This window comes from Eutrigla gurnardus, assembly GCF_963514095.1.
Source record: "Eutrigla gurnardus genome assembly, chromosome: 13".
Taxonomy (NCBI): domain Eukaryota; kingdom Metazoa; phylum Chordata; class Actinopteri; order Perciformes; family Triglidae; genus Eutrigla; species Eutrigla gurnardus.
The window spans coordinates 21,199,319-21,271,407 of NC_139936.1; the positions used below are offsets into that span (position 1 = coordinate 21,199,319).

General features: G+C 42.9%; 1 protein-coding gene across 1 annotated transcript; it reads left to right on the forward strand.

The window, feature by feature from the left end:
• The first annotated feature begins 3,787 nt into the window (after positions 1-3,787).
• rtn4r (reticulon 4 receptor) lies at positions 3,788-52,062 on the forward strand. Its single transcript, XM_084024242.1, has 2 exons — positions 3,788-4,342; positions 49,995-52,062. The coding sequence occupies exons 1-2, from the start codon at positions 4,321-4,323 to the stop codon at positions 51,374-51,376; spliced, it is 1,404 nt and encodes a 467-aa protein (XP_083880368.1). The 5' UTR covers positions 3,788-4,320; the 3' UTR covers positions 51,377-52,062.
• The last annotated feature ends 20,027 nt before the right edge of the window (positions 52,063-72,089 follow it).

Consider the following 72,089-nt stretch of genomic DNA (forward strand, 5'->3'; position numbering starts at 1 on the left):
GCACCTGCTATTCTATAGCCAGGTGTTATAATTATAATAGCTAACCTTAAACTACACCTCTCTATTTCTGGATGGATGGATGGAGGGATGGATGAGAAATGACACTTTATCCGTACCACCTCTGTCATTTTACATTCCTTCCCATCAGTGCTATTGCTGTACAAAGGTATTCTCTGATGCATTTCATGTGTGTGTGTGTGTGTGTGTGTTTATGTTTGTTTAATGTGGCCCATCCAGCAATTTCTTTATTGTCTGCAGAGTTACGAGACCAATAAAAATAACTCTTACGCCAACGATTATTGTAAAAAATAACAGCGTTGCTCTGAAGTGGTTTTACCCATCATATTTCACAAACACATACTGTGAAACTCAGCCAGCAGGGATTCCCTGCCCGAGGACGATTTGCATTTTATCTCCTTTTTGTTTACATGGATTTTTCATTTTTTCCCCTCTCTCCATTGGTTTTAATATATTCTATCTCTTTTTTCCCATCCTAGTCACCCATATGGCAAGTTCAGGGAAGAAGTTGTAAAAAGAGTGACATTTCCTTGAAGTGACACACTTGCAAGCCTATTCCAGCCCAGCTGTGGTCAGCTACAGCAGAGAACGTGTTACTTGGACCATTCTTAAATTATTCACATCTACTGAAGGACTACTGGATATATTAATTATCGTCAAAGAAGAAAAGATGTCACAACCCTGCTTGATGTAAGTGTGTTATAGTTTGATGACTTTTGACCTGCACATAACACACGTGGCTTTTTATGCAGAGCGAGTTAAAAGCCTTAATTAACGCTGGTCCTACTGCAGCTCCCGTGGCTGTGGGACACAACTAACTTTCCCATTACCAAAGGAAGTCATTTATGCCTCTGTTCTCCTTTTTGATCCGTCAGACTTGTGATGAAAGAATAGCAGAGCCTCAGTATAGGGAACCGCTGCCTTTGAGACTCAACAGCTTGACTCATTTCATTACTGTCATGAATTAAAGATCCGCAATCTCCTTTTTTTTCTCCCCCCATCCGCATGGCAATGATCCGCACTTATAATTTACCGCCGCTCGTCGTGAAGGCCTCCAGCCTCAAAGCTCCCATGACGATTTACCTGTGTCCTTTTCACTCGCTGGTGCATATCACTGTGATATAGTATAATCAAAAAAGCGGAGGACTCGGGAGTGGGTGGGCATGTTGTATAATGATCTGGGGGAGCTCATAATCAGTTACGAGCTCCAATCAATCAATGAGTGTCTTCCCTAGTTGGGGCTATGTTTAGGAACTCTGGGAAATGTGGTGTAGCAGCCATTTTTTTGCAATCATGTCAACACTGTATCCCGTGACTTAATTAAGATCCTCTTTAATATGCAACTGGAGTTCCTGTCTGTTTAATGATGCTTCAGCTTTAAACTAAGAGCTCCTTACTTATTTCACAGCGAGCAGAACTGGGTTAGCCCTTATTGTCTACAGTTCTGCATATAGATTACAGCAAACGTGTGAATGTTGGTTAAGAAAATGTAGCATTTTAATGTGTGTTTGGTCTCTTAGAACAGCAGCCTTGTTAGGCGCAGGGGCGCTGTAAAGGGAGAGGGGGGTTAGGACGTTTCCAAGGCACTGACAGGGCCCCCCCTAGGTGGGTAGTTAAGCTTGGAAGGGGAGGGGGGATTTTATATTATTTCATAGGACCCAAAATCTCCTGATTAGAAGTGGTGATAACCAATATTTTTCTTCCCTTTTTTTCTTTTGAGAAAAGCCTCCTGAAATCCAGCACAGGAAAACGGCACCGTGCCCGTTGCAGCACACTCCCGTACATAGCATACAAACGCATTACAGGATTATGCACACTCACACACATACACGCGTTTGCCCACACACAGATGCATTCGGATAAGGCGTGAGCGACAGAGACGACCGTGAAAGGTGACAGCGTTTCCTATTTCTCGCAGGGTGACCTCGTTCCCAGCAGGTCGCTGCGGCGGCTTTGGACCGTGTCTCTACCGGCCATCTGGCCCTGCCGGTCTCCACTGTGAGCAAATACCAGGCGAGTGGCTCACCGACATATTATGACGGTGTGATTCAATATTGGTGGTTGTTGTAAGCTCGGGATTAGCCTGCTGCACACAGCCCCCGTTTCACCGGACTACAACACCCACCTGACCGCAGTTTCCACCTGCTCCCCGGTGGTAACTGGATTTCTTTTCTGTCTCTGTCGACATACTTAAGTATAATTAACAAAATCATTTCATCCTGTGACAGCCTGCCTCATAATACACAAAGCATGGTATGTTCTGTATGCGTCACAATGGGAAAATATACTATTCCGAGCCATTTGATCAGTTTCCCATATTTCATTTTGTGATGTACATGCCAGCGATGGACATATTCCAGATTCCCTTAGGGGGATTAAATACATATAAACATTGTCCCCACTGTGAATTCAATACCGTCTCTCCCAGAGCTCACAAACATGAACGCAGTGTGATGTCTTGCTGTCTCTTAGGGTGAGCATTGACTCGTGCAGCTTCCCTGTCTCTGTCCGGCTGCTGAAGCCCTTTTATTGCGTGTTCGCCGGTAGGGGGCGCGTGGTACCCAAAGATAGCAGCAGCGCTGCTGTGGATCAAAAGCTCCCGGGTTTCAGCAAAGCAGGCGAAGATGCCGAGCTGCACGAGTTCATCGGTCCAATCAGCATCGCCCGTGTGCCTGTGCAGCTCAATGGTCTAATCACTTTGTAAAAGCAATCATTATCATATCAAATGTGGGGAAACGGAATGTTTAATGTGGAGTCATCTAGCAAGGACATGCTATGCTTCCAGGCACATTGACTCTCCGTATGGAGAGAATACCGAGGGGTAAATGCCTGAGTTGAAGAAAGAAAATATAATAATAATAATAGTAATTATTATTATTATTATTATTATTATTATTATTATTATTATTATTATTATTATTACATGTATTATAATACAAGTATTTAAAACCATGACTAATGGGAACCATAAAGGTAGGTCTTAGAATAAAATATTTGTAATATAGGTTTTTCGTAACAGTCCAAGGTCTCAGGTAAATTTGAGGATTTCAAATGTTTTTCTGTCTGTCTGGTTAAACAAGCAGAACTGAAATTATATCAACTCCGCCTACGACATCAGAGCAGCCAGATAGTTCCGTCCTGTCCCCGGAGGAAGGTCCCACCAGCAGGCCAGGCTCTCCGTCTGCCTCTTTTTTTTTGGGGGGGGGGGGGGGTTGTTTTCGTATCCATGTGCGTGCCTTGCCGTGTCCGATCCAAATAGATTCCCCTCACGTCACCTTCCTACCCACCCACCACCACCAACCCTTACACATAAAACATTCATTAGAGCGCAGCCCTGCGCTGCAAGAAATGTCCGTCTGAATAAGTCATAAGTCTCAGATTCAGTCTTATCTTTCAACTCCGTCACTAAATGCAAACTCACTTGCGATTCCAGTACATTTGTGTTTGTGTGCGGCGGCTATAAATAACTGGAGTGAAGCCAGGCAGAAAACACAGCAAGTTAAATGCACGCGTAAAATCTCGTTTGCTTTGCCTTGATTGATATAACAATTCCACTTTCAGATTTAAGAGGATCATTTTTAATTTTTTTTTTTTTGCAGCGTGACACATACCCATAAAACATTCATCTCTGAATCCCCCCCCCCCCCCCCCCCCGGTCCTCTCTCTCGCTCTCTCTCTCCCTCTTTCCGCCAAGCGCACCTCGCCGCCCCGCCCTCCCTCCCCACCTCCCCGCGGTAAAACGCACACTGACGCTCAGCAGTGCGGCCGACGTCCGCGCGCATCCGCCACACTTTTCTCCGTTTACTTGGGAAAATATACAGAGGGGCAAGTGATCGGACTGGATATGCCCTGCGATGTCAAATAAAACATGGATCCAATACTGATTTTTCGCCTGCGTCGTTGATTCTCCACTTCTGCGTTCGCACTTTCAGCTCCTCTCCAGGAGCCGTCTGCGCGTCCTAGATCTCGGGGAGGTGTCGAACGGCGCGCCGAGAGTCTACTGATCCCAAATTGGATGTTTATTGCTGACAATTTTGTTTTGTTTTTTTGTCATCCCTCGTCCAAATGACTGAGCTCGGGTACAGCCGGAGACGTGGCTCCCCACTCGGGAAGACGTACGGCTAAAGTTTGAAGGGTACAGGGCTGCTCCAGGCTTGTCCGTCTCCCACTGTGCACTGGATATTTTGCAATCACCCATAAATTGCAATAAACAGCGGATATTCTATCTGTCTACGCACGCGCTGGGATTCATTCCACTTGGATTTATTCTACAGCTCCTGGGTTTCACCCCGCACCCAAATCATGAAGTCCGCTCTTATTGATGGTGAGTACGCATCAGACGATGAGACATCTCTTTTTTTAAAGTTTTAAACACAATTAAGCAGACACGAAGATACTGATTGGTCACTGCGCAACGTTACAAAGCCACCCCAGAGTCACTGGTGTGTGGAGAAGGGAAAGAGCCAAAGATAAAGCAGATGTCCTACTTTGAGTTTACTCTTCTGGCTCCTCTGGGGTTTTGGTTCAACCGGGACTATAATAATAATAATAATAATAATAATAATAATAATAATAATAATAATAATAATAATCTGAGCAACAAAAAACTAATCTGCACAGTAACACATTGTTGCTAATGTTGTAATTCTTTGCGCAATTCTGAATATTGCGGCTGTAAACGACCTTGAGTCTGGCTCTTAATTGAGTCATAATTCGGAGCGGAATTCTGTGCATGTTCCTCTCCCTCCCATCTCTGTGCGAGTGCGCGCGTGAACGCGAGGGGCCGCGTGTGGTGTTTGTGGTGGTCAATATGCTCTGCGTGGTATCGCGCAACTTAACCCGGGCATCCGATCAGCCCGTCTGGACGCTGTGGGCCGAGTTTGTGATGAAGTCCGCAGATGGTCCGCGCTTGGCGGCCCCAAACAAGGAGCGCTTTATTCTCCAGCTCCTTGGCTCCCAAATGGTGTTTTTGAGGCATCGTCCCACTCAGGGCGCCGCCAAAAAGACAGGGGATATGGCCTTGTAGTTTACACGGACTGGACGTGGAGCTATTCTAATGAGGGCAGAAAAATGCTCCCTCCATTCCCCTGCCGGAAATGGCCAAAGCATTGCATTTTCTTGGCAGGAGCATTGCCGTAGGCTGTGTGTCTGTTTGTGTGTGTGTGTGTGTGTGTGTGTGTGTGTGTGTGTGTGTGTCTGTTTGTGTGTGTGTGTGTGTGATAGGTGGAGGGAGGAGGAGCGGGGAGGAGGAGGAGGAGGAAGCACCTGGCATGCCAGTGCGTGTGTTCCTGCACGCCTGATTGTCCCCCGTGCCCATGTTGTGTAAATACGTTTAACGCAGTGCAGAGAGAGGAGCACTGACATGGCGTGTGACGTGTGATAAGCAGCACTGAGATGAGATAAATAAGTGCATGAATGCAAACATGCAGTATTTTTTCCCATCAGGAGCGCTTGGAAAAGCCTCATCTCCTCCCTGCCCCACCCCTGCACACTGACACTGCCTCAGCACACACACACACACACACACACACACGGAGTGTTTATGCAACATGCTGTACACTCCCCTCTTCCTCACGTTGTTCATTACTTGGCTAAAACTGTAGGATTATGGTGGGAAAGCCTCAGATTATTGGGGGCCTACGGAGAAACTTTGCATTTAAATCAAAGAGGTGGCATCTACTTGTGCATTCTCTTTGATATGTCACAGGCTGATGCAAATTCAAGTGCACACCCCTCCGTTGGCACAGCATTGCTCAGGGTCCCCTCACACCCTTCAGGCAGGTTTTCATCATCCACCTGCTGGTGTGATTTAGCACCAGGCTTCTGACACACACTTATGTCTTGACTTTTTTTTGTTATCCCGCTGCAATTCTAATTGGTATCCATCTCTCAAGGCTTCTGATTTGGCGGAGGAAATATGGCTTGTCATGTCTTGTGTTTAAAGTGTCAAGAGTGAGGAGGGACTTTAATTTACACTCTTTTCACCCAGTCAGCATATGATCAAATGACTCTGTGGGAAATGCTGTTGCTTGGGGGTGCCATTGCTCCCCGTCTGCCAAGCAAAGCCAATAAAGGCCAAATTAATGGATAAACCCCATTATGGTGGAACAGAAAGCTTTCTCTTCAGGAGCATTAAACCACGACACAATGAGGGCATTTTCTTCCTCATTTTAGTTAACTTTTGTTATTGTTTTGGCGGGGCCTTGCCAAAAACTTAAAAAAAAATAGGTCACGATGCAGCATCTGTGGTGGCGAGATAATTGTTTAGTACGTATCAAGCAATAAAAAAGAAAATGATGGCTCACCAAAAAAAAAAAAAAAATGACAATGGCTGATTTGCATAGTCGCATTAGGTGGGATCAAACGGTGTAAATGAGACACGCCGTCTCCAGCATCCTGAAAGTGAATTTGAAATTGATCCATCTTTTTGTTTGTGTGGTGCAGGAGCGAGGGGGGGGGGCTCATGTATGTGTGGGGGTGTCGTGTTCTATGAGTGTATGGGGAGGTGTGAGTTAGGGCAGAGGAAGAAAGACACTAAGAAACGGAGAGAGAGAGACTTATCATGCCTGCCGCTTGTGCGCCTCCATGTGTTTTAAATTGCCTTTTCATCACATGTCAGTACGTCATCTGCATTGATACCGCAGCAAAGCGAGAGAGAAAGAAGTGGCAGCGCTGCCTTTTTTGTTTGAGTCACGTCAACTCCATCCATGTGGAATGTGTTACTTGTACACAAAATGATGCTAATATATCCGTAGCCGGAAAGGTTTTTGATCAATACGGCCGACCTCATTGATTGCTCTGCCAGGTGCCTGAGAGTTGTGGCTTTCATTTCTCACGTTTCCGGCCTGAATCCCGAGACCCTCCCAGTCTCTCTGATCTCATTTATTCACTTTTTCCAAGTCTTTTTAAAATCGAGGACATCGCTCTGAGCGAAGCCTTCCAGCTATGAAGACTAATAAGCATCATTACCTGATCCGGTGACGTGAGCAGCTTCGAGAAGAGATGAAAAGCTGATGCAATTCTTTCTGGTGACCAATAGAGGTCATTAAATTGTCATAGATTCGTAATTAAAAATATCCTTATTTTGCCACCCCTAAGCAATACGTGGGGAGTGGAAGTCGGTTATTTAAACCTCCAAGAGTTTGTATGCTGCCCTAACCAGCTGCCCTCATTGGCCAAGTGAACCAGGGGCAGAACTATACTCGTTCTCCAGGGGCAATGGGGATGGGAACAGGCCCTCAAGAGACAACTATTACTTGTTCTTTTAAAGCAAAACACACACAGTTATATAATGCCATGGTGCCATTTGCTATACATCCCATCAAACAGGCAAACCTATCTCTATTATTTCTTTAAGTTTTTGACTTTTTTTATAGTCATAGCAGTCGATAACAAAATGCTTATTCTACACAACCTCAAAAACATACATAAAAAAATATTCAATCAGAGGAATAATTCCCTATTTCCTTTAGTACCTTCTCATATACAGATATGCAATGATGGTTTCTGTGAATTTACTTAGAATGTACTTTTGTATTATTTTGTATTAACATAAGTTTACATATTTCTTATACTATTTTGTTTGTATTATCTAACCAAAATACAAGTCTTTCTCTTATTATCTATGTTTATATTTATTTATATTGTAGAATGGAAGGAACTGTAAGTCTAATTAACATTAACATTAACTAATTAACTTACTTAAGGGGCATCAACAAAGTGTTTCTGTTTCTGATATTTATTTATATTTTCCTGGCTGAAGAGAGGGAAGTTAATCATGTGGAGGCGTTGTTTAATTAAAATAAGATCTAGTGTGACAGTATACAGTATGTGAGACTGTCCAAGATTAACGGACATCACTACGGAGTGACTAATTATTCACCTGGATAGCGACTGGCGTGAGTCTTGTGACAAATGAAAATAGTGACTGACATGTCAAAATGTCAACGTTTGATTTCAGTTTCGAGCAGCAGAAAATAAACCTATTTCTCACTTGAATTATTATAATAGTAAACATTGAAAACATGAGTTTATGGTCTCAATCGCTAGTTTCAAGTCTTCTTCAATACAGCACGATGTTCACTTGGTAGAATATGGAGTCAAATAGACCATAAAGCTGGCTAGGGCTACCTTGGGATTGACAGGTTGCTACCGTGGCATCGCTACCACAGTATCAAGATCAAGATGGAGCCAGATGCAGTAAGGTTGCTGCTTGTGTTCATGTGTTCATGTGTTCGCCCCTCCACAGTCCAAATATGGTCACTTCCTTCACTGGTTGCAGAAATCCAAAATGGTGACGGCAATGGTGACAGTCAAAATGCAGAATTCGAGGCTTCAAAACCAACAGTCCAGCAACCAATGGGTGACTATGACTTATGACGTCCACTTCTTATACATGGCCCATACGTTAAAATGTTGTGGATTCCTTTTACATCTGTGATCCTGTGGGCCGTTGAATGCATATTTCTTATTGATTGCTCCGTGTCTAAAGGATGAAGATGTCAATATTTTGTATTCCGTAGCCTTGCTGGTATTAAAGCCTTCCATACGGTGACAAGCTGCAGCAGGCTGTGTGTGAGTTGATCTGTTATGTTCACTGCATCTGGGTGAGCACACTCCTTCAGGGGCTTCTTTTAATTGGCCGCACCCTCCAACTCAGCACTGCATTTGTTTATACAGTACACACACAAAGATTCCCTGATACACACACACACACACACACACACACACACACACAGAGGCATGCTAACCTCAGATATCCTTGAAACCATCCGCTCTCGGTTGTTCCAGCCTTTCAGCCCTTCATTGCTAATCAGCAAGACAGAGGAACTAAGTGGATAAACGAGTAAAATTCTATTTGTTTATAGAGAGGCAGGCAGCTAAGGGGCGAAATAATACAGAACGCAGTGGAAATGGAATCCACTATTCTTCCAGATTACCAGCCCTTAATCCTCTCTGTGGGTTATTATTCTACTGTCAGTATATTCGGAGGGACAATGAGCAGTAAGAGTGTCGACGCTGGCCTCCGACTCCCTACACTCCTTCTCCTCCAATGAGAAGCGTTGGCTGTTGGTCTTGAGAAGGGTGTAGGAGCACAGGGAGGACCGGAAGAATTAGCATTATGCAACTTTAGGGTGGTGGGCGGGTGGAGCCTTTATGGTGGGATTTATTCATGTCTTTCTACCAAAATCCACACTGACACTGTATCGTAATCCGTGAAAGGTGCGTATGCATGACAGAGCAGATCAGAAAAACTCCCTTGAGCCTGTAAACCCGACCCTTAGATGAAAGAAATGAAAAGAAAAGTGAAATTTGTGATACTTGTGTCGACCGGCTGAGACGGCAAGCATCACGAAAGCCCTCCCCACCAGTGGAGTGAATATGCATCTGTTGATTCCTTTAACACGACAATGACATTATATAGCCGCAGCCCATAGCATGCAAAAACAGAGGCGGCTAATTTGTCGAACACGTCGCCTCGTCACACTCCGCTGCACAGTGTCATCTTTCCAACTTGGAGTGGTCCTCGGCGCATCCTTTGAACTTGACGTGCCCACTTTTCTGCCCGTGCATCCATGAAAGTTGCATGGCCTTTTCTAATCCCTCCACGGATGCAAACGTACGCGCCGGGCTGCCTGAACGTCGGGCCCCGCTGATTACGCCACAATGGGGAGGCTGACTGATGGCCTAGTAAATTGTTAATTAGACAGAGCAGAAGCCGCTCTTAAATTAGACGCATGAATGGAGCCGCTGTCAGCCTCATAAGTCAGCCCGCGCTATCGGCTCCTCTTCTTCACAGGACGCGATGCAGGCTGATCCGAGTACAGTGTCACTGAGCGGCGTATTAGGAGGAGGGTTAGCACATAACCGATCAACCAACACACATCACTGAGTAAACGTGGGTAGGTAGGAAGATATGTAAACTAACACAACTGGAGAATAGTAGCACATGTTTAACTAGTTCTTCTATGATTAACGTCAATAAAGAGCTGCCCAGCTTTATGGTGTTATGGTGTTTATGGTGTTATCGTATTCGCCAGGTGAGGTGGTGGTTCACTTTTACACTGTGATATGTAGGCTTTAAGAATCTATATTTATCTTTTGTCATCCTTCATAGATCCTTCAAACACACATTGTAAGCCCTTCCGTCTTCTTCTCTCTCAAATCACTTTTTAATCTTTCCAAAAATGAGATATTTCTTCACGGAGTGCAGTTACATAGTTCCCTACAGCAGTTAGTGACAATGTTTTTTTTTTCTCTATTTGGATTGAAATGAGGATTTGAATATCAATGCTGGTGCATTGGAGTATGACAAAATGACTATATGTTTATTTAATAAAAAATATTTTAAAAAACAGTTTTCATGGATCTACAGCAGAGAGCACGATAATAGCAACGAGGCAGCTCCGTCAATACTTCGCTTCAGGAAACACGGAGGGGATTTAGATATAATAAGCCACGTTTTGCTGACATCTGATCTGATGTGAATTCATCACTCATTATTGGTGCTGCGCTGTTAACAGCAGACTGTCAACTGAATATTTTAGAGGGAGGATATCCTGAGGAAGAGCCTCTGTTTTCTTCACCCCTGTTGATAGATAAATATCCTCTGGTATTTATAGCTGTGTTGACCTCATTAGCATTAGTGACGTGAAATGGACTCCCTACCAATCCCTGTGATCATCCTTTGTGAGGGTGCCTGTTGTCGTGATTAGTATGCAAACCCGACAGATGGGAGTTGGTGTTTTGATGCTGCATCTTACTCAATCCCTGGCACCGCATCGTTGAGGTGCTTAAGCCAAGTGTGTGTGTGTGTGTGTGGGGGGGGGGGGCACAGCTGTATGCATTGTTGGATCCTGTAATTCTTGTCTTTATTGAAGGCCATTTCAGATACACTGTTTGACTTTCATAAAGAACTGCGTGTATGAATGTATGAGCTCCATATATATGTTATTTTAATGCAAAGGACAAATACTGTGTGTTGAAGTTACAGACTGCACATTTTAGCCATCTTTCAAAAGCAGAGTTCTACTTGCGTGGGGTGAAAGGAAAAAGCACCTGAGATCACGGAGTCCACTTAATGACCGAGAGGGCAGCAGACTCAGACAGACTCAGACAGACAAACCATCAACTGAATGGATAAACTACTTAAAAGTAAACTTCATAACAAGGTATTGCTCATTATTACTAAAAGCTTTAATCAAGTTTTTTATCCCCGAGACAGGGTCGCTTATTTTTGAAAATTTCAAGTACGACATATTTTATTTTTGGTCCTGGATGATTGGTGACGTTTGTATTAATTGCTCAACCAAAAAACCTGCCTGATCGGATGGTGATGTACAGTAATGTGTACTGAAAGGAGCGGCTGTAAAACAATGGAAAACACATTTTAGTTCCAATAAATTGTTCACAATAAAATCTTTTATTTTGCTTTCAAACGCTTTTAAATATTTGGTTTTCATCTGCAGTAACTTAACATAATACCAGCCCTGGTATTACTCCTCTCTAAGATGATACAAGACCTACATTTAATAAATTGTCCAGATTGTGCCACGGGCTGTCCACACACCTCGCTGAAATTCAAACCCAATGCGAGGCCAGGCCACCTCGACATGTGGTCTGGCTGATCACATCCTGAATCAGGATCCAATCCCAGACTGTTACAGTACAGACACTTAATGGTCCCTGGCATGATCGAATGACACAAGTGGCATTGAAAAGACAGGTGTAACCTAGGCCTTTGTCATTTCCTGCGGCACACGGTGCAATGAGCAAGGCACGGGAAATGAGTTGCTGAGAAGTTGGAGGTTTGCAGCCTGTCACTTGCAGGTGTTTTAATCTAACAGCTCACAGCCATTGAATTGCCAAATTGCTGCTAACGTTGCGTTTTCCACTTGCCAACAGTTTTGATGTTCCCCCAAAAAATCCCCAGAATGCTTGAACAAAATATCCTATCCCGTGGTATAATGTAATTTCTCGTGTCACTTCCCATGTGTGACACAACGTAATCTGGAGACCAGACGTTGTCATGTGGGACTCCTCCTGGTGAACTACGTTGTGGTGTGTGACCCCCTTGTTGCATGAAAGACAGCAAGTCATGTAGTGTGAAGACTTTTTTAGCCGTAACTTGATAAAGCCACCAAGAAATTTACGCCAAAAAATGGTGCAAAGAGAGTGAAGAGTAAACAGTGAGGCTACGATCAAATGAGATAAAGCTGCATGATTACAGGGATAGATGGAGAGATAGATTATTGACTATTACTGCAAACGGCTGCTTCCGTCTAAAATTGAGGTACAACAAAGCCTTTCAGAAACTCTGTGACAGATTGTGCTTTCATACAGTCACAATGCAATACGTTCACAATAGTAATGTGTCCCCATGAGCTCGGTGGGTAGTTCACCGCTGAAATATGTATGTGGAGGCCTTCAAAGGAAATAGGTCGTCACTCCTCGGGCTCAGGGGAAATTGATCTGCTATAGATGTGAAAGCTTGTGCCGTTGGTGCTAAACACACATGATATATACCTGTTCTGTTGGCTTTATACAAGAATGCTGCAAATTTGTTGTGGCAGACCTAACATTTTTTTCATGCACAAATCAGTGTTTTCAATGGTGGGAGGGAAAAATGATTTCTCGTGCAGGAAATGCATAATCCTGCAAGTGCTGCAAGGCTTCCCGAACATTCTCGCCCAAAAGTGGAGTCAATGGAGCTCTCACTTCACAGCTACAATAAAAGTGCCCCATAACCTTCGCTCTGAAGGAGCAGCGCTGTTGTTTGTCTGGATGTAATTGGACGGGGCTGCCCTCGCAAAGCACAAATACAGAATGAAGAGAAGGTAACTCCCTCCGCGCTGAGATGTAAAATCTGCGTTCGGAGATGTTCATTTGAATCAGGTTTCGCCCTCAGTCATCTCAGGGGCCCAAAGTAGGTCATTCTTATTAGAATGCAAATCTGACAAGTGCGCTTCAACGCTACTCTCCTTTTTGTCCTGGCGGATTGTGTGCCGAATACATATTCCTTCTGATTCTTTGCAATCTTTCCTTCACTCTCGCTTTACCTTACTCCTCTCACACGGCGCCGGTCATTCGTCCCTGACCAATTCTATTACCGTCTCACCCACATACCCGCCGTCGCTCATCTTTTCCGTCTTCACTCTCAGGTGTAAATGCTGATTATCTTGTGTAGATATCAGCCATGGCAAATTAAATGTGACCGCAGCTAGCCTGCCAGGACGTCCATTATAATGATATCTGTAATCTGCTGGGCTCTGGGGAGGGAGTGGGAAGATAGAGGGATGATCATGGAGGGGGGATTCAGGATGTGGAGGCGCTGGCAGGGGACAGTGGACATGGATTTTTCTCCACTGATGAGGTTTGGGTGAATGCCAGGACCATATGTCATCCGTGGGCTTAACTCCCGTACCAGAGTACCATCAACGTTTTGTATACAGTATGTTGTGTAAGGGATAAGATGAACGCAATATGCACCGATCTGATGTCACGTTATCAAGTCATTTTTCAGTTTATTTACACGGCACTGTGGCACTCTCGACCTGATCTGTACATCCTGTCCAATCGTTACTGCACATGGGCAGCTCCCAACAGAGACGAGAAGGAAGCAAGGCGCCTCACTCTCTAGCTACTTCAATTATCAGCCGCGGGAAAAAAAAGATCACTGCATCAGAAATCAATGATGGCAGAAGGCTTGCTGTGAACCATCTTGATTATTCCACATACAGTGGTGCTGCTCTTTAACAATGAATTAAAGGAATTCATTCCATCCTGGATTCATCTTTTTCAGTTATATCTGACTTTAGATCAAGGCTTCAAAACAGCAGTCCACAAAACCATCACGGTGTCTACGCCCACTTTTTATAGGCACTCTATGGCTCATAGGCAAGTTCGGGTATTGGAATCACTATCAAGAAGGAAAAATTATTTCGGAACGTCTCTCTGAATCTTTTTGTCACTTCATCCAATCAGTGAATATGATAACTACTGATAACTTTTATCTCAAAATGTACCAATATCTCCAAAGTTCTATGCTAGGAAGGAACAGCAAATACAGATGCCTTTTCTCCGTCATACATACACAGGAAGATTGATCTGAAGAGCGGGGGTACGTCGCTGCCGGCCGTGTCGGCTTGGCTTGCTTTCCTGAAACCTCTGAACACGGTGCTTGTTTTCACATGCCTGTCCGTGTTCCCGGAGAAGCCCATCATCACAGCAATTATTCCTGGGAGGGAGATGAGCACTGCCAACACTCCATCTCCGAGCTGTAAACAAATTATGCTGAGGGGTCTTGATGATGTCTGTGTGAGAAACGAAATAATCTGAGCCCAACGCTGATGGTCCCGCTGTGCTTTCTTGGGTCCTCAGCCAGCAAACACTCGCGAGGTGGCTGAAAGCGTGCCGCCGCTGGAAGGAGGCTGGCTGTTCAGATGTATGGTGTATCTGTGATACATTGTTTTGTTTTTCTTTTTTTCCCGTCTTCCCAAGCTGTATTTGCCCATGTTGCACCCCTCATCAAAAAACCCCCATTCCACAGTTTGGATAATGAGTTTTGACAGATCCAGCTTTTTCATCGTTAACATAAATCAAAGCCTGAGATTTCCACCTGGTACTTTCGAGACATAATTGATGAAGATACAACAGCCATATGCACCCTTAAAAAAGTAATATAATTCAAGTCGATGCCATTAAGTCAGAGGAGGTTAATTTTACTGCCATGATTTTGTAATTAGTCAAACAACTGGTGGCTTGTGTTTTGATCTATCGCATGTTTAAGCTCTTTTGTCTTGTGGAAATTTTCTGGTGGTTTTCAATAAATCTTTCAGTGGTTTTTGCCGTGGGTAATTGACAGGTTATGTTTTCTTCCCTTTCCATCGCTCCCTTGGAAGGCATTAGCATATTGAGTTTCGTGCCTGACTGTGAAGCGCATTCCCACCATGCCTTTAAAAGGCATCGCATGAATAGGCGGCACACTACACCGCAGAGAAATATGAGACGGGAGAGGGAGCACACACTCTTCCACTTTCTCCTCATACACACTTCGGCAGGACGAGCACACGCCGGCTGCTCGAACCCCCCTGCTGCTTGCTGACTCACCCAAAGGTTTAGGAGGCGGACCGTATTTCAGGTGGGGTGAGTAGTGCATGTTGCATTCCCGCATCTCCCACAGTTATGTCTAGGGATCGTGAAATAGGTACACCTCCTTCCCTGAGTTAAAGACACCTGAGCCTCCCCTGGTTTTCCCTTGTTTATGATTTCTAGTTTATGTTCTATTTTTGTCTTTGTTCAGATCTCGATTTAATTTCCCTACGGCACAATCTATCATTCTATGTGTTTAAGTAGTCCCTTTGACTAAATGTTCCTTTACTTTGCAGTTGATGTCTGCAGTTTTTAGAGATTGTCTTTATTCTACACAGATCACTACACAAGGAGCTTGTCTGAGAGAATTACTTTTTACCTGACACATCAGCTGTATTCTCATAATATCACATGATCACCCTAGAATCATGGAATCGCCTATCACATGAAATTCCGTGGACCAATCAGTTATGAGGAGCTAGAGCAGATACGGCGTGGCTTCGCTGTGACGTGACACAGAAAGGTGACCCTTTCTCCAAAACTGGAGAAAAGAAAGAATAGAAAAGAACGGCACTGACAGCTTTTTTAGGTTGTTTATGTTGTTTTTTTTTTTTTTTAGAAAAAAATATGTTTGCCTGGCTACGACAAGCACCTGCCAAGTATTTTTGGTGCCGTTTTCAATGAAGGCTTCTCAGATGGTTCTGTGTAACAAACTATCTGGCGGGTCGGATTAGAAGATTTAGGACAAGTATTGTCATCTGTCAGCTCCGTATAGAGGTCTTTGTATGATAACAGATCATTGTGTTATCGCTCACCAATACAAGAGGTAGTTCAGTTGTGCCTGGTAAGCTGTAGCTAAATCCCATGTTTCATTGAAAATACTTGGTGAATGGCCAATATAACATTCAACTCTCAACAGCTCTCGAAATGGGTACAGCTGAGCCGTCAGTTTGCAACTAACAGTGCTGAAATGTTACTTTTATTTAAGTGATGTACTAATGTCGTACACACAAGCCCAACCATGATATTTTTCCACAATCAAACTAACTAAACTTAATGACCTGGTATGGAATTGGGTAATAGAAATGTCGGAATGTTGTGCTATTTATACCTTTTGCCATGAGATTGGGTTGCAGGCAGATATTTCTCCCATTATATCTCTACATTAGTCCTCTGAATATTGTATATAGAACCTTTAAATAGGTCAAGACACGTCACTTGTGGTATCTGTAGTTCCCATCAACAGATTCTACCTGCACATAAGTAGTAATAGAAACCTTTTATTTCAAAAGCTATATAGCATCATACATTAGAAACCATAACCAGCCATTAGATTCCTCCGGTGTGAGTGCACTGCATCTCAGCAACCGGCCGGGGCAAGGCATTACTCAGCAAATGGACGTACTGGAGACTGGAAACTTTACTGCAGATGGGCAGATGAAAGAAGATATGTTTTACTGACAAGAACTTTATGGGTCTCTCTTTCTCAAAGTAGCCTCATTTACTGAACCTCCAGGGGGGGTTTATATGGGGAAGCATTTATCGGGCAATCATTGTTGACTAAAGCTGCAATAAGGATGTGTTTTTGGTGGCAGTATTACTTTCACTTCTGAGACTGAAAATGGCCTTATTTTGCTGCACCCATATTCTTCGTCTTTCCACTCATACCAAGGATATGTTTACTGTATTTTGACAGGAAGATGTCACAATAATGTCCCTTTCCTTCCACTGACAATAGGCCTCTCTAATGTTTCATCTCCTCCAGTGGAAACTTCTAGGTTATGTAAGTGACATTAAAACTGCTCCTCTAGAAGGATTCCAAAGTCAATACAACAGCACTCTTAATTATGTTCTTTTCTCATATCAGAGCAGTGCGTGAGTACTGCCTGATATGACTCTGGAGTATGCAATGCCTCCTTCATAACTGAATGGGTTTATCCAGCCTGCCCTCATGCCATTGCAGTGCACCACCTTCTCAATGAGATAGAGTTGGAGCCGTGCATATTGGGACTGTGTTACAGTATCGACTCCTCGTCCACTTAACTGGAGAATCAGCTCTGTTTAAGACTAATTAAAGCCATTAAAAGGGGCACACGCTAATGCATTTTTTGCACAGATAACAGAAACATGGGCGGCGGTGGCAGCCGGGCTCATTTTGAGGGCAGGTCAAGATGACAGTAATTAACTGGGTATTAATATCGTAGCATGGCATGTGTGCACGACAAGATGGAGGCTCGGATGCAGATATGGATGATGCACTTCTCACACTACACACTTTCTAGTTATTTTTAGTTGCTCGCCTCGAGGATCCTGTGGAGAGAAAAAAAAAACGTGATGACTGCATTAAAATCAAATGTTTTACTAATGAGGGTTTTGTATGCGAAGGAGTCAGCATTCATACATGTACCTGTACTTATCATGTATGTACTGGTGATAATAAGAATTCTTTTAAAGCCTGGTGCAGGCAACAAGGAGAAAATAGAATAATAGAGCTCTGCGGTTGATATATTTCTGTAGGCCTCAACAAAACAGTAATGGGATTTAGCCATTGGATTTTGGATTATTGCACAAATGTGCTCTGTAACAAACACATATAAATGTAATCTCTATGAACAGGCTCTGCATTTATATGTATTCTGTTTGTAGTGTGTGCAGATTCAACCAATCATGTTCAAGCAGGTTTTGGTTAAATACAGAGAAACAGTCCATATGGAGAGCAAACGAGGCAGAATCAGTAGGCCCAAATCATATAAGGTATGTAAATGTAGTCATTGTGATGTTACTCATTGGTTTTTGGACTATGGACTTGAAGTCTTGAATACTGCATTCTGACCACCTCCATCTTTGATTTTGGCCGTCACCATCTTGGATTTGTGCAACATTTGAAAGGAAGTGACCATATTTGGACTGTTGACGAGCGACAGGTGGATCTGACGAACCCAAGCGAAAGAATTGCACCCCGAGCAGCAACCTCACTGAATCTGGCTTGATCTGGCTTCTGGTGTGAAGGTGTTAACAAAGTTAGCTTCCATAAGTCAAGAGCATAGTAGTGTGGTAGTGATGTTAGCAAGGACGGAGTAGCAAAGGTGAGCTGCCAATCACAAAGTAGCCAAAACCTAAAGTGTACCCTGCTTTATCATCCATTTTACTCTAAATGGACCATCATTTACCAAATGGACATCATGCTGTATTGAATAAGACTTGAAACTAGCGATGTAGATGATAAGCTAATGTTTTTACAACGTTTACTGAGATAATTAATCATGAGGTCATTTTCTCATAAACTGGTCTCCTTTTTACAACCAGTAGTCGCCCCCCGATGGCTAGTAGAGATAATGCAAGTTTCAGGCACTTCAGCATTGGCTTTACTTTTCAGAACAGGAGGTTTCCATCTGGCTCTCGCAACCTTGGAATGATGATTATGTGATTTATTGGTTTAAAATGAGCTTGTAAGCTAAATGTGAAACAAGCCACGGTACATGTTGTCTCTCAACTTCGACTCCGACCCGGATATCTCGGTGCTAAACTGGAACCCCAGAAATATAGCCCCTTGCTGGTTCTGAGATCGAAATTAATGATAGACGATTCGTCAAGGTAATCCACAAATGAACACCAATTTTATTATTTCTTTGAGGTTTAAATGCAATTGCAGGTGTAAAAAAGAAGCTGAATGTTAGGCTATAAAACATCACCACAGTCCATGAATACATGAATCACCACCACTAAATTAAAGGTGGACTAGTGTTTGACGTGATGAGATTTTTTTTTTAGTCTCATTTAGCCACTCGTTAGCAACTGCCTTTTTCAAAATGTCCGAGGTCGGTATTTCATGTTTCGTAGAACAAAACATAAAAAAATCTATAAACCTGTTTTAACCACAGACCTTATTTCAGGCATCCATCAAAGGAGCCAAGGAACTGGGCATTCTGAAATGCAATCTCGTTTCTGGGTTTTAGAACTCATTCCTTCAGCACTCTCTTGGGTGTTTGAGGAGGTGATGGACATTCTGCATAAAATTGGCTATCGATTAACAGAGTTTTGTACCGCAGTGTAGTGAGTTGTTTCTACCTTATAACGCTCTAATGGAGGATTATGCAGGTTAAATGCATGGAGGACTTGCATAATGGCTACGGCTGCACACAGGTAGCCATTATTACTGTGGAGGCAGCCATTATTTCCACAACAGCCTGCAGCCTATGAGCCTGAGTGTTTTACTTCTCCCACTTGATGTACACACATTCCCATCATAGAAACTGTAAAGGAGGTTAATATATACCCAGTAGTGGAAAGTATCATTTCTCAAGTACTGTACTTATGTCCCATTTTGAGGTATTCCACATAATTATACTTTTCTTTCCACTGTATGACGGCTACTAAAGTTAATGTCAAGCATTTACATACAAACCAGAGCCGGCACTGCAGGGCATAGTCAGTGAAGGGGCATCATCTGCCCATAGGGGCACTCCAAATGAGGGAATATTAAACAAATAATTTTCGCAAATAATATTTTCCTATTCTTTTTTGGGGGGAAATTCAACAACAACATGTAGCCTTTTAAATACCACCACCCTAATTAAATACATTAGTGAAAGTTGGAAAGAATTGTGATGTGCTTGTGGAAAAACCTTTATTTTGAGAATGTAGAAATGGGGTATAATGACATGACAATTAGTATGTTATTTAGTGTGCTAATAATGGATAAAGGCCATTCTTGCTTTATGTGTCATACCTGTATGGTGTGTGGTAGTGGAAGTGGATGGATCAAACAAACTTGGACTTTCAACCAGGCGATCCGTGTCCTGAAGTGTTGTTGAGTAATTTTGAAGTTACGCTATTGATGTTTGTTAAGATTTCCCTAAGATTATGTACTTATTTTAAGCCCAATCACAATGTATTCCCTAAACCTGAGATCAGATTAGGGTGAGTGAAAGTGCAATTGTGTATTTATTAGGGCCCGAGCGCCGACAACGTCGGGCAGCGAAGCCCTATTGAAACTGTATCGTTTCTTCTTATTATTCTTTTTATTATTTCGCAAGTTCAACGGCCTTTTTGGGGGCCTTATCATTAAAATGCCGTGAAAAAAATCGGTGTGCAGATGGGGACTGGCAAAAAATTTGAGATTTTAAAGGTTTCATAGTTGGCCACAAAAAAGTGGCTCTCTAGCGCCACCTAACGCGTTTTAGGCCAGCCCCCGCACACCGTAACTCTAATTGACACAAAATTTGGGACACAAGCAAGTGTGCTCTACAAAAAAGCCTCTTGGAGCACAAAAGTCTGCCTGAAAAAATGTTCCGCCATTTTGAATTTTGTGAAAAACACGTTTTTTGCGAACTTCTCCTAAACCGTAAATCCGATTCTCACGAAAATTGCTGTCTATCATCATTAGACCAAGCTGATCAAGTGCTATCAAGGGCATTGTAAAACATTGTTGCGTTCAGAAGTTATTAGCCAATGAACATCAGAGGGGCGGGGCTTTAGAAATCAATACACATAACTCCACAATATTTAACCCAATCATCATGAAACTTGCAGGATATGTTGACATATGTCCCTGGAACATATCCTGAAAGTTTTATTAAAATTGACCACTCGGCGGCGCTACAGTAAATCAGCCATTTTGGGCCATTTTAGCCAATTGTAGGCTTTGTATTTTAACGAACTCCTCTTACACCGTTGATCCGATTCATGCCAATCTCGCTGAGACTGTTCTAGAGGCCTCAACGATGCAAAATCTCCGAAAGGTCTTACATAAGTCAAAGGGCGTGGCCAGGACGGCGTCCTGAAAATGGACAAATGTCATGCTTCGACCACAAAAATGTAAACTGTTATAGCTTCAGTGTCCATTGTCCGATCTTTTTCAAACTTCTCACGTTTGATGAGAGTCCCACCCTGAACATGTCTGCACTGCAATATTGACTCACAATCAGAGCGCCACCTATTGGCAACATAAAATGTCATGTTTTTACACCCGTATAAGGTCCCAGTGTCGTGGAACCTTGCACCCCAGTCGAGCACGACGACTTCAGTCATCTGATACAATGATCAACACGATGATTAAGGCAAAAGAGAGGATTCAGGCAAGGGACGACCGGCAACGTGGTGGTGGCCGGGGACGACCCGCCCCGTGGCAGTGGCCGGGGAAGACCCACGCCGTGGCGGTGGCCGGGGACGACAGGCGCCAGCCGTGGCCGGGGACGACCCGCGCCGTGGCGGTGGCCAGGCCAGGCGGTCCGACACGTCAGGCGGTCGTAGCACTAACCGAGTTACGTGCCATGCGAGGGCCCGTTATCACTGCTCGCAGTTTTAATTTTCATTGTGCTGCTGACCACACATTTAAAACTACCTAGGCTAGAAAACCACTGACTTAGATTGAGGGAAAAAACAAAACAAAAAAAAAACAAACAAAAAAACTGACTGAGGTTTAGGTAAGAAAACCATGTAGTTATGTTAGGTAAAACATCATGGTTAGGCTTAAAATAACTGGCAACAAAAACGAACCTTAGCTTCACTTTGGGACACACGGCCTCAAACACTGGTCTTGTGTTTTGTATTGGACCCATTCACATTCCTACTCGCCCACCATGAGTAGGTTTTGTCAGTATTTAATACAATGTCAACAGCCCTGACCATTGTATAGTGATGTGGAAGCGGTTCATTTGTGTGTTCAGCATGACAAACAATCACAATTGACTTTCCATTACCATTGTTTCCTTTCTAAGCGACACAGGAACAATTTACAATCCAATGCAATACAATGTCCCTGTACACAAAACCAATAGATTCCAAATAAATGCATTTTGTGACTATTTCTTGACCCCCAGTGACTGGGTTAGAACACAATGATTGGTGGTGGAATTAGCTGTGATGCAAGAAGCACCAGCTAAAATCATGCCAGAGGCACCAAATTGGCTCTGACACACACAATACGATCAGTTTAAAAATAACTTGATGCATTGTTATACAGTATATTAAACTGCCGAACAGTGTACATTTGTTCAAATGACTTTAACCAGCTACAGCATAAACTTTTTGCATATACAGTTATGCATTGATACATTAATCAAATCAAAAGGCCACACTGCAAGGTGTCATTGTGCATAATGAGAACTTTTACTTTTGATACATTTCCCTGTGAGATACTAGTCTACTTTTACTGAAAATCTGAATGCTTCCTCCATTACCGTCTATACCCTTTGGAAAATCCAGTCAGACGAATGCAGTCTGTGTCTCTCTGCAGGGAAGGATGTAGGAATAAGCAGACATAACATAGATACATATTCAGTGTCCAGATGTAGATTGAAGAAGACAAAATAAAGCCCGCTTTCTGCCACAAGGAGTGAGATGAAAGCAGAGGGCTTTAAGAGTTCCCCCACCTAAGGTAAGCTGTTGCTAAGCTGAGTCTGCAGTTATCTCTTATCCACTGTGTTGAATACAGGAAGAGGGGAAAGGGAAGGGAAAATAAGGGCTCGGCATTCTGTTGCCAGATTGACTCCATCTTCAAAGAGATATTAACATAGCTCCAGTTTCCCTTTTATCTTCCTCTAATTTCAAGGATGCCAGCCCAAATTAAAACGCAATGCAACTGAAATGAACCTAAGATATCAGACATACAAAGGAAGGAGAGAAGGAAGGAAGATAAAATAAAAAAAGAAGAAGACACCCAGGTTGAAAACCTGATTCAAAAGTAAGTAAACATCTCTCTCATTAACTGCACCATCTATTTGCTGATGTTCAGTACTAAGGGACTCGTGTGGATGCTGGCTGATTACAGAGAAGATGTTTTGAAATCATGCAGGTTAGTTAGAGCCAGAACATGCCGGAGGGATTATATATCTTGCCTGGCCTGGAAACGCCTCTGGGCTGAAAAGCAAAGAAGATGGATGGACGGATGGATGGACGCATGGATGGATGGATGGATATGTTCGTTACAAGTTTAATAATGCAGTCAGAACTGTCAGGTGCATTGATGTTCAGCTGGAATGGGTTCAAATCTGCATGGAATCGGAGCTAAATGGGACACTTGGAACTGTTTTTGCTATCTTCATACTTGTTTAGAGAAACTATTATTTGGATTTTTGGCGACAGCATCAGACGGTAAACCTGATGACTCTGAATTTCAATATTTACAAGGGCGAATTCTCTTGAATCCCAGGTGGCAGCGCCTTTTCATTGGTACGCAAAGTGGGCTCCGCAAACACTCCGAGCGACTGCGTTAATGACTGCTTTCCACGTCGGCAACAAAATCTCCAGACTAGCAGCTGTTCGCCTCTCAGTTTGTTAAAAGAAATTAGCTTCTGATGAGGCAAAGCTGCCTCTCAAATGTGGTGTGGAAATAAATAAAAAAAAAAAAGCTAAAGCAAGTGTAAATTGTCCTGAATAACAAATAGGAGTTTGAAATAAAGTCTGTATAAATCGGCACCGACTTCCGATACGCTCCTCAGATGAGCAGGGAAATGGAAATTGCGTATTCTGGACCGACTGCACAACAAAACATGCATCCAGACTGAACCTTCTCCCTCTCTCACCCCGGTTCCATATTTCATGGGCCTCGTGTTTCCTTGAAAGTTTCTTGTATCTCAAAACTAGTAGTAAATCTCAACCGTGTCCCCTCGGCGGGAGCATGCACCTTCCTCCTCGGCGGAGCCAGCTGGCAGCATAGCATTACAGAGATCGAGTGTCACAACTGTTTCCTGAGCTGCTCCGAAGAAGATTTCAGCCCCCCCTCCCATGCAACGTCGCTGTCACCGACATGGCGTGTTTAAGATGAGACGGGGAATAAAGGATCTCAGAAGGCGGTGTAGCAGGGGCTGGTGATGGCACAGAATATCAGACTGTAGTAGAGAACTGTGGGAACTGAGAAAGACAGGAGGCGAGGGGAAGCATGCATACTAATGCCGCCCTCTGAGTTCTCATCTCTCTCACTCGCTACTTTGCATTGGGGTCTTTCCTTCAACTTTAGAATTCACTATTTTCATATAATGATGCCGCCTACACAATATTCCTGTTTTTCATATAACGTCCCCACTGAAGCGCTCATGAATCACCGAGCCGAGGCTGTTTCCACTCGGTGCCGTCAATCTGTCATCGTGATTCCCCCCCTCCGACTGCCTTTACCTCGGTGTCAACCTGATAGAGGTGTCTGCACTGCAGAGGAGTCATTTGCCTATGGTAAATTGCAGGTAATAACTGACACAGCATATTGACTGGGCTAATTGACTTAGAAATGATGGTAGTCAGAAGATAAATGGAGGGGTGCGCGTAGTATATTTGTGTCATTAGCTGCACACTGTAGCACAGTGAATACCTGAGGAGGTGCTCAAATGGGTTATCTGTCTGAGAAGAGGTGATGAAAACAGATGAAAGTGACTGATGTTGGCTCTCGCTCTCTCTCTCTCTCACTCTCTCTCTTTGCCTCTCTCTCTCTCTCTCTCTCTCTCTCTCTGTTCCTCTCTCTCAGGCCGGCGGATTCCCAAAGCCTATATGGCCACGCTTGTTGAGATACACTGCAAAAGGGACATTTTGCTCTCATGTGGTTTTGCTCCTCTTGTCTGGTTTAATGAGACAATGCACTCAGCAAACTCATTCCTGGGATCTAGACAAAAAGAAATCAACTGGGGCAGGACACAAAATGAGTTGAAACAAATTAATTTGGAAAACTAATTTCGAGCTATATTTCTCCAGTATTAGTTAGTGTTGCATGTCATAATGAGCCTGTAATAGCAATGCAACCCCCAGACCACTTAATTCAGCAGGAAACCAATGTATACGGCTAGTAGTGTTGGGATGGGGACTTCAGGTTGCGTAAGATGATTGCATTAAAAAATAAAATGAGATGCCTAGGCATATTTAAATCTAATATACTTTGTGTCGAGCAAAGTGGATTGGACTGAGCCATGAGGGCTGTACCATCTCTTTCTTTTTTTTTGTATGTATTTAAATTAAACTTACAAGGTTAACTGCCAACATAAAGGGATGGAAGCAGGATGTATCATTAGATTAACATATTATGTTCAATTGTGGAAATGATAACCATTGATTGATTGATGATTATCTTTTTTCAATGCATTTTTGAGTTTTGTACTGAGGACATGCAACGTACACTGTACTGTGTGTGTGTGTGTGTGTGTGTGTGTGTGTGTGTGTGTGTGTGTGTGTGTGTGTGTGTTTGTGTGGGTGTGTGTGTGTGTCGGACAGACTTTTAATTTCACTCTGATTGGTTTACCTGCACTCTGCTGCCAAACTGGACACTAGTGGGATTGACCCTTATAGCACCAGCTTCACAGGGAGAAAAACAATCAGAAATGACAGACAGTCTTCAGATTTTTCCATCATTAAGAAACTAGCCAATTTGAATAAGTAAAATCAATCAAAATCAAACTACCTTAAATTGGAGGCTGCGGAATTGCTGGGGTATATTGTGATAGAAATGACGTAGACCAACTAACTATTATTTTCATCATTGTCTAAATAGCCTGGCATGCTGGACACAGGCTTACTTTTCCCTGGCAAACTTTCTACACTGCTGTTAGAGTCACAAGAAGAAGAGAGAAGAAGTGACATCCATTAAATACCAAAATCCTTCCCTAAAATACATTTTTGTTCACCTCAAAATACTTTTCCTTTTTGTATTAAGTTGAACAAAATGTGTCACAGAACAGTGGGGCGGTATTTGGAAAGTAAATTTTCCCTGTGAAGAGATTTGACTTGACTTGTATAAAATACCAAATGGCAATGTTTAACTGCAGGCTTCGATGTGAGACAGAAAATGTCAAAATACAGCTCTGAAAGAGAAAGTAGGTCAGAAGTCGGCATGAGACCTCCGTCGGAATACGCTCCCACCACCGGCACGACGCCTGGAAACAACTTTCCCGGATTCCCATAGCAAAATAAAGGTTCTTGGTAGCTCACGGACACGTGTTGAGATTTGGGGTGACATCCATAGTCAACAGGTGCCAGAACACAACAGCTGCTGCTGCTGCTGCTGCTGTGACACGCCTGCTCTGATGTCGCCCCGGGGAGCCTGGTGCCGGAGCTCATTTGGGTTCATCACGCGTTCCCGTTTTGCATCTCTGCAAAGTTTTTCATGGCAGAAATGAGATTCGACAATGAAATGGCTGAGGGAGCAAACTGGTCTCGTCTTCCATTTCATCCGAGAACGTGAACGGCGTTTGATTTAAGTGTAAGTGATAACACGGAGTGGAAAAGGAAGAAGACCTCCTTTTTCTTTGCATTCAGAAAGAGTTTGTTTCCCAATCAAGGGCCCAAAAAGTTCTTGAGGGTGTAATGACCTCGTGACCTCTCTCAAAATAAAAGAGATGGAGAGGCTCACCAGTTGGCTTCCTTTGGTGCCTATTTAAGGAGCCTCCCGTCTGCGCATCCCCATTTTATCCAAGCCACGGAGCCGCTATCGGAATCCACATGATTGATGTGGTCTCATCTTTCCGGCTGTCACGCTCTCCTGATGAGCAGATACTTTATCGACTGCGTTTTGGAGAGTGTGTCTACTCTCACCGCTCACAAGAAAAGTATAAGCTCCTTTAAGACGCCGACTCCGAATAGTGACCTCGGCCCTGATCTTCAAAATGTCGATTCAAGTGTAATGTCCCATCAGATAAGTTCTCCTGGAAGGATATTAGTCTTGAGGGCAGGATACAACAGACTGCACTTGCTTCCAGATCCTATTGGCAGAAAAGGAAATACTGGGGTTTGAATAATGGCATTAGCTGAGGTGACAACAGTCCATCGATGTTTGCTTTTGATCTGGAATCTTTTTTCACCCCGATCTATTGGCTCCACTCCGCGGCCAATAATGTCTGGCTGGTCAGCGTGCAGAGAGCATCAATCGTGCCAGTTTCTCAGAGAAGTGAATCCCCTTCATGTGCACACAAAACAACACAAACAGGCATGATAGTACATTTAAAAGTACAAGCGGATTTTCCCGCTGTTTGCTTATCCCTGCTTTGTGCTGCGATATTCAGTTTGGTGTGTGAGTGTGTGTGTGTGGGGGGGGGTTAAAAAATAAATAAATAGTGTAATTCACAAAGTCTTTCCTCGCAGCGAGGTAATGGCTGTGCATTTTCACTGCTAAGCTCTGCCCGCTGTATCAGAGGGCAGCCGTCACAGCCCCTAGCAATAAGCTGCTTCAGTTAAATAGGGCAGGTGCTTATCTTGTCCATATAGGATCCTTTGGTTGGACTGATCTTCTGCGGAGACGTAAGATCATAACCTCCATGTACGTTTCTGTGTTGACCCGCCGGCTCTAGCGGAGGAACAAGCACTGGAGTGAAAAAACATACTGTGGAAAAAAATCCATCGAATGAGATTCTTTTCTTTTATTAGGAACGTGTGCTTTTCTTCCCCGTGCCCCTTTCGCCTGTTGTATCCTGCACTGTGAAAGGGAGTCGTGGTTAAGACAACCAATTTGTTCCACTAAGGGAAGCAGAAATGCTTAGATAATAGGTCTAAGTATCAGGGGATTGTCAGCCATGTTTTTCTCTGCCCTGTTAAATCACAATGAGAAGACGAGACAAAAAAGTTAAAGAGTGGAGGTAGAAAATCTGCGAGCAGCATTTGATTAGGATTTACTAATTCATGGCCGTCTATCACATTATGCTACCGAGGCTGCCTGCTGTATGCCGTTGCCATGGTCGTCTGTCTTCCTGTTTTTATGGCACTGCTTCTCTTGTGGAATCGTTAACGAAAATGTTTTTCAGCCTGCTATTTGGCCTAACGCGACTTTGCATAATAGAATTTTTAATTGTGAAATCATACAACCAAAACAAGCAGCTTGTTTTTACATGGACTGTTTTCTGCATGTAGGCGTTTCCTGCCCCAACCGAGAGTTGGCCATTGAGGCGCCAGAGTTTTGACTGGGAGCCAGCGTCGTAGAAGGTCGGGGTTTCTAGTGCAGGATTCCCAGACTGCAGAGCCAGGGAACTTCAATACCACAGTAACACAGCAAGAACAGTACAGCATGTGGTGGTTTTAATAGAAAGAAGACTATGGTGCACATTGGTCAACTGTTGATTCGTGGTCAATTCATTGATTAGTTTAGCGACAGAAAATTAAATCATCTATGTTCTACAGGCTAACTTATACTGTACACTGCTAGCCCTATTAGCTGCTAGACGCTGGCTCAGACATCCAATTTAGAGGCGTGTGCAAACAGGCTGTATGGGTCGTAGCATCTGTGTTAATGGGCCAATCACATCTGGCATAAAGAAGAACATCAAAGAACACCTGCTGTTTTTTTCTAGATCTGGGCTAAAAAAAGCTTTAACAGCAGGAATCGGTTAACAGGAGAAGTTTGAGTATTGCGTAGCGATACGTCACTCTAGTTGACAGTTTGATCCCCAGCTCGTCTTGTCCACATGTGGAAGTGTCCTTGGGAAAGACACTGAGCAAGGCCTTCTACGGCTCACTGACATCGGTGTGTGTAAGAGACAAAGCTTTTTCCATTTCTAACCTGTTTATCTTTGAATTTTGGACATTTTCTAATCGACAACTCAAGTAATCTATTGATTTCATTTCTGGGAACTTGTGTCGGACATTTACCGCTATTTATTAGACATGTCGGACGAATCAAAAAAATAAATTGACAGATGAAGCAAGAATGAAAGTACTTCTGAAAGTTACTTATCTCATTGTTTTGATGATGCGTTTCCTGCCATTGTGCTCGTTGTTTCATGCAAGTCATCCATGTCCACTCATGGCTTGGCTTACTGGATTATTGATCAGGGTTTTGTCCCCTTGCCTGCAAATTTAATCACCTCACCTAAATCCATCCTGACAAGGTGTTGATTAAAGGAATTTACCTCACCAGAGCTATTGACACTGTCCACTGATATTTTTACAGACGCTGTTGATAACCATGTTAAGCCAATGACAGCTAAGCTGCTACAGTCACTTTGCTGTGATTTGGCTTTTATACCGCCGGCTACGGGGATTTGAGCTGTCAAACTGCAAAGCTGAGCTGGAAACAAAGCAATGTAAGAGACAAAAAACACATTTCAGAACATCTCCGGTGTACAGCAGGGATACAAGGGCAACATGTCTCACGGTGAATATGCCTTTACACATGCTCAGACAGATGTTGCCTTGGCAGCTTGAAAAGGTGGACAAAAATGGAAATGAACAAACAGCACATCAAGCATTTCTCTGCACTAAAGATGATGATGATGATTATGAAGAGGAGGACATAGTGTTGAAATGTTGTTTTGGTCAATTCATCTTCTCAAACTTCTAATTTAGTGTTATTTTCATACATTTCTTTTTGAATAGTGTCATGTCATTTCGCCTCTCCAAGCATGTTGCATGTGTCTTTTGTGTTTTCTTCATTTGGCCATTTGGGACGTTGGCATTTCAGTGTTGAATCATTGCACATTATTAAATCAAATATGCTGCTGGCAATACAAAATGGAGAGTTTCCAGAGCCGAGCGGATGAAGGTCTTGTTAATGGATCACATTCTTTTTTATCTTTCAAATAATGAATCTTTCTATTAATGTAGCGCAGACTTTGATGTCGATTCACAGGCGTATACCCCATTAGTTATGAAGCTGTCTACTTCTCACTGTATTTTGTAGTTTTTTTCTCCTGTAGGACATACTTTTTGCTTGGCCTTTGATGCCAGACCTCTGTATTATTCATCAACACGCTTATAAACCCAGAAACAGAAAATATTAAAACGAGGGATTCCCATTTCCATATTTATCTATATCTATGTGCTGCCTATTGGAAGACAATGTGGTGAAGGTGGACGAATGTGGCTAAAACTGCCAATTCTTTTTTTAGTTTGGAATATGTGTCATGAATGTATTCTAGTGCCAAATAGATTAATTAATGAAAACCCCAGTGAGTCCACGTGTTCCTGATGCAGCTGTCTGTGTTTAAGAAGATCTATTCAAACTAACGCTATCTTGAAACTGGAAAAGGGCAGATTGCTGCTCTGCAATCAGGAAAATGATTTAGAAAAAAAAAAAAAAAGGTCTTGAAACAATATGTGCTGAAAACAAGTCAAATACTAATACCACCCTGGCAGACTTTTGTTGTGCTTGTTCAAAGAAAATGAGATTTTAGGATGTAATAACAGACATAATACCTTGTTTAGATGGAGATTGCTTTTGCAGTGTGTTCTGCTGCCATCAGGGACCAGAATGAACACTAGGGGGCAAGCTTAAGCCTCTCTTGCATGCCCATAGCAGATTTTGGGCATTCATATCTCCTCTCTCCTTTCCCCCCGTCCTTTAACAATTCAGATTGCGTGATTTTGCTTCACAAGTGGCATATGCGCGTGTCAGGCCGTGAAGTTGCACGTTTGCTCAGATTTGTTCTGGTGTTGGCTTGCGTGCGGCAAGCCGCCCACATTAATCTTAATCCGAGAACAACATTCATCTGACTATGTACCATTCGGATTGAGGCAAGTTGTGTCGACTTCTAGCGTCTCGGATTAAACATGGATTGCATCCCCAAATCTTTCCCTCCTTTTCTTCCCCTCCCTCTCCCTCTCTCACTCGCTGGCTCTGCATCCCCTCCACACGCTGTCAAGTCTACTCTTGCAGGCTGTCTCTTAAGATACACCTTTCTCTCTCTCTCTCTCAAGCTTTTATATGGTGTCGCAGCTCTCATTGTATGGCTTCCTGTCTCTTGCCAGAACCCTTGCTCTCCCTCTCCCCCTGCTCTCCCTCTCACTATCAAGAGTCTCTCTCGTTGCACGGCGGCTCCTTTGCAGTGTCCGCCTCTATTTGCGTCACGCCTCGGTGTGCGGCGTCAGCTCAGGCCTCCTGATCAAACCCAGCAGCTGATGACTGCTTTCATCCCACATTTAGCTGCCCTGCGTCCGTGTTATCTGCCTCTGCCGTTTTACCACAAATCTTTGCTGGTGCGGGTGCAGTGTCTGCCGGTCTGTCTGCCAGTCTGTCTGCCGCGTCAGTCTGTCTGTTGTTTGTTGCCGGGGATCGGCGAACAGATGGCTCACTACGTTTTTTCCCCCCGCAGAGTGCAAAGGCTACAAAGTGCAGCATCATCCAAGATGGGTTTTTTACTGCAGGAACAAACCACAGTAGATCTTCCATACTTTGCGCCTTCTATCAGCAGGGATAAACACCACTATATCATGTTCTATGCACAGAGTTCTCATCCCACCACGCACAGCATCCCCCACACCTCCCCTTGTTCTTTGCATGGTTTTCTCCACTTATTGCTTTTTTTTATTTGCTAAATATTTAATACACATAATGCCTCGCTTGAAGGTTCCCCACCAAATTAAAGAGCTAAGATTGAAAGGAGTGTCCTTGACTGTTCTCAGTGGACCGCTGGTGAAGTATTAAGCGCTTCGTTAGGGGACTTCTTTGTGCTGTAGTACTCCGAGATCCGCAGTCGTTTGACAGTTCCAGAGTTCTATGGAGATTATGGGCTTCAGCGAAAACTCCCTGGGCAATGCTGCTGCTGCTGCTGCTGCTGCTGGAAATATATTTGAAGGAAACCAGCATCGGTTCAAGCACGGAGGCAGGACAACCCCTCGGGAGAGGGAGTGGGCTTAGATGATAACTCTCAAGAGACCCCTCTTGCTAAAATATTAACAAGGTGGATGAATCCATTTCACTTAAAAGACTGAATTTAATTCTCTGCCAATGAGCGTTGCCACTGCCACTGCCAAAGCCCATGAACGACAGAGATTGGTAGATTGGGTAACATCCATGCAGCCGGCGTCACGCTGGGCCGAATTGTGCCGCTTGCAGCAGAGGTGCATTTTTTAAACTGCTAATGAATGGGTTGTGTTCGGGGCCCAACGCCAGCCAGGCACTCGGAAGCCAAGATTAAAACTCTGCTCTTGCTAATCATAACGAAAGCCATGGGATTAGTCATTGGAGATAGATTCAAGGTCCTTGCCCACACAGCTAATTGAGCTCTTATCTTGGCCCAGCCGGTAATGGCATTAATCATAAATGGCATGTCATGTTCGTCGAAAAAAAAAGTGTGGAAGCTCCATAAGCTTCCGGATGAGCTCCAAAAGTGCACAGTGCGTTGTTTCCGTCAGCCCATGCGGAGCCTCAACCCGCCGTCACTGCCAAGGTGTCAAATAAGGCAGCTTAGTGGGTGCTGCTGGCACCTTACACCGACACTCATTCAGCATGTGTAGCGTGTCTTTCGGACACACCTAGGCAGAAGGGAAATGATGGGCCTAATAAACACAGGGCTTCCGAGACTGCTGTTCGCATCCAGCATACAAAACTAAAAGTAAAAGTTTGACGTTACTTGCGTGAGTCGTTAATCAGTGAAATTAACATCAACCACGCTCATTTCCTGTCGTTTTGTTGCCTAAACCTGACTTCCTGTGAAGACAGATTATTTAAAAAGACACTGGCATGTAAGCGTCATTCTATGAAGTGGGATTATTTGACACACTGGAGTGAGAAGGTGATGAGAGACTAGCCTATCTGGGCCTTCTGTTGGGTAACATATACAAAACATAATACTCTCTGATATCTTCCACTTATTTGATGACCAAATTGGTGCTTGATTCATCGCTGCACAATGCTCTTGTCTTGCTTTCTGCCGGCTGGTGAGACTAATGATAATCTCCGGGAGTGTGATTTGTTGCTCAGAGCAGACACAGAGCCTCCATTGTATTGAGTATTCTACTTCACCGGAGGCGGTTTACCATAGATATAGCCAACAAAAGTGGAGGAGCAAACATAATCTATTGTTAACCACTTCAGTAGCTGCACAGCTATTTCTGGATGCCCTGTAGAAAAGGCACTGGTGGACCTGTGAAGCTACTACACGTGCAGCTAACTATCACTGCTTTGTGCCCAGAAGCTATTTTTCCTCTTTGGAAAAAAGTGCACACCACACACTGTTGTTTTATGACCTTTGAGTGGGGTTTGCCCAGTAGACAACGAAAGTATTCCTGTTTGAAACCATCCCTAACGTTAATTGCCAGCCCATGATGTGGTCTATGAGGAACATCTAAAACACATGTGCTGATCATTATGGACTAGTAAATTAGCATGGCAGTGGTGAGCTGCTGTGCTCGGAGTAAGGGGGTAGGTGGCGGTGGGGACGGGGGTTACAAGCTCAGCAGAATGATTGAAACCCCTGCTGTTAGGTGATGGCTGCTCAGGTGATGCGGCACAACGCTAGCGCCTCTCTCAGCAGAATGCAGACGCCTTGAGAGCTTTTCGCACGAGAGCAGGAGGGATTTCATCCCGCACTGTCATTTTCTTTCTTGCTTCTTGTCAGGGCCACATGCAGCCAGCAAACATATTTGCATAATGTGAATAGGCACATGTACAAACCAGCAGCTAATACAAAAGCATCACACGGACAGAGGAGTACACATTCTGCCAAATACCTGAACAGAAACAATCAATCAACGAATGTTAAGTAGAAACGTAACTGCGAAAGACTTGATGGCTTCTTACAACTAGTCCCCTTGATGTATTCAAGTAAGTAATGTTTGAGGTATTAGTAAAGGCCAGCGTATGTGGAACACAAAACAAACCTCTTTAAAATGTGGAAGCGGTTCATGGAAGTCACATTTGTTTTGCATTAAAAGTGAATTTTACAGTACCCAATCATTTTTTTTTAGATATTTCCAGTTTGAAAGGTAATCCTTATGCACCACATGTAAGTGAGAAAAATGCTTCTTCTTAATTTGAAAAGAAAAAAATGGTTAGTTACGGTTCGTCATTAGCCTACTTGTGTCACTAGGTTATAGATTAAACTACCAATCAATATGTTAAATAACTTGACCTAAAGCAGCTAACATTAAAATGCTGCTTACATTGTACAAAGTCAGTATTAATACATATTATTATTTTATATTTCAGTCGATTTAACATTAAAATACACCACTATAGGTGCAGGAATAATGTAACTAAAATATATCATTAAATCAACAGTACAAATGTTGCCATGTTTTCAGTAAAACAATGTGTATAAATCAGGCTATGGAAAATATATGAACAATCACCTCTGTCTAAAATTGGGAAGTTTGGTTTATGTAGCCTAAGTGCTACTGAAGAGAAGATTTCTGGTGAGAACAAATTTTGAGAAATTTCATTTGGCAAGACACTACAGGTGAACAGTGTAAAAAAAAAAACCTGATAGATATCACCTTGAAACATTTAAACACCAGTTAAATACTTACTTTAAGAAAATTATGTTTTGTTTTACCAGTTATTTATGTTAAAATATGTTAGGTAGAATAAACGACTAAATGTGTATTTTTACACTAGAATGAAAGAAGTCATGTTATGGAAGCAAAGTAGCTAAAAATCTTTTGACCCCTACATTAAAAACAATGGTGAAAGATGATTTTGGTGGCACTTGAACATCTGGCATGAGGTGCACATTTAAACATGAGAATCCAAATGCTTTTTCAACACTTAATTTGTGTGGCACTCGGGGTTGGATGGATTGTTTTTCCATTTACTCAGTCAGCTGCAACATTTAAAGAGGGCTGAGATTCCTTGTGATCCTCTAAGAGTGTTGATGTAATTTAGAGACAGAATCTCTTTTGCGTTTGTTTTTTCATTGCATTTAGCCCACATTTGTTCGACGAATCAACACTTACACGACATGCTTGTCCCACGCTGTTTGACTCCTGGAATTGAGATGCTTGGGAAACATGCTTTCTCACACTTTAGTTATACTGTTAGTGCTCCCCTCCTTTTCAGCACTAAGCACTATACTTGCCACACACTAATTGCACCAGTCTCCTGCCTAGGTTTTAATTCACACGTATATGGTATTTGGTCGCATTGTGCAGAGCATTAAGTCTTAATCAAGAGGGCATGGGTGGACCGAAAGCACCATTAAAAGCACTGTAATGCATTTGTATTATTCAGACATATCAGGCCCATTAGCGCGAGCACTACAAATGGCATTCATTTTACGAGCCACCAAGAGCTTACAAGCCGGAGCTCCAGGGAGAAAAGGAACAGCTGAAGGATGCAGTTTAAAAATACCAGATTGTTTTTCTCCAGGGCTGGAATGACTCATTACCCAGGCAGCAAAGCAGGGAGTCTTGTCAGTTGGGGTCGTCCCACAGTACAGTGACGCGCAAATTGCGCCAGTGCATCACTTACAGTGCTGAAGGCGACGACGCCGATGCACACACGCGCTCATGGACACCTTCGCACATGCAAACACCTGTGTTGGAGTCCGGGGGAAGTGATGCGTGCAGATTGCGGGGAGGTGGGGTCTCCGGTGGTTGTCTCTCCGTGTCCTCATGTTTATCCCTTCTTCCCATCTCGTGGCTCACTTGTCTAGAAGTCAGGGGGTGTTGGGAGATGGATCTTTACGGCAGTCGTGTGAAAAGGCTGCTCTGCCGTGAGACGTTGTGAAACCGGCACCGAAACGTCACCGACTCCTCTATCTCTCTGGATGCAGCTCTAGGAGGCGCGAGGGTGATGTTGAAGGGGTTAGAGGGCGTATTGGGGGCAGGCTGACGAGGCACTCAGCCTTGGATCATCCCTCACTTGGGAGATAAAGGGCAGCGATGATGACTTCCCAGCATGAGCTGAGCTTTGGGCCAGAGTTCGACCTTTCCAGTGAAAAAGGTGACTGATCCGTGGAGGCATCTGATGTAAAGAACTGCCCTTATCAGGCCAACAGGGAAGAGGAGGAGCAGATAGTAGACAGGCTTGTGCAAAGAAACTTAACTGATTATGGGCTCGACTGGGTGGGAATGTTTTTCAGTTTCCGTCCCCTCCTTTTTGTTTTCTATCCTTTCCTCCCTCCGTCCTTCTTATCTGAGCTCCCCTGCAGAAAAAAAATCTATTTTCCTGCAGTAGGCCTCTTTGTCTGTGCAGGGCGCGGCGGTACTGAGGTGGGTGGTAAATAATGCACAAGTCTTTCTCCTTTCATTCTTCCAAAGGAGGGAGGGCTCACTAAGACCCCTCTCTGAAGTGAGCTTATTAAACCAACCAGGCCGCTGCTGTTGCTATTCCTTTTGTTGGGGGGCAAGGTCAGGAAGACTTGAGAATGTCCCGTGAAGAATATCTTCGGTAAAGTCCCATTATTGCATTCTCTCAACTCTTACTCACTGAAACTAAAATAATAAAAATTAAAAAAAAGGATTTCCAAATAGGAGATGCAGAGCTCCCTAAGTCACTGACCTTGCTGTGGGCACTGCAGAGATCCTGCAGTCAGTTTGTGTCTGATCCCTTTGCCGAGAGATAATGCTGCCTTGGTGGTGGATTCTCAGACAGTGCTTTGCCTACTAAGGTTTTATACTGGGAAAAAAAGCCATAATCTTCTGAAAACTATTCAATGGTCGATAAAATTCCAGTTCAGAACACTCGCTCACCTTTCTTGACAAGCAGCGCTGTAACCTTGACACGAGAGGGATGACTTACTCTGGCATGTCCCTATCACCGTGGGTTTTCTTTCACCTCATTCTGTTTGTGATCTTTTTTATTTTTCATTTGCTCTACAAATAAAGATTGTTTTCACCCTATTCCGTAACTCCACTCCAGCAGTGTTTCAGTTTCAGCGAAGATGCTGCAATTGTTGTCATTTCTCTTAAAGCATCGCGGAGGATGAATATTTCCTTGTGTGCGTGAAGGTCTCTATTCTCCTCTGCACTTTACTGGAACATATACAGTAAAGAATGGTATATATGAGTCAACAGGGGCTGGCCAAATTGAGTTTCAAAGCTGCAGTTTTCACATTCTTTGGGTTTAAGCGGAAGGTCTGGGATGGAGAATGAATCAGCCGTATGCGGAGGCGGGGGAAGATATGAGATCCTATAACTCACTAATGTCAAAAATCCACCTCTCTTTTATCTCACAGAGAGCGTTGTAGCCTCCACAAATATTTACCAGTTTTTCAATAGTTTCCATTGCGCAACAAATCCCAACATATCCCCTTGACAGCACTATTTTGGGGAAAAAAGACCTGTACGAAATCCAATGTGATGGGAGCAAAACACTGATGAGAACACTGCTCTTGTTTGAGGGCAGCACAGCAGAAGTAGGCCTTGTGTTATCGGCCCTAATACATTTGCTTGCAGGAACTGACTCAAAAAGATGAAAGGAAGGGAGAGGTTTGTCTTTTTCAGGTCAACGTGCCTCCAGGGCTGCCTACACATCCAAAATAGATAAATCTACAAGAGAGCTGGAGGGATTTAGTTAACACTTGCACAATGACCTACCTAATTTATTTATTTGATTCTTTTTGTTTTTTAATTCCAAGCTAGTGTCAGGATGTCTTTCATCTTCTGGCGATTTTCTTAGCGATACTTGTGGACACGTTGTGCCTCTTGGATTGTATCCACTACATGACTGATGAGTCACTGGGAGAGAAAAAAAAAAAGGGAATTAAATAGTCATTGTTTGAGATAATGGATAACTAATGGCAACCATATGAGATGTTGCTCGAGAGCATGTGAGATGGATACGAGATGGAGCGGTTGAATGTGCGGCAAATTTGAGTTGAGATTAAACATGTTGACACATTGATGTGATGAAATAGACCGTGTAAATACCACCTGCACACACGAGCGACGACAACAAGCCGGTCAGTCACCGCAAAGTGGGCGCCACCTGCCCACCTCATGCAAGCGATCTGCCTCATTCATCTTTCATTTCATGCTGTCTTCCATTTTTTAGTGTGAAAAATAACGGCAACACTAACTGACGTCTGCACTATTCAACCATCGTGCTTTGGCACGCCATGTTTCAATGAATATGCATTTCTTTGTTTCTTGTTTTCTTTATCAATTATCCAAGAGACAGATGGCCAGCCAGCTCCAAGGATACTCCGCCTACGTCATCGTAATTTTTCAAAATAAAAGCCTCGAACTAAACGTTTTTTAATTGTTACCACACAGTCAGAGTGTTGACAAAAAGGATTTAAGACCCAAGTAAATATGAAAAAATAAATAAAAAAATACTGAGTGCAAAAACTACAAACTCCTGTTGCTCCTGTTACTTAATTAACTAACTAGAAATGATCTAAGGCTGAAATCGGTATTCATCCTCAAAATAACCAGAATGAAAACCAGAATGAAAAAACGAAAAAAAACATTGACAGTGAGAACTACATTTGGTTTTCTTCTTAATTCGACCTGCCACTAACTGAAGTTATAAAAACACTTGCCAAGTGTAGTACTCATTTGTTCTCCATCTAAAACAAAATAATTATCTTTAACTGCTAAATACTCTTTTATGTTAAACATGCTAATACATGATTGATAAGTGATTTCTATTGCCTCTCAACTATTTCTAACATGGTGATGGCTGAGCCGGTGGCTTGCAGCTAACATTGCAGTGTTTCCCTGAGAGCTACCAAAGGGTGAATACTGAGGACAAACGGGTATGACATGTAAGTATCCAGGGAGGAAATCCAACAAGCAACAAATGCGAGACAAGGAAGGAACATGGACAAAGGGAAAGATACAGACTAAATACACTGGAAGCTAATCAGACAACAAGACACAGGTGGGCAGCACATCTGATACACCGAAGAAAGGAGGGGGAAATACAGGAAGTCAGACATACATAGGACACAAGGGGCAGGGAAGACCAAAGATCTTGAGAGACTGGCTTATTACAGCCTTGCAATAGCCAGAGATATCAGAGTTTTTGGGGTTTTTTTTAAGTCAGAGCATTTCATTTATTTATTGCAGTCGGGATGCAATGAACATCTTAACAAATATAACAAAAAAGCTTTGTAAAGTACATTCCCCACCTTACCTTTAAAACAGCTGAGAGGAGTTTTTCGTGCCGGGTTTGTCGCAACACGCAATTACTTCCAAGTAGTCATCAAGTGATTTGATCCATCATCAATACAAATATATTGGTTAAAGCAGCTTTAAATAGCTCGTTGACCTACTTAGTGACAGCTCATCTTTTCTACTTTCTCCATTTTAGGATAGGGGTGTCATCTAGTCTTATCAAAAGGATTGAGATTCATTTCAAAAGGTCAGGAATAATGTGCATGTGTATTTGAATGCGTGAACACTGGGGCAGCAGATGCTCAAATCTTTAGAAGTGAATCCATGTAGAAGCGAATGTGTTAGTGTGCCGTGACATACGGTCACAGTATGCCATCCCTCCCCTTCAGTGAAGAGGACTTCAGTGATGTTTGCTGATCCTTTGAAGCCACGTCTGTCTGTGCTCGTCCAGCGTCAGTCCATCTGAGCTGATTGCAGATGACACATTTGCAGACGGCCTGCGAAGTCAGCCGGCTCGATCCGGCAGAGTGCAATATAGCGAAAATGGAGAAGACTGAGAAAGGTTATATGACACATTATGGCAGTAAAAAGGGTGTCAATAATGGTTTCTCTTGAAGAATTCTCAGGCACATTTGCGCCGTCTCTCTCCTCCGGCGGCCGATCCACTTGTATCATTCATCGCCTTTTCACATTAACGGGAAATCTACCCACTTAAAATCCCTCTCCACGCTGTACGGTACGTTCACCTATGCATAACCTTGGAATGACTAATGAGTGTGCTCACAATCGTTTCTATCCTGAGCACTGGGGCTCTGCAAGGTTAAGTAGAGTGTCCATGTCGAGAACAAAGCAGCAAAGGTGTTGGCCATTTAGAAGTCTGTTTTGGTTTCCCCCCTACAGCAACATTTTCCTACATGGCAATTTTCCAAACCAACTAAATGCATGACTCACGCAATGGCTTTCGTTTGGTCTAGACTGGCCTAAGATTAAGAGCTTGTTTGATGTACCCCCTCAATTTTAACCCACACAAACACTTCATCAGGACCTAGTTTCTCCTCAACGAGTGCCAGTCTGAGAGCGGCCAACTGCCAAACACAGGAATTCTGTCGTAATGAAGCTGTCAGAAAGACATGGAGTGGATAATGTTCGGACCCACTCCACTCCCAGGCCTGGAAAACAGAATTGACCGTTCTTTGAGAGCTCGACGGTGCCTATAGCAAAGACATGGCAGTGATGCCATCAAATCGAGTAACCACCTATCACAGCGTGTTCTCTGCTCGTACCACCTCAATGTGTTTTCTCATCTTCGCATGCAAAAGGCTGCCTGTGGGTGCGGCTGCCGCTGTCTCCCTCTCCAGCTGACACTTCACACGAGGAGGTGTTAGCATTATCTGAAGCTATCACCCAGCATTTGGCAGTGCCATTATCCTTTTTAGATAACACAGCAGTGATTCATTAGGCCTCATTTGCTTTGCCAGTGCAGTGCATTAACTGTGAGTGCCCGCGATCCTCCCCAATTCAAATTGTTGACACGAGAGCCCCAGAAGTGCATGAGAGACCAGTTTTGGGAATGATGAATCATGCTTTTTTTCCCTTCTTTTTAGAACACATGAAAAAAAGACCTAGTTGAAAATATGATACAGCCTAATGACTACCTGATACACATACTGCTGAAATCAGCACCGCTTATGGAATCCAGTGATATCAATGTCTGAAGAAACAATGAATTAATTCATAATTACATGTATAATACTAGTTACAGTACAAACAAGAAGTAGTAGTAACTTAAAACATGGCAGATTAACGGCAGCTGGTGGACCATACGTAATACATTTACATTTTTTTGTAATAAATACACGTTAGAAGTTATTTGGTTTTTCTTGCATCTTATTGGAATGCTGCGGGTGAATTTAAGTCCCATGGTAAATATACTGCTGCGGGTGAATTTAAGTCCCATGGTAAATATACGGCTCAGGCTTTTATTGTGAAAGGTAAGAACAAATAAAGCAGTATATGTTCCTGTTGGCAATGTGGAGGCAATATGTCTATTTCCCCAAATGATTATGCTATATGTATATAAAATAATAAGTTTAGTATAGTGCTAAATGGAGTGCAGTGGTTGCATGCTACTTGCAAAGATGCATTATGGGATACTTTGAGTCCACTATAGAGGGTAGAATAATTCTCTTTATATATTCGTACAGCGCTACAAAATTATAAACTCATTATATAGTGAGTGATTTCAGACACAGCCCTGGAAAAACAACGGACCCACATCACACGCTGACTCTAATGCAACATAATATTGCATCAAACAACCCATTTTAGGTACTAACATAATCATATTCAAATGGAATAAATAGAACTGAATATGATCAAAATTGTCTTTCGTCACAAACACCGCCCACTATTGTTCAGTGTACCACCTAAAATTTAAATCGAAGATTTGCAAAACTGCTGCTCCATACAAACAACGGAAAAGGAGCTAAATGAGGTGAGATAACAAAAAGGGGGTAGCTGTGGTCGGTGCTAAACCATAAAACAAAACAGCTTCCTAACCCATCATGTTTTCTGCTGTCTGGCTGCACCAACCTTACCTGTCGGAAACAAGCAACCACCCATAAGACCGAGTCTTCACTCGACAGCCAAACACTGTGTGTGGCACCAGAATGATGGATGTATTCAATAAAAACCAAACACACTAAACTTACAGCACACATTCCAGCCACTGAACAAGTGGCACCTTTTTTACAGACGCACAAAAGACATAAAAACTTATTACAATCATCATATACAAACAGGTAGATACATTTAACCCATTTTTCAGGGGCAGTCAGCTGCTTAGAAGCAGTCAGAGAGCCACTTGGGGTTCAATGTCTCGCTCATGGATGCTCAAACACGCTGAGGAGAGGAGCCGGAGATCAAACCACCAACCTTTTGGTTGAAGGACGACCTGCGATACCCACTGAGCCACAGCTTGGCTAACTATCACACAGGTTAACATTACAACAGAGAGGTACCAGGGGGTACCACTCAGATTCAGTCACATTCGCCGCTGACATTTTCACGAAGCGGCTTTTATCAGTTTCCGACAGGTTTGGCGATTGGTTGCTGGGACCGGAGATGAAATGGAGAGTTATCCAGTTGAAGGCAGGGGAGACTGGGGAGCGCAAACACGGGTGGGAGGTTTGGGGTCGTCGACCAGGTCGGAATCCTCATCGAGGAGTGGGTGAAACGTTGACCGGCCTTAATTGACAGAAGGAAAATGTCTGTACCACAGTAAAACACTATTGTATTATTTGTAGTTAATTCTGTGTGTTGAAAGCCTTTTCAAAGTAACCTACCTATCTTGCAAATATGGAATTAGCCTACATAAGACAGAACAAACACAGCTTACGCCTCAGTTAAACTCCCAACTGACATAATGCCGTTTCTCCATTTTTCTGTATTTCTTTGCAGGATAGATTTGCACACAAATCATCTCAAGTACTCAAGGAGGACGGCTGGTTTTTAACAACAACAAAAAAGGATGCCTCCTAAAATGGTGTTAACACCTGTGCTCAAATCTGCCGGGAGCTGAGCAACGCCAAAGAAACACGTGGCGTGTACTGTTGCAGCTACTGTACCCTCATTTATTTTCTCTCCAGCCATGTGTAGATAAGATAAAGCCCTATACACTCTGTTAAGCAAAAATGCTTGACTGCACTACTGGCAGCCGCGCACGGTACAAAAACCCCAAAGTAGGGCATCCGTGGCCTCCAGAGTGCATCTGGAAACCCTCGGCGGATTGCCTGCATTATTTTCAGTTTACGATACTTGAATTATGCATTTCACATGGATTCATGTGAAAATTGCCCATGTCTGTGACATGTGGAGGCGGGCACCAAGCTGCATTTGTGCCATTCTGCAAAACCTCACGGGTCGACTCGACTCCCAACGCCTTCTGTGGAACATTTCACAGTGAGCTGTAACGGCACGGAGGGCGACCTGGTTGGCTGCCAACCATTACGATACAATGTGAGGAATGTGCCATTTCCCCCCCTCACCCCCCTATTCTAATGGCGCTTTGCCACCACAATTCATCTCTGTAGTGGTATGTAAGCGTACCTAACTCTATTTCAGCTATATTTAATAGAAAAAGCAGTATCCTTTCAGCAACCAAGTTTATTGCTAGTTGTAGGTGTGCTGCCAATATAGGAGTCAGTATTTTTTACCAGGGGGGGACACTTAACAAATTGTATCTATCATAGACTGTTTAATAATTCTGAAAAAGTATGACACAGCTTGTGAAAAACAGTTCAACAATGTTTTCTGAGGAGTTTTGGCAAGTGTGAGAAAACATTTTTTTTCAAGGTGACAACACTAGAGGATTTCAAATCGGGAAAAGCCTGCAATACAAACTGGCATTGGGTTTGAAAGACATGACCATGAACCATCCTTTAGTGAGACCACCCCTGCTTGGTGATGATTTGCTGTACTAGTTGTGTGATAAATCGTTCACGGAGCTTCTGCAGTCCCCTACTGCGAACGTGATAGGCGTGTAAGACTCTAAAGCAAAACCACAATGTAAAATACAGAGAGTAGCAACCTGAATCGTTCTCAAAAACTATTAGCCATGTCAAAAGTGTGAAAAGGAAAAGCACCACATATGTAGGCAGAATGTCAGTTATTATTACTGTGGAATTAAGCTGCAAGCTGGATAGTTATGTTACAGATGATTAAATTGGAGCTAATTCGAATTTATAGCGTCACTCGAACCTTTATTATTAGGTCATCCCATCTCTAACAATGTGTTATAAGATCATACAGTGTGTACGTATTATATAACAACCTACTAACTGTTGAATCAGGGTTAAAATGTCAAGTTTAAATATAAGACGGCATAAAATGAAAGAATGATTACAGAACAACGACTTCAAATTGCTATCATCTACCATCACTATGGACAGCAATAACAGTTTGTAAATGTTGAGCACAACACAGTGTTTACTGATATCCTGCAGAGTGAGGATTTGAGCAGCTGGGAGGTCAGTACATCACTCAAGGGTCGATGGTAATTTGATGTCAGTTGTTGAAAGGGAGAACTCCTCACTTTCACTCTGCTTCCAATTGTTTGGCAGTCGAGAAGGGATTCGATCCGACAGCCATCTAAAGCTCATTCTCTCACTGTCAGGTTATCGCCAGCCCCTCTGCCTTCCTCTCTCAGAAGGTGATAATGATAAAGCGCCCTCCCGGGTGCCCTTCCAGTGGAGAAAACATGATCAAAATGTCCTCTAGGGTGACTTTCAAATGGACACAACCAGATAAAATGGCCTCTGGGGTGTCCTACCAGTAAATGGGTGCCCATTTGTTTGCCCCTGTGGTCAATGAAACATGATTAAGTGTCCTCTCGGGTGCCCTCCCAGTGGAGAAAACAAGATACAATCCCCTCTAGGATGTCCTTGCAGTAGAGAAAATGGGATAAATGGGCCTCTTGGATGCACAAAATGATGCAGGGCACTAATGGATGCCCTTAAATAGAGAAAACATGATAAAGTATCCTCTAGGGTGGCCTTAAAATAGAGAAAACATGATGTGCCATATAGCTGTGCACTACATGCTAGGAAACTTTATGTGCACTGGTGCCCCACCTAATACAGTTGGTGCCCTTTTGGGGGGGGGGCAACCCAAGTCCGCCACTGTCATGTACACATGCTCACATATATCGATGCAGATCTATTTAGACAACCTTTTTCGAAACACACACTGTTGCCCATGGTTTCCTCCTGCCTGTCGACCTCCTGCTCCCTCAGTTATTCATAAACCATCTGCTTGGGCAAGTGTCAGATGTGTGTCAAACAGGACCTCATCTGTCCACCCCCCCCCCGTCTTCTAATTGTGTCCTCGTCTGCATATTGAACCTCCACCGACACCCCCACAACACCCCACGGTTAGCCCAGGGACTCCAGCTCCACTCTCTGGTCCATCGTGTCCTACATAACCGGTTTGATCTGATGCTTGCATCTTTATTTAAGATCATGGCATCTGGCTCATCAATGTTGTACAGGCCAAACACAAATCTGTCTTTGTGTGTTTGTTTTTGCTTGTGGGTGTGTGTGTACATTCTGTTAGGATGTGGGTGGAAGATGACTCATGTTTCCATTGAGATACAGAAACACTGGCACAACTTTTTCCCAATAATAGACTTTATATCATACATTACATAAAAGCAAATGCCTGTGAACTCTGTGACTAAGTATCGAACACTACGTTCACACAAGAGTTGGAAGCGCCGGCGCTTCCTTTTGGCGCCCGCGTATATCACCATATGGGATGTTTACACAGGATATGCCGTTGAGTTCTGTGGCCTGGCGAATCTGGCAAGAAGAAACGCTGATAATCTGCTATAAATGATATGTGATATAAATGATCTCAACCTGGTGAGTGATTAAATATGCATCCCGTGCGTTTGACTCCTCTCCCCTCTGTCCCTGCAGAGTTTGAATCCCCCAATTCCCCGACCACATAATGGAATTTCAAAATCCATCCACTAGATTTATTAGACGTGGCCTTGTGTCACTGCTGTTTGTGATTGTGTTTTTAAATGATGTCCTCGTTCAACATGTTTGTCAATTGTTTAGAAACAGAGCGAGTGCGTTGAGGAGACACACAGGCAGGCAGACAGAGAGACAGAGATTAGCAGTGGTACATTTGCTTGTTGATTGGTGTGGAGAAATGCTCTTTTGCTGCTAATAGACAAGCTTGTGGTACTTCTGTATTCAGTGCACCCGTCCTAAGACACCTATAGAAAGTAAAATTAGATGGTATCAAGGTTGAAAAAGCACTGGAATGTAGAGGTGAAGAAATATTACATGGCCTTGAAGTAAGAATAATTGTCTTGAAAACTGTAAAAGAAGTAGCTCTTTTGAACACTGTGTCAGGGTGAATGTGGGAGTCATAAAAGGGGCCGACGTGGCCTTCGGATCACAACTAGTCTCCATACGAATATGCCCTACCGACCACTTCCTCTGCAATGCAGGGGAAGTGAAGTCCATTTATTCTCTTTAATAAAACTTTTTCATGGGGTTATATGGGAGAAGATGTTCAAAGCGAACTTAAATGGAATATTCTCTTGGTCTGCAGAGCCAGTGTGTCTGCAGGCTACTCTATGATTGTCACCTTTCAAAAGAAGCACTTTATCAAAAATGTATCACTCAAAAAAAGTTAAAGTAGACCAAAGGGATTCATTTGCAATAGCAGGGGTATATATTGCTTTACATACGTTTGACAGAATCACTCAAACCCCATCGGACCAAAAAGTGAATTCTTGATGAATCGCTCAGGAGAAGTAGGAAAACTTGAATGTTCCCTTTATTGTTACCGTCTGTGGATCAGTTGTTACAATGGAGTGTCTACCTGATCTCCATGCAGGCCTTGGCTTTGATAACATTTAGGATGTTCTAGGAGTGGTTAAGAAAAGTATTTTATTCCTTCCTTTATGCATTTTAAAAAGGCATGGTCAGAAAGTCAGGTTGAACTCATCATATTGTTTTTTATTTGTGAAAAATGAGCCCCAGAAGGGAGAGTAGCCTTGAGAGAGAAAACAGAAATAAACAAATTAAAAACATAAAAAACAGTATGATAATAATAAATTGTGTCCCAGTCATGAAACTGAGGTGGATATGCTACACTTGGAAAAATTGAAAAATAGAAATCTGACTGCCTGAACATCATAAAGTGTAGTGTCAAAGTTAAAAAGAACACGTGAGTAGGTATTTCTAAAGAACAATTATTTTCTTAGTATAAAAATATTATTGTCAAAGTTCGTGTTTGAGAGTTTGTGTTGCCTTTTATCAATCTCACTTCAACATTGGCTGTGCTGAAATTGTTAAATTCATTCAGCTGTCAGTTCCTCCAAGTTGTGCCTTTCAACATGATATCAAAACCATTTATGTATGCATGGATGGATTCACAGAAGATACATGACCTTAGCGAAAGGATCATGACTATAATAAATGCAGGCCCGCCTCTGAGCAACACAATAATGTATGATTTGAGAAAGAGGCCAGGAGGTCCCTCTGGAGAACCACTGTGATTCATCTCTGACAGAGACATCACTTCCCCTCTGGGCTGAGGGGATAAGACTGTCATGTTAGCCGTCCCTGCCCAATCCCCGGCCCTTCAAAATAAAGCCACCGTGATGAATCGGAGAGGCCCGCTGAATGCGCCGTCCCAACATGCCCTCTGTGTTCAAAGCGGGTTTCCCCAGCACAAGGAAGGGTTTAAGTGCATGTTTTATTTTCACAATAAGATAAAAAAGGAGTGCCGAGAGTTTGCTCTGAGCCTCAAACATGCCAGGGACACATGCAAATGAGCGAGGAGTCTGGTGAAGTGATGCACTCACACGCTAAGTAAACAAAGCTGTCTGTGCCCACTCGTACCACTCCTGTGGGCATCTTTCTGCTTTGCTACTGAATGTCCTCGAGCTGCTGTAACCGATAGCAGTGTTTTTCCACCGCAGTTGCAGTTAGATGATTTTATTCATCTACTTTATTTACTTTCATGCCAATTTTTTTTTCTCTTGCCATGGGACAAGAACTCTCCTGAAATCCATATCAATGCTATTCTTTTAGATGAGTTATTAAGGAGGGACACAAACGGTTTCGTGCCTGAAGCTGGCTAAATTAAAGCGTCACCATTATGATCTAAGTGAGGTACACCGGGAGGCCAATGTCCAATTTTTTTCAGTAGAAGACCAATATGAGCCCATTTTAATGTCCAGACCAGAATGTCCTCGGCTGCATCACCTGGCTTTAAAGGGTTGGTTTTGACAGACAATTCAATTCAAGCGGGGAAACTGTATCAGTATACAATACCGGTCGCCCATAATTCTTTAACCTGCCATATTTTTGTCAGGCTTCCATTGTAAATATAAGTGCTCGTCTTGCAGGGTAGGGAGGAGGGGGTGATGTGATACACTTTACTCAAAGCCGAAGGAGCCCCAGTGTCAGTGGGAAGGAAACAAAGAGGCTTGTCTGCTCTTAAACAGAGTGATGATTGCTACTGTACAATAATATAGCTCTCAGAAGAGAGAGGCCACTGGCATGGTCTCAAACAGGAAGGCAGTGCTCCGAGCCATGTTGTGACACAGCAGATAGGGGAAGATTAAGTGTTGAAACCAAAGCTGGCACAAGACGATAAGGAATGGATTTTCTTTTCTTCTTTTTTTTCACCTACAACCTTGTTGCTGTATTTTAAGATATTTAAGTTTGTGTCAACCCCAGCTGTGAGGACAAACAGATAAACATTAGTCCCTTTTTGTGTAATCTTTGCAACCGTTTCGATTTGGAGTCAAGATAGGAAAGGAAGTGATGAAAATGAAAAAAAGCAGGGGGGAAGATGGAACATTGTTGTCCGATCAATGGCGCGAACACAATTCTTACACGAGATGTACACAGATGCGAATCTCTAGAGTGGAAGGTGCGAAGAACTGTGAAGTCGCGCAGAGGAAATGTGACAATGGAAGTTTGACCTAGGGCTGCCGGGTCTGTGTTTGCAACATCTGGTGATGCAGATGTCAAGTTGCTGTTAGTGAGGTAAAAATAATTGAGAAGTTGATGACATTGCTGGGGCCTCGCGCTGCCATTCAACAGATGCTAACGAAGACGAGACGTATTATGCCGAGAACCGAGGGTACCGGTCTTTGACATGCAACACGTGGGTGGAAATAGCCTGTTAATGAATAGACAGCAGAAGGGGGGGGTGAACAAAATGAAGACGGGCGGAGGAGATACACGAAGCATGCTGTGCGATAAAATATGGCTATTGTTAGGCAATACTGAGGGAAAAGTGCTGCGATGCAGAAAGAGTTGAAAGTCTTGACAGCTTTCCGGTGGCAGTCTGACGGCTGAGCAGGGAGATTGGAAGGAAAGTGCAGCAGAGGGCTGCTGTCAGGCCACACCAGAGCTCCGTTTAACAAGGGCCAGAGATGAGCTGCGCCATAACACATTGCAGGGGAATGAGAGGAGGGAGAGTGGGGGATGGAGGGAGCGCTGAGTAAGGCTCATGCATTTTCCAGAGCCTCGCTACCTGTCAAACCCTCAAGCCTGGGATTCCTCACATGTGCATGGGAGCAGAGATTGGAAATCCTCAGCAAGGACAGGAGCTGAAGAGCATTCGTAGATCTGGAGGAGCGCCTGCTATGCTGCTCCTGGACACATCTTTTACACTTTGACACCATCATCCCACCATGAAGGAGGGGGCGATGCACTTCATTTTTTTTTTACCATAGCTGTACTTGCAACAGTGTGATGTCAGAAGGAATCATTCACATGTGGCCGTCTGTTCGTGAGCCATTCCATGGCAGAGGACAAGTAGAAATAATTTTAAAAAGCAAATGTGGAATACGCCTTATTTTGAAACGGGGAAAACGCATCCAAGGATCTTAACAAGGCTCTCCCTGAGTGCTACCACACCTCTTCTCATCTTCATGCTGCACTTAGGGAAAAAAGACTTCAGTCATGGCTGCACAGTGGAAACTTGTGGGGCCTCTGTAGCCCTCTTTCCACCTCCCAGGCATCAATCTCTTAGCCCGGCATGAAAGCTTATCTCCCAGCGTCAGGCTAAATGTCAACCTCAGGAACGGTGAAACACCATTAGTTATGTCTGCTCTATTGGAGTGAGCTAATTCCACATAAAAGCCACCCACCCAATTTGGAATGAGCTTTTGGGTCCTCACGTCAGCAGAGGAAGCAGAGAGGAGAAGTGTCCCAAGATCCAAGAAAGAAACGTAAAAATAAAATTTAAAAAAATTGGCTATGGAGAGGATTCCCTATTCTGTAGTAATGTGCCGAACGGTGCACCAATGTTTTGGATTTTGTCGGTTATGGGATTTGATGGTGTTTGCAGTATCACCACCTTACATTGTACATATTGAATATGTCTCATGCATCCTTAATGTTTTCAAAAATATATTTTCAGGAATGGATTTTAAAAAGAATTGCATTAAATATCAAAAACGACACATCTCACCTACACAACTACTCTCATTCTCTATTTCAGACTGATTGTCGAATGATGTTGTCTGATTAGAATGCGCTGTGTTTTTGAAGAGTTAATGCATATTACATCCTGACCCAAATCCATCTATTTCTAGAGATTTATTGTTTTGTATATTCATTTACCGCATTTACTAACTGATGCCTGTTTCTCTGTCTCCATAGGTGGGCGACTCCTGTTCCTGGTGATGTGGCTGAACCTTGTGCCTCAAACTGTAAGCTGCCCTGCCAAGTGTGCGTGCTACAGCGAGCCCAAGCCCACTGTGGCCTGCCAGCAACAAGGACTGTTCTCCATCCCCACTGAGATCCCGGTGCGGAGCCAGCGGATATTCCTCCAGAGCAACAAGCTAACGGTGGTGAGGTCCACCAGCTTCAGCTCTTGCCACAATCTCACTGTTCTGTGGCTCTACTCCAACAACATCAGCTACATAGAGGCTGGGGCCTTTTACGGCTTGGAGAAACTGGAGGAGCTGGACATTGGCGACAACAGCAACCTCCGCACCATCAGCCCTACGGCCTTCCGGGGCTTAACGAAGCTGCACACCCTCCACCTGCACAGGTGTGGCCTGTCAGAGCTACCCGTTGGGGTTTTCCGAGGAATGTTCTCCCTACAATACCTTTACCTGCAGGACAATTACATTCTAACCCTGCATGATGACACCTTTCTAGACCTTGCCAACCTCACGTATCTCTATCTGCACAACAACAAGATCAAGATAGTAACAGACAACATGTTTCGAGGCTTAATCAATCTGGACCGACTGCTGCTACACCAGAACCGGGTAATCTTTGTCCAACCAAGGGCTTTTACTGACCTTGCTAAGCTAAAATCCCTGTTCTTGTTCTTCAACAATCTCACCGTCTTGACAGGAGAGACCATGGATGCGCTGGTGTCTCTCCAGTATTTGCGTTTAAATGGGAACCAGTGGATCTGTGACTGCCGTGCGAGGACCTTGTGGGACTGGTTCAAACGTTTCAAAGGTTCCAGCTCCGAGTTGGAGTGCAATGTCCCAGAGTTCCTGGCAGGAAAGGACCTGAAACGGCTGAAAAGTGAAGATTTGGAGGGGTGCGTGGAAACGCCTCAAATCCAGACCAATCTCTTCAGCTCTAAGGGACAGTCTGGGAAATTCTCTTCCACCGAAAATCCTCTCGGAGACACCATTCCCCGGTGTTGCCTTGGAGATAATGACAAGTCCTCCATCCTGTCTGGCAAGAGCCGTCAAATCACCAACAACCCACTGAAGGAAAAGGAGAACATGTCCAAGACTAAATATAAGGAACCGGAACGAACGAAAAACGAGACCCAGAACAAGCAGAATGACGGACCACTAGGAACCTTGTCCAACACCCTGGACAAGTCTTTGGAAAATCTTAACCCTGAGCTCATAGACAGTCTGGAATCATCTACAGCGTCAAACAAAAAGAAAAAGAAGTGTTCCAAAAAGCCCAAATCAGACGCCCACTGCATCAAAGGTCGGGCCTCCACTTTGCAAGTGCTGCGCTTTCTCTTCATTCCCACGATCTGGATATCTCTAGCCATGTCTTAGGACTCCTGATCGCACTCTGAACACAGGACTCAAGATTGTTGATGCTCATGACAATGATAACAGAAGATGTGGTGACGTCGACAAAAGACAGTGACTGAAAAGTGTGGAGTCGCGTCGACCCCAACATGGGCAAGGACAAACAGTGATGATGAAGACGTTAAAGTACATTTAACAAAATGGATGCCTTTACAGAACACTACAGATCTCATGTATATAATGAATTGGTGCCCAACATTGTTTGTTCTCTATGTACTTAAGTGTACTGTGTCAAAGCTACACTTCAGAGACTCCTCCCCCTTTCCCTCTGAAAAGCTTTTACTGATTAAACAGACCAACCGGAAGCTGGAAGAAAAAAATTAAGGCAAAAAAAAAAAGGAATACAGGAAATCCAAGCACATACAAAGAATGTTGGGTCAGTTTAATGAAGATAAGCGATCTTCCCCTATTATTTATTCAAAGTGATGCATTTGTTGAGTAATGTTCTGTTTTTTATGTTCATTAAAACAAATGTTTTATCTCCCCCTCATTTAAGTTCTATTTTCATGACAGAAAGGGTTTATGGGCAGCATTTCTTGAAAGAATGCTGTCAATTTGTTTATGGAGATTGTGATGGAACCATAGATATGCATTTTATTTTACTTGTGTACAAGTATGAATATATTATGAATAAAGGTTCTTATTTCTTATATATTTGGATATGGTGTGGTATTTTCAAATACAGAGCATGTGGACTCCCACATCTTAAACGTGAGGGGTTTGCTGCTTTTTCTTTTTATAGTATTGCAACTTCAATATTTATTAGTTTTGAACTTTTAAATAAATAAAATCGAATGGTTGGTTGGAGAAGAGCGAACATATTTCAAGATATTGGGTTATTTAAATATGTTACTGTTTTATTGACTAAATAATCACAAAGAGAATCAAAAGATACATGCAGAATGAAAAAGAGGTAATCATTTGTTTCAACCCTAGTACCCAATTCCTGGACTTCTTGTACTTCATACTCACAGTTCCATTGCTGGTGTACCGTTTCAAAGCTTCATTAGAACAAACTGCATTGTAAGACTCTGTCAGCAAAACGAAATGAGTACCAAAATATATTTGAATTTGGCAATAACAGCAGCACAGATTATGTCTCACTAACCACAGACGGTGCCAATCAACATCCCTCCTCCCAAACAGATGGTGGGCCTAGAGTGGCATGTTCATTGTTTTTTAGGATTGTTGGGACCGTGATGACCGATTACTTTGTCAAATCTGGCTTCATCCCAAACCTCAGGCGTCCAGATTGTGTTTGTTTCCTCCTGGCTGGCATCTCAGTGCTTGAGACACGACCTGTGTGGAGCTCACTTTCAGGGAAATAAAGAGCTGAAATAAAGGGGAAACATCTATTATACCAATATGCATGTTGAACTGCTCACCTGTACTTGAAAAATGTTATAACCAGCCATCTTAACTGTGATCACATATTGGTCAAGGAGTCATATTGAGATTGAATAACCAGGCCTCTGTTTGATCTTTATTAGTTACAAACTCTGTTTGTGGTACATATCTCCAAAGGCTTTCTGAAAGATCAAACAAAATCAATGATTATGCATCAATATGCATTTTAGAACAAGGTCAACATCGGTCTATGATGTATATTTACAAGCCTTAAGTGACTGCTGAAATGAAAAGCCCCAGGCACCTGAACAGAATCAGGCATATGATTAGATCTAGTTATGCATATTGCAAACAGTTGCCACATTTCATATAATTTGGAGTCAATTATTAAACAGTGTATGAAAATGCTGTGGGAATATTCAAAAAGTGACTCCTCACATCCGAACCTTGACGTTGAGAGCAGAAGAGACCCTCGAGGCTTCATATTAAGCACTGCTTCCCTTTGCTTGGCATGAAAAATACAACATGAAACTTTTGAATACAAAAGTAATTTAAGCTTTGAAATGTCACTATGTTGTACAGTCCTGCCGGGCTGAGTTGCCCGTGGTGGGTCCATGGATGCCCATCCACACACCAGGATAATGCAGGGATTTATATTCTGTACCAAATTAGGTCAAGATCTTGTCTACAGCCCTCAATTTATCTCGGCCCAAAGTGACAGGATTAGAAGCCCGGGTCTTCACAAATCCCCGGAGCTTTTTGTTGTTTTTGATTAACCCTGGAAAGTAGGAGGACTGAAGGGGACCTGAGAAGATATTGATCTTGAGTAGGAATCAACATGGCCCTCCAATTGAGTCCCACTACTCTCTGCTGATCCAAGAGCAGCTGCAGGCTGGGAGGATGCAAGTAATTGTACGTGACTCACTCAAGCCTCTCCTGTGTATCTGCTCTGGCAATCATAAAAAAACACTCCCTATCTGAGACCCATTCATATGTTAAACTGTTAGAATGCCTTCCGTGCACAGGGACCTCTATTTTACAACTGCACCTCGACTGTAGAGTTCAAGTACTTCTCGTATAATTGAAGTTGAATGAACACATTTTTCGCATGAACACAAATGAGAGAGGTTAGTAAGTTGACCTTGAGTAAAAACTATATTTTGCACAGTCTGTTGACAAGATTTCCAATACGTTTCAAATGTATTGTATGAATCAAATAAAATAGAAAAAAAAAAATGTTCTCAAACATACTGCAGAAAATGCCAGTTACTGCAATTACTTCATTATGGATTTAAAATATATTTCTATGGTGAATTGTTGATGCCAGTTCATTACCTCAGTTTTTCTATATTCAATTAGCTTTTGGGGTAGTTATTTAGCAGGAGAGGAATGGTAAAACATCTTTATCATTAGTGACTCTATGTTTTTATCTATGGGTCTAAACATTTGCAATTATTACACTAATGCTTGTACTGCCCAATTTATATTATTTTGTTCCAATAAGGCAAACAGAAATGTCTGGTTTTGTCACGTTTTCCTGATTGACCAATAAAGGCCTACAGTAGACTTTAAATTACCAACATCCCTTTTTCTCAGACTGTCCTCCTCGAGAAAACGACCACATAGGTCGTGTGTCAAGCACCGAATTACGACCATATGTTACGTTTCAAAATAGCGCGCCCTCTAGCGGTCAAGTAAATATCGACACTCCGGTGTCTCAGACGATCGCCCCCCCCACACGTCGACCTAAACCTACCCCGATTCCACGACATCTTCCCTGATTGTTCTCTCCAAAGCAAGTGCTGAATTAAAGGGATACTTCATCGGTGGAAACATGAATCTGTATTGAAAGTGGGTCATATATGTAGTCGAAATGTAAAATACATTTCAAATGTGGTGCCTTCTTGACTGAGAAAAGGCAGACAATAGGCTTGTTCGGGATGGTCTTGGCTTGACTTGACTTGACTTACCACGCTGACGAGAGCTGCAGGTGTCTGAGGGGGCGGGCTCTAAAAGAGACGGCAGCCAAACGCCGTCAAGTCGGACAACAAAGTCAACGTGACTATAGTGCTCAAGCGATAGAACACAGCAGCAAACCAAAGAGGATATGTTTTATATATATACATATATATATATAACATATCACATACACACACACACACATACATATATACATAAATACATACATACACACACACACACACGCAAGGCAACATGTGGAAGGCATTATTTTTTCCCAGTATATTTGTATTATCATTCTATGTTTGTATTAACCAGACCTCACATATAATAGGCCTACTTACAACACAATGCACGGAACTTTAAATCAAGCCATGAGATCAATGCGACCAAAATAAAAAGTATCATTTCACCACAAGGTGGCCGCCGAGTGCGGACCTGAACACACGTCATTGAACTTTTAACCAATGAGAACCATTCCACTGTAGCGGAGGTGTGGACAAGCCAGTTGCAGCCGTCGTAGACCGCGCTGCCAAGCGCTGCAAGAAGCGCCTCTTAAAAACTTGTTCCCGCGATGTTTTGGGTCACGTGATATGGTCGCGACCCTGTGACGTCTTTGCAGTCGGCTGCTAAGTCGGACACAATTCTAGCCATCATGCATCGCTTTCAACCCACAATACATCACGTTAGGTAGCGCGCTGCAGGCGGCTACATCAAGTCGAATTCGCCTAGTGACCTTTTGGTGCATGTGGCTGGAAGACAACAAATCCCACAATGCACAGCTCCACAGGCGCAAGCTTTCAAGCAAGATGGTGGATGTTGCTTCGAGTTTCTGCAAGTGAGATCACACCAACTGATCTGTAATAGGTCTGTAGCGTCAGTGGGTCCCGCCCACTAAAGGCGGGTTGAAATGAGGAACTAGTGTTGTAGTCTCACCCCTCTAACCAAAGCAGCCTCCGATGACGCAAAATGACAATATTTGCATCATTGGAGGCTCAGGATAGAAATACAGATCTCTCGTCTCTGGGGAAAATGAGGGAACAATGCACAACCATTCAAAAATACTACGGGTTTCTAACAATACATGTGAATGGGTGAAGTATCCCTTTAACATCTGGTCTGGAAGTGTCCCTTTACAAAGTAAAGCGTTGAATCACTGCTGCTGGCATAATATTCTACTGTCAGTGATTCAGCTGGCCATCACTACTCACGCTTCCATGTAGTAAATCCTTCTGTTCATATCAAAGTTCTGCACTTAAAAACAGAAATCACTGTTGATAAGGTTGCAAACAGAAAACTGTATCTGGTGCAGTGGAAGGAAACCACCGTGTTCTGTAATAGAAGGCCTTGTCCTGGATTATGACTTTAAAAGCGCTTCTCTGATAAAAATATTATGAGGTGTCTTGACTTCAAGAGCACACTTTTAAATTAGCTTGATCATCAGAAGAATTTCCATGCTGGCAAACACAAGGCCTGCGGATTTGAGACTTTGAAAGAGGGACTCACGCTGAGAGGAAGCAAGAGTTCCTCCTGGCATTAATAACGTTTGGCACGATACAAGGATCCGCCTTTACAAGTGCATCACATCTCATTCACTGTATATATTTTTTTCTCTCTACATTCACATATATATCATTAGATTTCAAGGCCTCTCAACTTTGTTCTTACTAAGTCTCTTTATTCTCTCAGCAGATTCCTGGATTTCATGTAGCTCTCTGTGAACTTTCCAGTATAATTGCTTTCTATTGTATTTTATATCTATATATACACATTGCCTTGCAAAAGTATTCGCCCTCCCTTTTTTTGTGTTTTGTTGCCTTACAACCTGGAATCAAAATGGAGTGTTTGATGGTTTGCATCATTTCATTTACAGACCATGCCTATTGATTTTTATTGTGAAGCAAACAACAAATCGGACAAAATAACAGAAAACTTCAGCGTGCATATTCACCTCCCTACTTTGTAGAGCCACCTTTTGCGGCAATTACAGCTGCAAGTCACTTTGGATAAGTCTCTATGAGCTTGCAACATCTTGCCACTGAGATTTTTGCCCATTCCTCAAGGCAAAACTTTTCCAGCTCCTTCATGTTGGATGGTTTCACCTGGAACAATCTTCAAGTCTAACCACAGATTCCCATTGGAATGGGCTTTGACTAGGCCATCCAACATGTTTAAATGTTTCCCCTTAAATCACTCATGTTGCTTTAGCAGTCTGCTTAGGGTCATTTTCCTGCTGGAAGGTGAACCTCCATCCCAGTCTCAAATCACAGGTTTTGCTCAAGAATATCCCTGTATTTAGCACCATCCAACTTTCCCTCAACCTGGACCAGTTTCCCAGTCCCTGCTGCTGAATAACATCCCGACGCATGATGCTGGCACCACCATGTTTCTCTGTGGGGATGGTATTCTTGGGGTGATGAGATGTGTTTTCATTGGTGGCCGAAAAGTTCAATTTTAGTCTCATCTACCCAGAGCACTTTCCTCAATACATTTGGGGAGTCTCCCACATGCCTTGGAATATGGCTTATTGTGGTGCTATGGACAGATACTCCAGTGTCTGCTGCGGAACTCTGCAGCCTCTCTGATTAATGCCCTCCTTGCCACCGGCAAGGCCCTCTCTTGGCAGGTTTGTTGTGGTACCATGTTCTTTCCATTTGATGATGATGGATTTGATGGTGCTCCAGGGGATCATGAAATATTTGGAATTTTTTTTATAACCAAAATCAAACCCTGATTTGTATGCTCAACAACTTTGTCCCTGACTTGTTTGGAGAGCATTGGTCTTCATGGTGTGATGCCCCTTGCTTAGTGGTGTTGCAGCCTCTGGGGCCTTTCAGAAAAGGTGTGTTTATACTAACAGATCATGTGACACTTAGATTGCACACATGTGGACTTCCCTCTATCTATCCATCCATCCATCGTCTACCGCTTATCCTGTATTCAGGGTCGCAGGGGGGCTGGAGCCGATCCCAGCTGACATTGGGCGAAGGCGGGGTACACCCTGGACAGGTCGCCAGTCCATCGCAGCAGGTGGACTTCATTTCACTAATTATGTGACTTCTAAAGGTAATTGGTTGCACCAGAACTTTTTAGGGGCTTTTTTTTAGCAAAGGGGGTGAATACATATGCACATGCCAATTTTCAGTTTTTCTTTTTAATATTTTTTAATATATTTTTTTCTCAATTCATTTCATCAACTTAGGCTATTTTGTGCAGACCCATCACATATAATTCAGATTTAAAAACAAATGTAATTACAGGTTGTAATGTAACAAAATAGGAAAAAAAGGGAGGGTGAACACCTTTGCAAGGCACTGTATATTGAAAATAGAGACTTTTTAGTAGCTGTGAATCAAGCATGCAAGTGAAATGCAGTCTCACAAAAATGTGTCAAATGAAACCTTGGCCAGTGCTACTAAGCTACAAACTGCTCTACCCCTCTAGTGTCTCTTTTGCATGTGTCATCGACGACCTGTCAACATACACTTGTTACATGTCCTTTTAAAATAAAATTCATACAGCCTGAGGAAAAGGAGTAGCTTTTGAAGTCTGGTGGTGTGGCAGCTGCTACCTCTAACACTGTGTTGGGGTCGGTATGGGCCTTTCAAATGTGTGCCCGGGTGGGATGTAAAAAGGAGTGTTGGCTACCTGGGCGCTAATAGCATCTAACTTCATCAGAACGACACATTGAAAACTTTCCACTGAAAAAGATACCCGATACGTATCAATGAAACTACATGCAGGTCCATGTGTGTGTCCACTTCTAATAGATGACCCATGACGGCCATGTCTAGGCGTGACAGCAGAACATACTGGAATCGCTTTACATTTTGTAAAGAAACCAATATTTTGATTGTTTCACGTATAAAACATGTCATCTTTTAGTGAACATCCCTTAGTAAAATACAACCAAATCATCTTAAATAGGATGATCATAAATCATGTGGTCTCCCTGCACAAAAAAGAATGAATGGACATTTTTAAAAATGTATTTGTTTCATTCTGTATTTTTCTTTAATCAGGCTTTCTATTTCCCTTCGATTATGTATTTGCGATGATATATTTGCGATGATGTATTTGCAATGATGTATTTAGGACGATGTATTTGGGACGATGTATTTGGGACGATGTATTTAGGACAATGTATTTACGATTATGTATTCACGGGAGTTTTACCAGTGTACATCTGTTTTCAGACAAACAGATGTGCAGTTTCCAAAAGCTAAGCCACTGTGTCGCCATGGCAGAACTCTAAAGGGCAAGAGAACGCAGTGTTGAACCGTGGCCGATGTCTGTCGCAACACACTGTCTCCGTCCCTCCAAAGTAAAGTTGTCTCACAGTGAAATGATGACTGTGCTGCGTGTTTACGTGTGATAAACCCAGGTGGCAGCAAGCACCCACATTGACTAAGCTAATTTTTGATACCGTACTATCTTTGGTCTGTTAAGTTTAAACAATTCTCCCCTAGATTCCTCTCTCCTCAGGTACTCTCATCTACCACTTGGAATCCCTACTTCAGCGGCATTGACACGCTTCTCCATGGCCTCCCACCATGTAAATACGCCCAATGGGCTGGATTTCCAACCAAGCCAGAAGGAGGTACATACTGTACGTCCTTATTTCTAGAGCTTCAAAGCTGATAAGTGTGTCTCCCTTCCCCACACACACACACTAACACACTCTCACACCATGGGATCACTGCAATTTTCTTCCAGCTGAACGCCCAAGGAGACTAAAAATCCATCAGCCATGGCCTCTTTACAAGCCCCCAAAGTTGAGGCTGTAAGGTCTGACAGCAGGGCCATGCCGGGGCCACAGCTCCATTTAACTGTGCCTAGAACCAGGATGACCTCAGCCCGCAGGCGCCTGCTGGACGTCAAGAACTTTCTCATCAGACGGCGCTGCGACTGAAACCCATCGCTCAGTCAGAGTCTATTTCTTGGTCTCCGTTTTACGACAACACTTTTACCGTCCTTTTACACTGATGAAGGGAAATTAAGCTAATTATGGACACTCCATCTGCAGCAAGGGTCCGGATGCAACACAGATAAGCATCTTGGAATCCAAATATCTGCAGGATATGGAAGAAACTCTGGTAAAGGAAAAAATTTGCATAGTAAAATGTTGTATTTTACTGTCATTCTGCACTCTGCAGCTGACATCCATGTCAATCACGCTTTTCAAATCAGGAGAGACAAGACAATGAAGAAAAGATACTCTCAACAGTGAGAATAATCTTTAAAATCGTTCAACAGTTATGGGCTTACATGTGAGTATTTTCGGATAGAAGAATCACATCCACTTTCCATTTTCAAATTTCCAGAAATAAATATATATATATATATATATATATATATATATATATATATATATATATATATATATATATATATATTATTTTTGTTTTTTTGTTTTTTGTTTTTTTGGGGGGGGGGGGTGGCTTTGTAGTACCATGTAGTAATAATCCCAGAGTGCACAGACCATCTGCTGAGACTCCAAAATAGCTCTTATTAAATGCATAAATAAAACATGATGAAATAATAATATAAGTAGAGAAATATCTTTAAAAATTAACTAATACAGTATGAAATAATTCTGTAAATTATTAACGCTCAACTCAAATGTTATTCCTTTATCATCTTGACTAGAGCGTGTGGTGTCTTTCTCTTTGGTTAACACCAGTGAGCTGGCTGCGGATGTGATTGGCTGAAGGGTGAGGGGGTGGAGATTGGTGGGGACAAACCCGTGAAAACTGACATAAAATTATCCATAATTTAGATCTAGAACCATGCATACACAGGCTTCCTGGCGAGCAAGCTCCCTCCTTCAAGTTAATAAAAAATTGGTAATTTGTCATCCCCTTCCAGAACGGCATGTAAGCTTCTTCTGATCTGACACATCATCAGGGTGACAAAATTTGTTAGCACCTGCCAAAACTGTTCCAAAATTGAAGCTTGAAAAAGAAAGGTGTTTTATGATGTGACAAAACTGTGGTGATGTTCGGTTAGGTATCAGGTAAAGGGAAAGAGCTTGGTTTGGATTAAAATGTGGTATTTGATGTCAGACAAATGCCTTGGTTTGGGTTGGAGCCGCTACCTTGTTACGGTTATGGCTCCTCGTCATGGTTACTTGTTTGCTGATATAGAGGACAGTCTAGGGTGCCGGGTTGATGGTGAGGAAATAAAAACACAGTTTTATTGTTGACAAAATTGATCTCATGCAGCTTGAATGCTTTCCTATTAATCCTGTGTTGCTGCATTTGCCCATCTCCCTTCATCATTTTTACTTTTATGAATGTGTAAATATTCATTTATTTAAATAAAAATATTTCTTTTTTTGTTCCTGCCCCTAACTCACGTTCCTCCTTTTTTTCCTTTTCACTCTGAAGCACATCCACCCAAACTGGCAGACCATAACACCATTGCTGCTGTTTTTTTTGTATGTTTTATATGAATACAGATAGGTATGACTGATGCATATGCATTTATGTTTGGAGGTCCTGCCTTTGGTGTACTGTATCTACTTATGTACATACATGCATTTCATTATTTCATTGTGTGTGTTCAATGAGGCACTAACCTAGTTGTTGCAATAACATAACCATACATATTTCTTTTTTATAACACATATTTTTAGATCATACTACATGCATTTTCTATTAATAATTAGACGTATTACATTCATAGTCATTTGCTGACAAATATATTTGCTGCCGTGTGATTTTGGGGCCGGGACCCAGTAACCTCCAATGACATTTGAGTTGAGCATGCCAGTTCTTTTGTTAGACCCCAACTCTAAATCCATAATCCCTCTGGTCATTGCAAGTGGAATTAACCTTTACAAATGTCCCTTGTTTTAACAAATTAATATCATTTTATGTATTCACAGAAGTCCAGAAACGCCTTGATTTGACAGCACTGTGTCCAGCAGTCAAAGATTGATATGTAACAAAAATTCCATCCATCCATCCATCCATTGTCTACCGCTTATCCTGTATTCAGGGTCGCGGGGGGGCTGGAGCCAATCCCAGCTGTCATTGGGCGAAGGCAGGGTACACCCTGGACAGGACGCCAGTCTATCACATGGCCGACATGTAGAGACAAACAACCATTCACGCTCACATTCACACCTATGGGCAATTTAGAGTCACCAATGAACCTATCCCCATCCTGCATGTCTTTGGACTGTGGGAGGAAGCCGGAGAACCCGGAGAGAACCCACGCTTACACGGGGAGAACATGCAAACTCCACACAGAAGGAACCCAGGCTGACCCGGGAATCGAACCCAAGACCCTCTTGCTGTGAGGCGAGAGTGCTACCCACTACACCACCGTGCAGCCCGTAACAAAAATTGTTACATAAAATAAGGTGATTTTTAACGCTGCAGGTTACAAGATCATGTGACTTCAGGTTAAACTTTTTGTTCCCAATAGTCATATTTAAGATTCCACGTGGCTGTTTATCATAACAGCCTTTATAAAACGAGTTTAAAAAGGGAAAACAAAGAAAAATCCTCTTCTGTTTCAGGAAGTCTCTGTAGTCACTGGAAATGACCCGCCTTAAACTCCTAATGCAAATTCTAGCAGACGCACCATGTCTCCTACAGAAAACACCAACCTTTGATCATAAGTAATAAGGCATTTTTTCCCCTTCGCTTCAGTGAATGTGACTGAAATATTTGAGTTCATGGCTCTAGGCGAAGGCTTATAGAGAAAGTTTAGATCGCTCACTGCAGAGGAGCCCCAGACTTCAACAGAAGGGCTAAAAGTGTTTGCCTTCCGTTCTGCATACTAAACGCTTGGAAAATCGCACTCTTTCTATCAAATCTCACTCCACTGTCTATTGATTCCTGTCACTCTGCACCTCTCCTCCTCCTGCTCACCTTTCTCCAGCAGCACACACAGCCCATAATTTGTATGTTGAAAGACGCCTTGAACAATAAAAGATCAGCCACTCAAATTAGTGTTTGATGTGTTTTGAGGCTGTGAAAGATTTGCAGCTTTTGGAATTACCGCATGAAAATAAACCAAGGGGACGGGAAAGTATAATTATTCTCATTAAAGTTAAATGAGTTAAGCCGACTGAGTCATCCATTAAAACAATACAAGTAAAAAAAAAATGTTTTAATAATTCATGCAGTGTAAATTCCAAAATGTCTCTTTAGAAATGCTGTCTCCTTTTAAGCAGTTATTAGAATCACAAATTCACTGTTTTGGCTCAATTGCTGACAGAAAATGATTGATTGAATTATACCATTCTCATAAATATGAACAAATGGGCAGAAAAGGGCAGTCTGGTGATGACAGATCTTTATTTGAAAACATTTTCCAAAAAATATTTGCACGGAACTGGCTTCATATTGAAATATAGGAAAATGATGGCCTTGCTATCAGCATTAAGGAAACAACACTTAATAATTTAGATGGTAAGGAACACATCCATCCATCATCTACTGCGTATCTGTATTCAGGGTCACAGGGGGGCCGGAGCCGATCCCAGCCAACATTGGGGGAAGGCAGGGTTCACCCTGGACAGGTAACCAGTCTATCACAGGGCTGACATGTAGAGACAGACAGGTAACCAGTCTATCACAGGGCTGACATGCAGAGACAGACAGGTAACCAGTCAAACACAGGGCTGACATGTAGAGACAGACAGGTAACCAGTCTATCACAGGGCTGACATGTAGAGACAGACAGGTAACCAGTCTATCACATGGCCGACATGTAGAGACAGACAGGTAACCAGTCTATCACAGGGCTGACATGTAGAGACATGCATGTCTTTGGACTGTGGGAGGAAGCCGGAGAGAACTCACACTAACACGGGGAGAACATGCAAAGACACACAGAAGGAACCCACACCAGGATTCAAACCCAGGACCCTTTCGCTGACAACATTAGTTAAGCATCAGAACTCAAAATTCTACGAAGACAGTCATAGCTCTTTAACAGCAGAGTAGGACATTAGGAAAAACAACAGAGACTTTGACTTTGAACGCATTGCCGAACTGACAAAATAGCCACCTTCGTTCAGACCTTTGTTGAAAGCCACTTCCCCAGAACGCTGAACAAGTGCTTAATGTGAGGGAATTTTCTCTTTACCTGATTCCCTCAGTGTAAGATTAATACATGTCATCTTATGAATAGGTTCACATTTAATCTGAGGTATTAAGTGTCTTCTTCTCCAGGCGAGGCAAATTCACAAACAAGACACTAGCGTGTCTCTCCGGGTCAAACACCAAGTTGTTACCTTTAACCTAGACATAATACAGACTCCTTGGCAGCTTCCTCAAGATAACTTAGACTTTTATGCTTTCCCAGGAGAGACAGGAGGCAGAATGGGGGTTGGCACTGCGCTGTTTTACTTCTCAAACCTTGATTCTCACGATGATCATCGAGCATCAATAAATATTTCTGCATAAGACATCTACTATCTCCATACATATTCCCATAACACTCGAGATTGGCACAGTGCGTGCAATCAGGAAGTGAACACTGACAGGCAGGCAGTCCAATTATTTTCTCCAGCCCGACTCATTGGACGGGGTTTTTACAGTCCTGATACGGCCACGTGTCTGTGTGACATTTTTTGTATTTTTTTTTGTCAGAGCGTTTTATTTATTAAATGCTATCAGTATGTTACAAGGATTTCAAGTAATATAACAAAAAGTGTTTCTGAATAGAACCATCTACTCAACTGAGCTGTATGACGATTTATCATGCCTGAATTTCTTCAGTTGGAGCAGGTGGAAGCAGAGGGGTCCAGAGCTTAGATGGCGATGCTCATAGAATCCAGTTCCAGAGTTACAATACGTAACTACCATTGTATTTTGTGTAGGCTTTACCCTTTAAGGTAACTGATGCACTCTATGCCCCGCTGTAACACCAAGGTCCACAAGCAGACAACACACACTAGTTCACATGGCAGGATGAAATAGCTGCATCATAAGCTTTAACTGCTGATGGGACACAATTATTACCAACCAAATTTTGAAGGTTTACACGCGAGGCATGGGACATGATGTGGAATATTTAAGCTTCTCTGGCGGACCAGCTACCCACATGACACTCTAGTACAGGAGGTCTCGAGCCTCTAGTGCACATCACTGCAGCGGGAGTGCATCTCTGCACCATGGAAACTGCCTCGGCTTCCCATGAGCAGCTGAGTCAGGGTCAGAAAACTTGGCATGCTCGTGATTTTTGGTGCTACCACAATGACCTTTCCTGAGGGAGTCTAAGATGCAAGGGATTAGAGGATTCTAACGATGCACAGAGGAGGGCTCCTGGCTTGGGTTGGTGTGTCTCCTCTCCTCGAGGAGGGTGGTCCTGTGTGTTCAAGGAGAACCCATCATCCTCCTCTCCGGGAGGGAAATGGGAGGGTGTTTCTTTCTCCGGAAGCTTCACCAGCTTCGTCATCATGGCTGCTGTTTCTGCCCCCCTGCTGGAGCAGCGAGCCTTTGATGAATGTTGAAGTTGCATGCGTCTGTGTGTGTGTGTGCGAGGGGGGGGGGGGGGGGGTCTCAGGGAGTTAGCATGGAGATAAGGTATCACAAACACAACATGTAATTGCAAAAGGCGGACGCGATTTGCCTCACTGGTTGCGGTCTGTACAATGTGACATGATTCATACAGCAGACGACTGGAACATTGTGTGATATGTTGTGCGTTCATATGATCAAAGCATGTTGCATATCGTGAAACATTGCCAGAGGATTTCAAACACCATATGACTGGTTCACTTAAAATTATGAATATAGGGGGGTTACAATCTTGTAATTGCGCTGACCATCATCCATTTTCAGTCATCTCTTGGGCCGACTCCAGAATTGTGACTGTATTGGCTCCGGCCCCCAGAGCCCACTATAAAAGGGTCATATCAGCAGGACCTTCATCCTGATCCTCTTTTAAACGATGAGGATCATGCTTCTATTTTTGCCATTAGTGCTATCATAGCATGAAATGCTGGTAAGGGATAATCTGTGAGCATTTTAGACGGGGATGGACTGAGAATGAGGGTTTTCGTCGTTCTTATTGCCATATGTGTACCAGGCTGAAAATGATGCAGACTCTGGCAACTAAAGGAGGTTGGAAAATATTCTCCGAAGTTGATCACAAAATGGTTGGATTGACATCAATACAGAGGACCTCCGACTGATGAGGACAGTCCTATCTGACTCACGCCGGGGCTTTATCTAGGCCTGTATGTCCATGATAATTCTATGCGTTATGAAACCATCCGACTTGCTGGCCAAGAAAAAAAGGTGAGCTGTATAATTCAGAGGGGGATAATCTCGTGAACCATTTACGTGGGCTGAGCCGCTCATTATTTCTCAATCACGCCTGGATTTGGGAATGTAGAGTGGCAATTTGTTCTCAATCCTAAATCGAGCCAAATTAATGCGGCACGTATGTTCATACCCAGGCCTGTGCCGAGGGACGCGGAGTCCCCCACCCAAAGCTGCAACTGGATGCTGCAGAGATTTGCAGTAGATTAGGCCGATATCCAATAGGATTTGGTCCCGTACACCTCATGAAAGCACTGTGTAAATGGGTCCATCTAATGATCCGACATAATATGATTAAAACGAATGCTCTCTCTCTGCTGCTCCACCACACACACACACACACACACACACACACAGAACCCAGGGCCCTTCACATTATCCAGTTCCACACCAGTTTGTGGGGGGATCTGCGCTGGTGTGGTTATCCTCACAAGGCCAACAGTACAGACAGAGACCCATAATCTGCTCCAAACCAAATGTCCACAATCCGAGAGCAGGACTCACACCACGCCTACTGAAAAACACCCACCAGCAGATCTGAGCAGCTTATCCTCTGTGACGCAACGCACAAACAAAAACCAACCCGGGATGAATGTAAAGTGATAATCTGCAGATCCGTGCTCTTATTCATGAGTTTATAATTTGTTGCTTTTTAAAAAAAAATGAATTTCCTTATGCAATATGTGTCAAATGGTCATTGTTGGGAGGGGGTGCACTGGAAATAAGATGATTGGTCTCTAAATCCATGTAGCCAATACTGTCTCATGTGTTTTTCCCTCTTATTGTCTGCTGTTGCAGCGTCTGTTCCTGGAAGAGGTGCTTCTTTCCGTGTCTGCTCGGGAATTAAAGGCTACGCCGCTCCAAGCGTTAAGCTGTGTATAAGTATAAGTATAGAAATTATTACCATCACCTTTTGGGTGTCTTCTATATGAATAATGTAATGATGAAACAGAACATGCCTCCTGTATTATTTTTTTAATGATTTAATTGAAATCCTTTCACCTGTATTGACCTGGACTAAACTTCCCTTCATGGCGTCATCCAGTTAAATTATTTGGTGTTGCAGTGTACAGTAAATTAGTCTCCCGACCACAATCACCGGATGCAATAAAAAGCCGGGAGCATCATCTCCGACGTTGGTAGCGAAAAAGATAATTTATTTATATGAAAATGTCACGTATTATCTCTTTAAATAGGACTACAGGATTGGAAAGTGTGAGCCTTTTCATCAGGAGCAGCTACCATTCAAACGCATATGTTACAGGAACAAATAACCGCTGGACTCAGCTGCTGCGGAGTTACATGTTGCAGTAATGTACTCTGGCGAAGCCATCTTCACAGACAGACCATGCTCTTAACTGGGACAGCATGGCAAGCCAACATTTCTTGATGTACCTCAGGGGCCTTGGGGGACTGATGTCCAATTCTTTACACTTCCATGGCTCCAATTTCCACTCTCTAATGGAGTGAAACATGTTTCAGTACTGAGGAGTTAAAAAAAGGCTCTTCTGTTCCTGATAGCAATGCAAGGCTGCAGAGGTCCAAAACAGTATGAAAATTGATCTTCTTCATTTTGTTGATTTACTATGAATAATTCTATTAATAAATGACAATGTTCCTTTAAAGCGCTTAATTTGTTTCTGTTGTTTCACACTTAAATCCTGTTAATGCCCATTATTCATTTTTATTTATGCATCTAAATACAAAAACCCTCTATGTCAAAGCAGTCAGGACATATTACCAATGTTTTTTTTGTTCCACTTTCCCCACCAGGATCGGTTCGCAGTGTTGCTCCTCCGCTGCCAGTAACCTGCTGGTGCCTCGCCACGGGGTGAATATGTCCTGCTGTTCACTCCTGTAAATATGACGGATACCTTTTAATCCACACAATTGTGTGCTCATTCGTCACTCGGGTGCTCCTAAATCTCTTCATTCTCGGATTTAGACGATGAAGAAAGCAGAGAGATACATAGAGGGGGGTAAGGCGCCACTTGCGATGCTGTTTATCGCTGGAGCAGCTCTACCCCAACCTATCTCATTAGTCTGTTTGTGATTAAAAACTACTCTCAAGCTGATATCATTAACCTGCCCACACAAGCATACACTCTCAATGGGGCTTTACAAACAAGCAAGAAGAAATGAGCTTGCGCCTCGTGTGCAAGCTCGAAAATCCGCTCACTTTATTCACAGCTGCACGAACACAATCATGCAGGGGTGTTTCATTCGCTGGAAAAATAAACAGCGGTATATATATATATATATATATATAACTGAGTGGCCTGCGATGGGGGTGAGAGAGGACGTTGCATTCTAACGGCAAATATGGTGGAATCTATAGCCTTTTCCCCACTGTCACCATTTATAATCCCTTCCTATGTTCCCTTATCTGATTGCAACCACAGTTACAAGCTTCTCGATGTGAGATTACAAACATCTGGTGGGTCATCTACTCTCAAGCTGTTAGGATAAACTCAGCGGTAGAGAGTGCCTCTGGACAACCACGGGGAAATGCAGTGATGAAATATCCCATGTAACCGAATCCTAATGTAATGCTTCGTCATTGCAATGAGATCCAGCACCCGATGCCGGTGTGGACGTGTGATTAAAAAGCGTAATTTGAGAGGTTTGTATAGACCAATATGCAGTATATCACTTCACAGCCTTCTCATCTTAGAGGCATGTTTTTCTCTTCAGTCTCCAAGGTGTCGAATGTTGTATCTTGATAGTGGAAGGTGAAAGGAGGGAAAAAAAGAGAAATGGGAAATATGCAAAATTGTGCCTGGATGATAAAAGAAAACACTGACATCGTGGGGGGGAATTGAACGCTCCTCCTGATTTTCCTCGTCTATATAAAGCCATTATCATCTTCAGATCAAAAAGGCTGTTGAATCTAATCCAAAACCTCCGACACGCATGTCTGGCAAAAGATCAAACCGAGCACCAAACGGAAAAGTGGAGCTTGTTGAAAAGTTCTCGCAGGGAAAAGTGCAGTTAAAGAGAGCATTAGTAGAGTTTACATCACAGCTTGTGTGCTAAATATTAACGTTTTAATCTTAATCCTATACACAATGACTGGAAGTACACAAGGTCTTTTTAGGGGGACAGCTTTAGAGATGGCAACATTGATCTGATGGTTGGTCAGTCTGTCTGGATTGCCAGAAATGTTTTACAGACATTATCTCACAAACATACACCATTCCCCTTAAGGATGACATTTAATACGATGTTTTATCACTTTTCTTTCCATTTGCGAGGTCACTAAGGCGTTGCTACTGTTGCTAAGCAACCACTGCAATTAGCTACTTAGATGACTTCAACACTTAGCTGTAAACTTTACCTCGAATTATGGAAGCTAACATTGTTAACAGCTTCACACCAGAAGCCAGATGGATCCAGATCCAGTAAGGATGTCACTCTGCCGCTTGTGTTCGTCAGATCCCCCCGTCGCTCCTCCACAGTCCAAATATGGTCACTTCCGTTCACTGGTTGCGTCGGCAGTCAACATGTATTATCCCTATAGCAGAAGGAATGAAGGTCTTTGTGGAGCCGTTTGTCCAACTAAAGGGCACATCATAACGCCGGCCAGAGGGCATTACCATAACTTCACTGAACAGAACACCATCAGGTTGGTTGTTTTTTATTTATTTATTTAATTTTGCTTTTTTGGCCACCTGTTTCTCCAAAAGGGAACTCAGGACTCTTCGCAGGGCTCCAATGATCTCGGAGCAGACATTCACTATAGCTATTCTTCTCAGATAACCCTTTGAACCCGCAAATACATGATGAAGTTAGAAGAGTTTCAGTGAATGATTGGTCGAAACAAACGGCAAACAGACAGTACAGAGGAGTGAAGTTACCACTTTAAGGAAACTTTTTGTTCTTAATACACTTGACAACCAACCGTGTTTATGTTGAACTAAAAATGAGATAATTCAAAACGTCTATAAACCAAACATTTCCTGTGTGGAGAATAATTAATCTTATTCTGCAGTATATGCAGAACATGATCGGGCTACATGTCAAGCTATTTTTTTTTTTTTCCATTTCTCCCCCAAATCCAAAAAAGATACAGATTTGCATCACTAATTGTTTATCTTTTAATTAGAGACAATAACAAGTAAGCAGATGTCAAAACAGCAACTGTGGCTTTGAGCAATTAATCACTTCCCGAGGACTAAATCTGAGTCTTTTCATTCCGTTTTCACGTCTCCTTTCATCGAGGCTGAAAGAGGACAGATGCACCATAAACTGAGATACACTTTGGGCAAAGCTGTGACTCCAGCCAAGCGAACGTACTCCAACGAGCACCTGAGATACAAATAATGCATCCATGCTCTCAACCCGCCCCGCTTCTTCTCCTTAGAACAACTTCACAGACATTCGAGGGAAAGAGAATTTCGGGAACACAAAATGTAACTCCCGAATGTGGCAGGAGACACAGCCAAGGAAACATCCATATGAATCCACCTGCTAAGGCACCCGGCATGATCTCTATCAAATGTTTATTTATATGTCCCGGTTAGAGAGGACCGCAGTGCAGATTTTTTTCGGGGAAAGAGGAAATGAAGAGGAGGGATGGGGAGAGGGAAAGAGACATTAATAAACAAATTGTGAATCCTCCATGTCTCTATCATCCAACCCTTTCTTTATGTTATTCTCGCCCAAATCTAACAGCTGGCGCCTCGAAAAAAGGGAGAGAGTTTGTTTTGATGTTTGTGCAGAGTTGAGGCACTAAATTGGACAGGGATTTAGAAAATCAGAATTCATCGCAAAAACTTTCTGATCCTGGAGGTTCAAGGGCTCTGGATAAACAAGACTGATTGTTTCGGAGGCATGCATATATTACCCCTATTTGAGCCTGAGCTCCTACACACAGAGCAAAGGGAATATAAGCCAGACTCATATCGAAAGGACTTTACAGCAGATGAAAAAGAACAAAAAAACATGCTAAAATCAGAGGAAGTCAATCAGGCATCGGGTGACATGTCTTAAAAAAATGCTCAAGCCATAATACATGACAGACATGATGTTAAATGTGACAATATGCATGACTTAATAGTTCGTCAGTGGCCAAGAAGAAGAAAATAAATGGGAAAAAACGGCTGTCATGTTCCCTTTTTACAATAAATGTTAGTGACAATAAGCTACATTCTGAAAGTATAAAGAATAGACTCAAAATCATCATCATCATCATCATCATCATCATCTCTTCTTCAACAGGGGGGGGGGGGGGGGGGGTCTTTAATAATACTGTGTAAGGATGGGGGGTGGTGACAGGCTGGATTTTGCTACACACTTCGCAGAAAGTGAAGAAAGAAAGAAAACCCGATTCATGCAGTTCACACGAGAATCATCAAAGGCGTTCACCATCTCTCCACAGAGACTGAGTCCGCGTTTGAGATCTTCATTTTCTCGAGAACATAATCTTAGTGAAGTTATTTAATTTGCAAGCTTTGTTGCCAGTAAAAGTCCCCTTTCAGACAAGTGGAAACTCCTTTAAGTGGCGATAACAACGATTTTTACTGCTCCGTTGGACCAAATGTTCGTGATATACGTTGAAGGGGTTCAGGTAATGGGGTTGTTGATCAATACCAATGACTCAACGATTACCAGGTGCTGTGATTTCTGGCCTCCAAAAAAATCGAAATCAACTCTGTGCCCAGTGGGATTTCAAGGCACTCACACACACTCACACACACACAAACACACACACACACACACACACACACACACACACACACACACACACACACACACACACACAGACTGTTCATTTCATTTGAAAAAAAGGATTTTAAAGCCTCATTCTTACTTTTTCATCTTTCTTGCTGGCTTGCTCTGTTGTGAAAATGTGATTTTGCCGTTTCTGTCAATTACAGGGTGACTGTTCGGGATGTGATGGGTTGGAGTGCCATGTCAGAATTTCAGAGGAAGAGATTCGTTGTATTTATAACGGTGACTCATGTTGGTTGCCGGAGAGGTCAATAAAAAAAGGTCACAGAACACTTAATGGCCATTAAAGTTGTGCTATGATTAGAGTTTTTATGGCTCTGAATCAGTTCAAAAGTAAAGATACGGGGTTG

What these genes read in the sequence shown, in the direction of transcription:
- rtn4r (XM_084024242.1), top strand. Translation starts at nt 4,321, where the DNA reads ATGAAGTCCGCTCTTATTGATG. An exon ending in GAAGTCCGCTCTTATTGATG is followed by an intron (nt 4,343 to 49,994) that starts GTGAGTACGCAT and finishes CTGTCTCCATAG; the next exon opens with GTGGGCGACTCCTGTTCCTG.